This window comes from Telopea speciosissima, chromosome 2, assembly GCF_018873765.1.
Source record: "Telopea speciosissima isolate NSW1024214 ecotype Mountain lineage chromosome 2, Tspe_v1, whole genome shotgun sequence".
Lineage (NCBI taxonomy): Eukaryota > Viridiplantae > Streptophyta > Magnoliopsida > Proteales > Proteaceae > Telopea > Telopea speciosissima.
The window spans coordinates 48,110,049-48,182,137 of NC_057917.1; the positions used below are offsets into that span (position 1 = coordinate 48,110,049).

Below are 72,089 nucleotides of genomic sequence, written 5' to 3' on the forward strand. Positions count from 1 at the left end.
TTGGCTCCTTCTAGCCTTTTCTTGACTCCTTCCAGTAGCGTTCTGTTGGTGACCTCCACCTGACCATTGGCCTGTGGGTATGCTACCGACACAGGCCGATAGTCAATGTTGTAGCTATGACAGAATGCTTGGAATTTGGGGTTGTTGAATTATTTTCCATTGTCTGAGACGAGGATCCGTGGTACCCCGAACCTATAGATGACGTCATCGCGAACGAACTTCTCCATCTCTATCTCTGTTATCTTGGCCAAGGGTTTAGCTTCGACCCACTTGGTGAAGTAGTCGATCGCGACGACCATGTACTTTCTGTTTCCCGGTGCTGCGGTGAAGTTGCCTAAGATGTCTAGTCCCCATATGGCAAAAGGTATGGGGTTGAGGATTGATGTCAGCTTGGTGGCGGGTAGACGGGGTACTGGGGCGAACAACTGACATTGCTCGCACTTCTTGGCATATTGGATGGCCTCCTCTTGCATTCGTGGCCAGTATAGTCCCTGACAGAGGATTTTGTAGGCTAGGGCTCGTCCCCCCATGTGGCTTCCACATATCCCCTCATGGACTTCGGCTAGGGCGTACTCTGCCCCCTTGGGTCCTAGGCACCGGAGTAGTGGTGCTGTTGCCCCCGTTTGTACAGTACCCCATCTAGGACGGTGTACTTTGCAGCTCTCATCTTGATCTTCCTTGCCTCGGCCTTGTCTTCTGGTAAGACATCGTTCTGGAGGTAGTTGAGTAGAGGGTCCATCCAGCTAGGTCCCTCCTCGATCTCGTTAACCTGCTTTTCCTTATACGTTGGCTCATGCAGGATCTCAACATAGACTGCGCTAGCCAAATTTCGGAGTTCCTCATTGGCTAGCCTGGATAGGGTGTCAGCGGCGGCGTTCTCATCCCTGGGAACTCGAACCATCTCAAACTTCATGAAACCCTCGATCAATGCTTGAGCACGTGTTAGGTATGATGCCATCCTCTCATCTTTCGCCTCATACTCTCCATTCACCTGATTCACCACGAGCTGGGAGTCGCTCCGGGTGGATAGGTGTGTGACTTGGATGGCTTTGGCCACCCGGAGTCCAGCTAGTAATGCCTCGTACTCTGTTTCATTATTGGATGCTTGGAAGGTGAATCGAAGAGCATATTGGATACGAAATCCCTCGGGGCTGGTTAATATGAGACCCGCGCCGCTTCCTGCCGCATTGCTCGACCCGTCCACGAACATGTCCCACCATCCGTGATCCTTCTCTTCGGGCTCCCCTGTTTTTGACTCGATCTCAGACAGGGTACACTCTGCAATGAAATCTGCAAGAGCCTGGCCTTTGATGGCTGTCCTTGGTTGGAACCTGATGTCATGCTCACTTAACTCCACCGCCCATGCTATCAATCGCCCGGAGACGTTCGGCTTGTGCAGTATCTTCTTCAGGGGTAGGTCTGTGAGGACTATGATGGTATGGGCTTAGAAGTATGGTCGTAGCTTCTTGGCTACCGTTACCAATGCATAGGCTACCTTCTCGATCCTAGTGTACCTGGTCTCTGCATCGATCAGGACATGGCTGACGTAATGGATGGGCCTCTGGACTTTGTCTTCTTCCTTCAGCAGTACTGCGTTGACCGCGACAGGGGTGGCAGCCAGGTAGAGCTGCAACTCTTCGTTAGGTTTTGTCGCCCAAGCAGTGGTGGGCTCTCTAGGTACTCCTTCAATTCTCCGAACGCCTTCTGGCACTCTTCCGTCCATGTGAAATCTTTAGGGCTTCGGAGGTTCTTCAATGTTTTGAAGAATGGTAAGCACTTATCACCTAATCGTGACACGAACCTGGAAAGGGCGGCGACCCTTCCATTCAACCTCTGCACTTCCCTGACCGTTCGAGGAGGTGCCATCTCTTGGATGGCCTTGATCTTGGATGGGTTGGCTTCTATTCCACGGACTGAGACCATGAACCCTTACACCGAAGGCGCACTTTACAGGGTTTAGCTTCATCTGGTTCCTCCTCAGTACTGAGAATGCCTCCTCTAGGTCGGTCAGGTGTTGGTTGGCGTGAATGCTTTTCACGAGCATGTCATCCACATATACCTCCATGTTGCGCCCGATCTGCTCCTCGAACATCTTGTTGACCATCCTCTGATAGGTGGCCCCTGCATTCTTTAACCCGAACGGCATGACGTTGTAGCAGTAGTTCTCTTTGTCCGTCTGAAATGCGGTGTAAGACTCATCATCCTCATACATGAGGATCTGGTTGTATCTGGAGTAGGCGTCCATGAAACTCAGCATCTCATGGCCGGCGGTGGCGTTGATCAGTAGGTCGATCCTGGGCAATGGGTACTCATCTTTTGGGCATGCTTTGTTCAGGTCGGTATAGTCGACACACATCCTCCACTTCCCACTTGACTTTGGTACCATGACCACGTTGGCAAGCCAGGTTGGGAACTTCTCCTTTCTGATGAACCCTGATCGGCTTAACTTCTCGACCTCCTCCTTGATTGCTGCTTGTCGATCGAGGGCGAAGTTACGCCGCTTCTGTTGAACGGGCTTCCTGGTTGGGTCGACATGTAGTCGGTGTTCCGCTATGGAACATGGTATTCCTGATATGTCGGAGGTCGACCATGCGAAGACATCCATGTTCGCTTGGAGGAGGTGTCCAAGCCCTTCTTTCTGTTCCTTGTTTAGCAGCGAGCCAACCTGAACGACCTTGGAGGGGTCATCCTGGCTGAGGGGCCATGGGATGAGGTCTTCCACTGGCCTTCCCCTTCTCTCTGTCAGTTCATCTCTCTGGTCACTGACCATGCTCTCTAGGCAGAGTGCCATTCCACGGGTGTTGCCATTGTTCTTTTTCATGAAGGTGGCATAGCACTCCCTTGCTTTCTTCTGATCTCCTCGGACTTCGCCTACCCCATTCTCGGTGGGGAACTTCATCTTCAGGTGAAGTGGTGATATGACTCCTCTAAGGGTTGTCAGTGATGGTCGCCCTAAGAGGCCATTGAAGGACACCACGGACTTGACTACCATGAAATTCACCATGATGGTTACTTGTTGAGGGTGTACCCCGAAGGTGACGGGTAGTTCTATGGTACCTCTGATGGAGGTGGTGGCACCTGAGAATCCATGGAGATAAGTGGGCTCTGGTTTGAGCTGGTCATCCCCGAACCTGAACTGTCGATAGGCGTCCAAGGAGAGTACGTCAACAGACGCCCCTGTGTCTATCAGTACCCTGTGTACAGGTCGATTGGCTACCTCCACCTGTACTACCAGGGCATCTTCATGCGGGAAGTTTAGTCCTTCCAGGTCTTCATCCGAGAAGGAGATCACCACCTCGGTCCTGGCTATCTTGCTGGGCTTCTCTGCCACTCCCACGAACCTGGTATGAGCTTTAGCTTTTCTGGTGGACTCTTGCCCCGGTCCTCCAAGTATGGTGAGGATAGGAGGTCCCTTGGTGCCACTAGGTTCTGTTGCATCTCTCCGCTCTTCTGGGCGGTCTCTCCCTCGATCTGTTCTTCTTTCTTCTCGTCTCGGTTCCACTCTGTCTCCGTTGCGACCTCGATCTTCTTGGCCTGGGCGGTTGTCACGTCTCCCCTTCACATACTTGTTCAAGCTTCCTGCTCTTACCAGTTGTTCTATCTCTCTCTTCAATTGATAGCACTCCTCTGTGTCGTGCCCATTCTCTTTGTGGAAGAGGCAATATTTGTTAGGGTTCCGCTTCTCTGGTCCTGCTAGCATGGGTCGTGGCCAATGGAGTAGGTCACGGTCCTGGATCTGCATGAGTATCTGGGACCTGGTGGTGTTCAGTGGTGTGAACTCGGGGGTGCTTGCCCTCTCACTTCTCTCTGGGCGGCGGTCTGTCCTCCTAGATGGGCGGTCGCTCTTCTCTTGTCGGCGCTCTGTCCTCGACCTCTTACCCTCTTTGCGGTCATCAGGTGCTGACCTCTTGTTGTCCTGTGGCTTGGCCTCGATTATTTTCGTTCTAGCTTGTAGTACCTCCGCCATATTTGCAAACTCGTTGCACCGCTCCAAGAGCTCTTTCATAGTCCTAGTCTCATGACGTGCCAGGTCCTTGATCAAGTCGAGGTCCCTAATACCTCATGCTAGGGCTGCATGCTGTGTTTGGTCATCCAAGTCTCGAACCTCCAGGGACTCCTTGGTGAACCTGGTAACGTATTCCCTGAGAGATTCCCCAGGGTTCTGTACCACGTTCAGTAGATTGACGGTGGTCTTCTTCTGCTTGACGCTGCTTTGGAAGCGGGTGACGAACTGTTCGCATAGCTCTACGAACGAGCATATAGATCTCGGTCGTAGCCTGGAGAACCATGATGTGGCTGCTCCCTTGAGGGATGCCGGGAATGCCAGACAGGAGACCACGTCTGACCCCCATACAGCGTCATCATGCCATTAAAGTAGTTGATATGGTCATTAGGGTCAGTGGTACCACTGTAGAGTTCAAAGGTGGGTAGTCAAAACCTGGAAGGTAGTGTGGCTGACATGATCTCTGCCGAGAATGGGTGTTGTCCAGGTATGGAATGCGTCTCACCTTTGGTCTGCTTCTTCAACCCTTCTAGCTTCTCATCCAGGTCGCGGAGTCTTTGATCGAGCTCCTCGTCCCGTGTCTGTCCCCCACGCCTGGCCGGACGTTCACTGCGACCCCGTTCACGCTCTCTCCTGGATGTCCCCTCCCACCTTGAGTGTTGGCGGGATGGTGAATGGTCACGCCGTGATGAACCCTGTCATGAAGGTGAGGGGCTTTCTTCTCTGTAGGTCCGGCTTCGTCGTGGTATGTGACCTTCTTCCAATCGTCCGTCGAACACAGACCTCCGGACCGATCTCTGCGGGCTAGACACCCTCGCCCTGGGTGTTGGCGTCCCCCCACGTTCTGACCGTGGCGAGAGGTCTCTTGTTCTCCTGGGATGCTGGGAAGGCTCCCCCACTGCGGAGTGGGGGTTGCCTGTTGCGCAAGTCTCTCAGATCTCACACCCTTGGGAGATGATCTCCTAGGGTTCGGTTCTTGTCGAGGTACGGACTCCACCCTTGCTGATGGTGAAGTCCTTCGACGGTGAGATGTCGCACGCTGCGTCAAGTATTCTCGAAAGAGTCATTGTTCATCGAGGATCTGTCGTTGCAGGTCGTTGATCTGACCCACAGTGGCTGGAGCATTGGGGTCAGGTGTCACCTCCACCACCACATCGTCGGCCTCGTCATTGTTGGGCTCGTCGATCACGAACTGGTCATTAAGGGGGATCTCTTCCTCCAGAGGGACATGGTCCTGGTCGTTGGCTCTGCGGCGAGAGCACTCTGGGGGTGGTGATCCATTCCTTGCTCCGTTGTTGGTGGTGGTAGTCTTCCTTCGTGCCATTGAATGAGTATGGAAGCGAGCTAGTAGCTGTAATGGCTAGCGTCGTTCCCACAGACGGCGCCAATCTGTTGCGTCAAGAAATCGTCGAGCGGTCCTGCGAGTGCCGTCACCTGCAAGTGGACCAAGGGGTCAACAAAGAGAACCGGTGTGGTTCCGGCCTAGGGCTCTCCGATGCCAAAGTTAGATCTCCTAGCGCAAACAGATGAATAGTAATTATTCAGTATGAGTTTAGATGTCCCTTGATGGGGTTGTGTACCTTGCCTTTTATAGTAGCGTATGGCGGTGTGGAGAGTCCCAGTTTGATGGCGATTGTCCCGTTGAGTGGATAGAGGCCCAGGGTAACAGGGCTCTATCCTGATTGATCATCTCCCCGCGGGAGGGTATGTCCTAGTGGCATCAAGATCCTTGGTGGATAGATACCCGCGTGTGGTGATAACGTCCTTGGTGCTTGAATCTGTCTGGGTGACGTGACTTCTAAGCGGCGGCCTAGAGTCCTGGTGGTGACATGAGTCTATAGTGATACGATCGGGTCATAGGTGGGTAGCCCCCACCTCACGTGCCCACGATGTTGTGCCTGGGTGCAGGCTGCACCTGGGTGAGGCCGCGCCCGGATGTGTGGCCGCGCCTAGGTGAGGCCGCCCCCGAGTGGTGGCCGCGCGCCTGGGTGAGGCCGCGCCTAGGTGAGGCCGCGCCCTGGATGTGTGGCCACGCCCGAGTGGTGGCCGCGCCTGGGTGAGGCCCGCCCGAATGTGTGGCCGCGCCTAGGTGAGGCCGCGCCCGAGTGGTGGCCGCGCCCGGGTGCTGGGACCCCGGTTCTTTCCCCTTGGTTATGGAGCGGGTCGTCTGTGACACGTGGCGGTCGTTGATTGGCCCGGTGAATATTGGATGTATCAATACTAAAACACTATAGGGATTTGTAATCCCTAGAATGGTCTAGTGAAGAAAAACTTTCTCCTTTATATATTCCATCATTTAAGGGCTTTGCATAGTAAAAGTGCCCAATAAAAGAACGCCCTAATTGGTAGAATGAATGAGTGATTATATATATCATTCCATATCAATTACAAGATTTGGTTGAAAGGGAAATAAGTACACAGCGGTATTCAATTGGCCAAATGGATTAAGTTGGGCTCACGCTCATGTACGTCAATGTACGAGAATGTCTCACAGCCATTCAGATGAAATCCATTCCGTAATCTTGGCTCAAATGGATTGGCCCTGAAATGAACCGCTTTGTCAACCAGCCAACCTACCAGCTTGTTGGGAAGCTCATCCTCTTTGGTCCACCCATGTAGCAAAAATTCACAAATAATTCCATACAAAAAAAACCAGTTCAGCAAAAATTAATTCGAATCAGAATGAAAATTTTGGAAAAATTCTTGCCATGTCAACAAAATGATTCAAGATACTAAATAATTTAGCATTAAAAAACCTCACTCCCAAAAAAACAAAAAAAAATAATAATAATAATCCTTGGAAAACTGAAAATTTTGAAACCTTTGCAACGGAACCGTATTTAAACTAAGAAGATGGACTGATTTCTGGGTTCTTTTTGAAAATTAAATGTTTAATTCCTGAACTAATAATCCATTTCGGACCTTTTTCCAAATTGTTTTTGAATGAGTTTCACCTAGGGATGTAAATGAATAACGGAAATCCATTTCCGTATCCGTGTCCGTATCCATTTAGTACTATCCGAATCCGTCCGAAAGCTAAACGGATGCGGATACGGATAGGCTATTGCTATCCGAAAAGCTATATTTACATGTAAATGGATAAAATATCCGATCCGTATCCGTGTCCGTATCTGTTTAGCACTATCCGAATCCGTCCGATAGCTAATCGGATGCGGATGCGGATATAGCACTATCCGAGCCGAATCCGATCCGTTTACATCCCTAGTTTCACCTGTAGAGTATTCCCTGGAAAAAAGATCCATACTTCAATTCCAACCACCCTGAATTTCTATACACTGGGCAGCCATCATAATTAATGTAGATCATTTAACTTCAGTCTATCTGTTAGGTTGACAGAAATCACGGTTTCCAAACAAAGAAAAAAAAAACTGTTAAGAGAACCCCTAGCTCTGCTCAGATTAGTAAAGCTTCACAAGGATGGAATCTTCACAATCCAGTTCAATGGTCGAACATGCATAACTAGATGCGAACAACAATGTAACAACCCATACTCACCTTTAAAATGCCTCAAAGTCTCAAATATTACATGCTCATACAAGCAGATCGGTTTCTGCCTAACCATCTTTTGTGTGTGTGTGTTTAGAAGGAGGCCGGGCCAACTGGTTATTAAGCACCTACACTGCCTGTTAGCTAAACTAGTTGAATGGGTAGAGCTTTGTACATCTAACAGAACAGTTGGCTTGATCCACCAGCACCAGAAACCAAATGGAAAACCAAGCTAGAAAATCAATGGAGCTTGCATAAACTGTACATCTAATTTGCATCATGATATGAATCTCATTGATGAAATTTTTTCTTCTCTGAATATCATGTGGCAAGATTTATGGTGAGTCCAGACACGCCAAACATGAGATAGTATGGGTGAAATCTGAAGCCAAAGTCTATTTCTTCTGTGGAACACCTTTGACTCAACATATCCAATTCGCAAGGCCAATCAATCTTCTCAGCACATTCACGAAAGCCCCATTGTTGAGCTGAAAACTTAGAACGCTTTAGAACATGTTTGGCTTCAAAGTCCCCCATTCCACACCTTTTTCCTACAGGCTGCTGCAGATAAATAGGACCTGCTGCATGAGATCCAAATCACATTCCCGACAGTGAAAAAACAATATATAGATTATAGTTAAGACAGAAAAATGTGCCATGCCTTCAAACTGTATTTAAAGGTTTATTTGAAATTTGTGTGTCATGGGGTTATGTAGTCTATTGTATCCCATTTCACAGATCAACAACATGTGTCACTCTCTTCCCATCATATAGTGAGTTAGATACCTTGACAAGAGAATCTTAGCATACATTTTCTGCAACTTGCCTGAACCACACAAACTATCATACTAAAACTTGGGGCCTCCACAGACATCTTTGCCAACTGTCTTGGCACTACATTGAACAAGACACAAGTTTACACACACACACATGACCTATTGAATGGAAAAACATTTGACATAAATATGACAATCTTTGAGCTGCCAATCTACATACCAAAAAGAATCAAAGTAAATACCAACAAGTGTTATTTCCACAAGTAACCAGCATGTTTGCTGGTCATGAGCAATGAGTTTGCTCACACCTTCAACGAGTCTACAAAATGCTCGGCAAATGAAAGTGGACAGAAAACTAAAATAATGGCATTCTTCGCAAGGATTTCTTCTTCATGGCCATCCCTGTTTAACACAATCAACATGACATAAATATGATGTCGGCAAGTTGTCTCATGATGCATACTGAGGATAGGAAGGTGAGTGGACTGATTTGTCATATGGATACAAAAGCTCATTTAAGCGACAGAACTCACTCTTAACCTTAGATGCAGGAAAACCAGGCCTACAGAGAACCAAATATTAGGACCAGAAACATCTCCAGAGCCAAGGAATGCACATTGTTAAGTCGCGGGTGTGTGTTTATGTACACCACGATAGCGGGAGTCCCTTTATTGTGGGTTGGGTCCACTGTTTTGTTTTCTAATTGTTCAAGGAGACTTAGATTCTAGATAGGTTGCTTGCTATTCTCTTTCCTATTCTAATTAGGAAAGTATCAGCCTTCTAGGCTGTTCTCTTGTAATGGTTTGATCTATATATATAGCGGTAGAGAGGGACACTGGAGATATCTATTCTTAACCTTTCTAGCAGTCTTCTTCTCCATTCTTCTCTCTTATTGCTGGTCTTATACTCTGATATTGTCACATGGTTTCAGAGCAATATAACTAGTAATTTCTTTCATTCTAAAGCTGTTTTGATAGTCTCTTCACAGATTGCTCTCGGTTCTGGTAGCAGCAGCCATATGCTGCCTATCTACTGAAGATTGCCCTAGTTTTTGGATGATATGGAATTAAACTAGGGTACCTTGCAATATATATACCACTGGTTATGAAGATTCTGGACTTCAGACATCAAAATCTATGTTTATGAAGCCTGCGGCTGCTGATTGTATAGATTTTTGAGTTCTGCAATTACTCTCTATTCAACAATCTGATGGGAGTAAGGTTTTTACAGTTGATTATACATGTTATGAGGTACACTCGATCCAATTATTGGGATCCTTCAGTGGTTTAATCTTCTGAAAATTAATTTCTCCTCCTCCCTATGGATGCTCTGTTTTTAGGTAAAAAATCAGACCTATTGTTCATTAAATTGATTCTGATCTAACCATCTGATCAGACTAAGATTTTGGGAAGATATTCCCCTACCCCAGTACCTTCTTCAATTTCAGTTTTTAGGTCTGTTTGACCTCCAGATTATTGTTAACCTGACCATATCTGGATTGCGATACACTGTTTTTGTGAATTCTCTTGCTGCCGGCTACTACTTATCAGGACTATACGCTTATTGCTTCTGGGTGATATTACTGCCTTATTAGACTGGTGATATAAGTGTTCCACATCTGATTTCTGCAACCTGGGTATCAAATTCTCGGCTTCAAGACTATTACTGCCTGTCTGCATCACTACTACTGCTGCCTCTTGGGCTGCATGCTTCAGTCGATTCCTTTTCTGCCAGTTTTCATGATGGCTGATCCTTAAGCCCCAGTGGATAATGTCCACATACAATCACCAACATCAAGTTGAACCGTGTCTCTAACTACATGTTATCGTCCCAAGCTTTTCTTGTTTATGTTCATGCTAAAGGGAAAATGAAGTAACTTATTGATGATCCTCCTATTGTTGATTTTAACAACTCTACTCTCACAGCTTATGAAGGATTGAAGACTGGATGCGTGAGGATTCCACACTCAAGATATGGTTATGGAACAGTATTGAACCTACCATTACTTCTAATGTTCACTACTACAAAAGGGGTGTGGAATGATTTTAAGGAAAGTTTCTCTCAAGAGAAAAATATTTCTCGGACTTATGAGTTGTATGAGAAATTATTTAATTTCAAGCAAGGTGATAAGTCATAGAATGAATACTTCAACAGTTACAAAGGCATTATTGAAGAACTTCAGGTTCCCCAACCTCTCACCACTGATCTAGGTAAGTTGAAGCTTCAACGGGCTGACTTTCATGTTGCCAAATTTCTTGCCGGTCTTCATCCTGACTATCGGAACGTCTTGCTGATGAGAAAGTTCCTTCTCTGAATGAAACATTCCCACGTTTTCAACGCATATCTAAATCTTCCAAGTTTGATTCTTCCCCTTCTCTAAAGGAAGGATCAGCCTTTGTTGCTGGTAGAGGATGTGGTGCATCTTTCTCTAGAGAAGGCCATGGCCGTGGATCAGGAGGTCGTGTTGGACAGCGATTTGATAAATCTTCTAGACAGTGTACCTTCTGTGGCAAGTCCAATCCCATTGTAGATACTTGTTAGGAGAAGGTGTCTTCTGACGACACTCCATCTGCATCTGGAGCTTCTTCCACTGTCTCTGCTCCTTGAGATGATTATAATCACATTCTTAAGGGTATTCAACAGCTTGAGGCATCTGTAACTACTTCCACAGCCACTTTAGCTCTCACAGGTAACTCTGCCCTACTTACTACCACTACTTCGTGGATTATTGATTCTGGCGCTTCCTCTCACATGACTGGTAAGGTTGATCAGTTCTCCTCTATTTCCACACTTCCACAATCCTCCCTTGTCATCCTTGCAGATGGCTCCTCCACACAGGTGACAAATTGTGGTACAGCTTCGCCCACCTCTTTTATGACACTGTCAACTGTCCTTCAAGTTCCTCGTTTACCATTATGTCTTTTATCTATTAGCCAGCTTACTAAGTCTCTGAACCGTTCTGTTATGTTTTATCATTCTTACTATGTTTTTCAGAATCTTCAGACAAGGAAGACGATTGGTGGCGAGGTTGAGCAGGCTAGCTTATACTATCTGGACGGCATAGGACCATCTACTGTGGCTGCTACTACTACTGGTGGTTCATCTCCTCTCCAATGGCATCCCTGTTTGGGCCATCTATCTTTGTCCAAGCTTCATCTCATGGTTCCCAATTGCAAATCCATCAACTACCTTGAGTGTGAAGCTTGCGAACTTGGAAAACATCATAGATCATCTTTTCCCTCCAGGAGTATTTCTAGGAGTCTTCCTTTATTTTATTTAGTTCATTCTGATATTTAGGATCCCTGTCGGGTCGGTAATAGGTTCGATTTTTATTACTTTGTTACTTTTGTGGACAATCACTCCCGTTTGACTTGGGTTTATTTATTGAAAGATTGATCCGAATTTATTACTATTTTTAGAATTTTTACAACGAAATAAAAACTCAGTTTGATGTGTCTATCAAAATTTTCCATCTTTGAGCATGCTCTTGAATATACTCAAGCTGCAATTTCTCAATTTTTCTTGGATAATAGTATATTCATTAGATGAGCTGTTCCTATACCCCCCTCAACAAAACAGGGTGGCTGAACACAAGAATCGACACTTATTAGAAGTTGTTCGATGACTTATGATTCACACGCAGGTTCCCAAAACTTTTTGGTGTGATGTTGTTCTTGCTGCTTGTTTTCTCATTAACAAGATGCCCTCTTTGGTTCTAGATAACGAGTTCCCGTTCCCTATTGTTTACCCTAATGGTTCTCTTTTTTCTCTTCCACCGCATGTCTTTGGTTGTGTTTGTTTTGTTTATATTTTACAACCTCATATTGATAAACTGTCCCCATGCGCTGTTAAATTAATTTTTCTTAATCATTCTAGGACTCGGAAGGGCTGTAAGCATTATGATACTAGTCGGCACTCGGCAGTATGTTATTGTTGATGTTACTTTCTTCGAGAACACATCATATTACTCTTCTCCTGCTCCTCCCCACCCCCCCAAACTTCTCTTGCAGGGTCGGGCAATCCTCCTCCTATTCCTACCCTTATTTGTTGAAGTGCAGCCATGGTTCGGTTCACTTACCGGTTTGGTTCTCCTAGTGTGACTAGATACAGTATAGTGTCTAAGTTCATTTTGCACATGTTAATTGTGTTAATTGTGCTTGAGTAGGATTGTGTCAATAATTCCATATTTTTAACAATTTCATATTATAAATAGAGTTGTGGCCTCTGTCACCTTGACAAGCCAATCTATTCTCTCCCATCCCCTCTTCTCAATTTTATTCCATTAGATGGCTCTCCTGGGTCTATCCCTAATGCTAAACCACTGCAGGTATATCAGTGGCGCAAGAAGGCAGTGTCCCCTACTTCCAGTATGACTCCTACTCCACCTGCCATGCAATCTAATCCTAGTTCTGCAGTTCCTCCTGACCTTCCAGTTTCCCTCCAGAAAGGTACTCGTTCTTGCACTCATAAACCTTTGACTGCCTTTCCTATTGAGGATTATGTGTCTATTTCTCATCTTCCCTCTCCATATCATAATTTTGCCTTTTTCTTGTTTGTTAACTCTATTTCTCGCAATCATCATGAGGCCTTATCTCACCCTGGGTGGCAAGTGGCTATAAACACCGAAAGGAATGCCTTATTATCTCACAAGACATGGATTCTAGTGGATTTACCTCCAGGTAAAGATCTTGTGAAGTGTTGTTGGGTGTACACCATCAATCGCGATGGTACTATTGAACATCTCACGGCATGGCTGGTTGTGAAAGGGTATACTCAGACATACGGGGTACATTATTTTGGGACGTTCTCTCTTGTTGCCCGTCTGAATTCCGTTCGTGTTCTCATATCTCTGGCAGTGAATTTGGACTTGTCGCTTTATCAAATGGATATCAAGAATGCCTTCCTATATGGTGATCTACACGAGGAAGTCTATTTGGAGCAACCTCCTGGGTGTGTTGTCAGGGGGAGAATTCTACCAAAGTTTGCAAGTAACACAAGACTCTATGGGTTGAAACAGTCCCCTTGAGCCTGGTTTGAAAAATTCAACACTATTGTTACTCGATGTGGCTTTACTCGGTGTTATTTTGACCACTTTGTCTTTCTATGGCGCAATGACTCTAAGGTCGTGATATTAGTTGCTTATGTTGATGATATAATTATATCTGAGGATAATGTGCCTGGAATTGCAGCAGTAAAGTCATATCTTCTCCAACATTTTTAAATGAAGGATTTAGGTCCTCTCATGTATTTTCTTGGCATTGAGATTCTACGCAGTGGAAAAGGGATCAATCTATCACAAAGAAAGTATGTTTTAGACCGAAATGGCTATGCTTGCTTCCAAGTCTATTGATACCCGTACGGACCCTCGTTAGAAGTTCGAAACTGATGATAGGTGAAGAACTTGAAGTTAAGCACCAGTATAGGAGACTAGTAGGCAAGCTCATTTATTTGATTGTTACTAAACCTGATATATCGTTTGCAGTTGGTGTAATCAGTCAGTTTATGGATTTATGCAATCACCTAAGAAGATTCATTGGGAGGCAGCCCGTCGAATCTTAAGGTACCTAAAAGGGGCTCCAGGAAAGGGGTTCATTTATAGACCTCATCAGAGTGTTGATCTGGTAGGGTTTGATATTGACTGGGCTGGTGCTAGTGGTAGTAGAAGATCTACCACAAGATATTGTACTTTTGTTGGAGGAAACTTGGTCACCTAGAGAAGCAAGAAGCAGACAACTGTGGCTAAGTCCAGTGTCGAGGCTGAGTATCGAACCATGGCTCATACTGCAGCCGAACTAATGTGGTTGTTCTGTGACAATCAAGCTGCTATCTACATTACTAGCAATTGTTATGTATGTCTCGAATTCTTGGACCCGTTTCGAAGAATGACCCGCTCCGACATTTTTTGGTGGCGACCCGAATGGAACTTTTTTCTGAGATCTGTGATGGTAGCAGAGCCCATCACTGATCTCGTTGGGGGTGCGGGGGGCGAAGCCCCCACGGTACAGTTCGACCCGACCCGATGGATCGACCCGGATCCGATGGAGGAGTATTTATGTTCCTTACCCGCTTTATTGTAAAGTGAGAGGAAGATTTTGGGGTTTTCGTTCTAGGATTTCTGAGAGAGAGCAGCAGCACCGATTTGGGTGTTCTTGAGAGTTTCCATTGTAATTTTTCTCCGATTTGCATAGTAAATCATTTTCGTCTTCGCCCGTGGATGTAGCACACCATACTGGTGTGTGAACCACGTTATATCTCTGTGTTCTTTTGCTTAGTTCTTGTTTCTTTTCGTGATTTTGTTGGTGTTTGCTATAACAGCAATCATGTCTTCCAAGAGAGAACCAAGCACGTTGAAGTTGACTGCCATTTTGTAAGGCATGCAGTCATGAACAAGCTGATTACTACTCTGTTCGTTGCATGTGCTGATCAACTTGGTGATGTCTTCACCAAACCTCTGTTTGGTCCTGCCTTCTGGAAGATCTGTACCAAGCTGGCCATGGATGATTTTGTATGCTCCAGCTTGAGAAGGAGTGTTTAGTCGTGGGCATGTGTTTTATGTACATCACGATAAGGGGAGTCCCTCTATCGTGGGTTGGGTCCACCGGTTGGTATTTTAATTGTTCTAGGAGACTTAGATTCTAGATAGGTTGCTTGCAATTCTCTTTCCTACTCTGATTACAAAGTCTCAGCCTTATAGGCTGTTCTCTTGTAATGGTTTGATCTACATATATAACGGTAGAGAGGGAGGCTGGAGATATCGATTGTTAACCTTTCTAGCAGTCTTCCTTCTCTATCTTCATCTCCATTCTTCTCTCTATTGCTGGTTTATACTCTGAAGGGAAAATTACAAAAAAAAAAAAAAAGCTGTAGTTTAAATACGCCTACCTCCCTCAAACTACAGAGGTCTTTTTGTAATTTTATCTACATATTTGGAGTTATTTCTCCAGTGTTCTGTCATAAGATAAAATCTAATATTACTTTTAACTTAAATCTAATCTAACAAGCATTTGGTTGAGTCAGGGAATCAAAGTCCCCAGATTAGACACTTTCAGAAGCCCTATAGTTGACAACAATCTTGACTTCTATGTTAAAACATCTAATATTTGGATAGCCATGAGCCAATGTTCTAGCTTTATATAGGAGTTTCCAGTTTCTATACATTGCCTTCCTTTGGGTTATGGTACCATAAAGATACATCCTCAAGCTCAGACCTCAACTTCAGAAATTGGCTACCCATTACTTTCTTATCATCTCCTGATTTAACATAATCACACCAATCACATTTGATAATACTATGTCAAACCAAAGGCACTTTGGGAAATTTGAATTGCCACAAATTAGAGTACACGAGACATTTTATGCATTCATCAGAACGGGAATCCAGAATGAACTTGCAGTGAATACGCAATGTCAGATACCTCTGACAGTCGCAAAGGAGGTGAGGGGCTCAAAGAAAGCACTTCAATCATCCGGTTTTAAAATAAGCACGTATTTGATAGAAAATAGCTTTCGTAGTATTTGGGAAATTGAAGCTGACATAAGCACAAGTTCTATTCCAGAGTATCATCACACAAGCTCATGACTTTCCAGATATATCTCTTAAAGAGCATGAAAAGCGCATGGAATCCATTCTCTAAACATGTGCAAGATCATTCAAGGACTGAAAATCAGGATTCAGAACTAGTCCAGGAGTCCTAAGTCCTAACTCAACCAATTACTCATAACATGGCATCTGAGCCTTCCAAATCTCTCATAGTAGTGTAGTGAACATGAGTCCAAATCTCTTATGGTACTTCGGTAAACATGACCAAACAAGGTAATTGGTATGGCATCGAACAAGATGTGGCGTGGATGGACCCAAATATTTTTTCTAGAAAAGATACCCACTTACCAAGTACACATTTTCTTTCAAGAAATACAAAAAACTATGATGCAGGCACAACTTGAGATGGAGCTCCAATCGGTTATGGTTTTTCAGCCCATATTCTGGATTTAAGTAAATCCATGAACCAACCTATCTTGGTTCAACTTCTGACCCAGCAGACCTATATTTGGGGGAATTGCAATCGAGATAGCTGATTTAAAGGGGGATTATTTCCCAGATTTATCAGCTATTGGTTTGCTGATTTGTAGGAGATAATGACAGGTCGTGTGGGCCCACAGCCAGCTAGCTTGGAGATCAAGTTGAAGATGCCATGCAAGAGGAAGTTTTTCCAGATTTCGAGTGGGGCCCATGGCCAATATGTGGAGAAGAGCATAGGAGAATATTCTCTAGATTTGTTGGGCCCCGAGGCCAGCTCGCATGTGGAGAGAAGGATGCTGCCTTGAGTGAGAGATTTTAGAGATATTCTGGTGGGGCCCAGCTGCTTTGCAATGTGTTAGTTCCTATAATTTTGGATCTATCTAGTCCTTGCGTGGGGGGCTTAGTAGCTTTAAGTTAGTTTCTTTTTTAATTACATTTATTTATGTAATGGGTAGTTTCTATTTTTAGGACTCTTTTTTTTTTTGGTAAATAAGTATATTACCGAACCTCAGTAGGGGACAGGGAAAAGAGAGCCAATATACAAGAAGGAAAGAAAAAGAAGAAAAGAAAGGGGGGGGGGGGAAAGGAGGGGGGCGACCAACCAAACCTACGCAAAGGTGGAAGGCCGCAAAAGGTGAACATCAAGACCCCAAGAAATCATAATATGCCTGTTCCTAGGGGTGTCCAAAAAATGTCTCTGACAGATACAATTGAGCTTGGAAGACACATCAAATGAGATGGCTTTCCAAATCGCATCATAAGATCAAGAGTTGGAAGTCCATCTCCTGCAGTTCCTTTCCAGCCAAATATGGTGGATAACTGCGCCAAAAACAAGCTTCCCAATAGTGTCACAAATGGAGTTTCCAAGAAAAGTCTTGAGCAGCCAAAGCCATTCACGGTCGAAGACGGGGCTTTTTCCAAATGGGGGAGGTGAAATGGCAGGCGAAGAAAAGGTGATGAAGGTCTTTTTAGGACTCTTTAATTTCATACTCAAATTAGGATTGGGTTGCTTTATTATAAATACATGTAAATGGCTGAGCAGATTAGAATAGAATGAATTGAGTTTATGGTTTGAGTAGCCTGAGGGCTATGTGTGTGTACACTCTTCTTCCCCCCCCCCCCTTCTTCTTCTTCTTCTTCTTCTTGTGCGATTTCTTCCCTCCCCCTTCCTCCTTCTGATGAGATTTCTTCTCTTCCCCCCCCCCCCGGCAACTCTAATTCTTCCCAGTATTCTCTTCTTCCCTACCGGCCCTCCACCAAACTAATAAAGGGCCAATTATTTGGATCAGCTAACAAATACAATTCCTTCACTCTGATACATAGTACAAAAACTCGTCTCGAGTACAGATTTCGACCAGCCAAATTTCCGAGTTGGCTCAAGATCCCGCTCAAGTTGGCGTAATTTTTTTTTTCAACTCGATGGCTGGTTTTGATGGGTTTTAGGCCTATTTTGGGGCTGAAACTTGGTACTTAGCCTATTTTAGGCCATTTAAACACAATGGCACTATCAGAGTTTGCAAAAACAAAGTCCAAATAGGTGTTTAACTTCGGACCCTAGGTTGGTAGGCGACGACGTACTACAATACCCTATTCTACATATAATATAGTAATAGAAAGCAATCAAAGCATTCAATTAATGTAAACCAACTTAAATAAGCATTAGAAATGTTAAGTGTACAATACATCAATCTGTTTAACATATTACATCTATGATCTATCATCCCATAAATGTGACGCATTCACTCATTCAGAACGAATCGGTCCATATATTCTTCCCATAACATACTGTTGTTGCAGTATTGCACATAGTTTGCCACGGAACTCGTATAAGTGTTGTCATCAACATATGTCAAGTCCCCTATTCTAGGGTATAGAGGAGCCGGACCAGCCGGTTGCATGAGGCGTGAGATCCACTACTACTATCGTATTGAGGCATGTTACGCATGTATGTGTAGCTGGTTTGGGATTGGGAATATGTCCACAAAACTTGACCCAGTGCTTTGATTGTCGAACTCAAGTGTTGACTACCCAAACTAACCATAGCCATTATATTCGGAACCGGTGCTCTCCTGGCCATAATCATAGTCATGATGAGGCTGAGATGAATGACGCTCATAGTCACTAGTAGTATCTATACTCATGCTTTCGAAACTTGCAAGCATGGTCTTCATACTCATGTCATCATCCTGAGCTTGTGACTGTTTGCGACCCTTCTTTCTCTTGTACGTAGCAGGGGCAGCTTCTCCGACGAAATCCAGGTAAAAAATGGTGAAAAACCAGTGGCAACAGCTCCCAAACACCCTCTCAGTCGAGATAGGTCGAAACAGAGTCCAGGTCTCGACTCTCTCGCAAGATTTGAAACTAATACAAAGTGGGTTGGGTCAAGATCTGGGTTGGGTCGAGATCTCAAGATCTCACCAAGATGGGGTAGTTTTTTGTTTTGTATGAGATCTCATCTCAAGGTCTTGAAAAACCGAGAAACTCGTCGAGATCTCACGACTATGCTCCAATATAATGCAATTTGATGCCCTCGGTTACACTCTGAATCCTTCAACAAAGTGATTCAATCAGTCAATCTCGAGCTTTTCAGTCTAGCCAATCTACCCTTTATGATCTAAGGCCTGTCTCTCAGCGGCCAATCCTCTTTGCTGCTCCGGCCGCAACATCCGTACCTAGTCCGGTTCTGAAGACTACTCAATGCCTCTGGGCCTATCACGTAAGGTGCACCTTTGTTCTTGAGTCCAAACGGCCTTACTGTTTAGCAATAAATGTCCTTTTATGCTAAGTTGCATCTATAACAGAATATAGATTAATAACCAGTCAAAAGGAAAGATTGAAGACTAGAGAACAAGGAGAAGAAGAAGAGGAGGGAATTCCTGAACCTTGGTAGACGCAGCTTAGTCTATCGTGGTGATGCTCTTTTTAATTAATAGGAGATTAAATAAGACTCTTAGTAGGAATTCTACCAAGAGTCAAAGTACAATTACAATAGGAAATAAAATAAGACTCAAACTAAGACTTAACTACTAACTAAACTATAACCCACAACATGATAGGGACAATCCCCCTTATCGTGACAGCCACTAACCAACTAATGTAATGCAGGACATTATTACCCCTGCGGTACCTATCTTAACACTCCCACTCAAGATGGAGCATATAAATCACCCATGCCCAGCTTGGAGCAGCCCTTCCGGAAAGCAAAACTGAAAAGAGGTTTGGTAAACATGTAGCCCAACTGATCAGCAGAAGAAACAAACGGTGTATGAATCAACTTCTTCATAACCGCATTCCTCACAAAAATAAATTTCAATGTGCTTGGTTCTTTCACTAAACACAGGATTACTAACAATGTAGATGGCAGCTTGATTATCACAAAACATCTTCATAGGTTTAGTAGCCGGAAAACCCAACTCTTGCATCAGTGATTTTAACTACATCAACTCGGCTGCAGTATGAGCCATAGCCTGATACTCAGCCTCAGCACTTGATCTTGCCACAGTTGTTTGCTTCTTACTTCTCCAAATGACAAGATTGCCACCAATAAATGTACAATAACCTATGGTAGACCTCCTGTCACCATCAACTCCAGCCCAGTTTGCATCAAAGTATCCAACTAGATCAACATGGTGATGGGGACGATAAACGAGCCACTTTCCTGGCCCCCCCTTCAGATACCTTAATATCCGACATGCTTCCCGCCATGAGTCTTCTTGGTGACACCATGAATTGACTAATGAGTCCAACAACAAAAGATATATCAGGTCCGGTAACAATAAGGTATATAAGTTTCCCAACTAACCTCCTGTACCAGTGCTTGTCATCAAATTCTTCGTCATCATGTATCTCAAACTTTTGGCACAAATCCATAGGAGTATTTATTGGTTTAAAAGCAAGCATACTGGTCTCAGACAAGAGACTTAACACATATTTTCTCTGTGACAAACTAATCCCTTTCGTACTACGTAGCACTTCAATGCCAACAAAATATCTGAGAGCACCCAAGTCCTTCATCTGAAAATGCTGATCTAGATAAGCTTTCACCTCTACAATTTCGGTAGCATCATCCTCAGATATAATAATGTCATCAACATAAACAACTAATACTACCACTCTAGAACCTTGACGCCGAACAAATACAGAGTGATCAGAATAACGTTATGAGAATCCGTACCGAGTAACAATAGAGCTGAATCTGTCAAATCAGGCTCTAATGACTATTTCAACCCATAAATTGCCATAAGTAACTTACAAACTCTGCGTGAATTTTCTCCTTGAGGTTGCTCCATGAACACCTCCTCATGTAATCACCATATAAGTACGTATTCTCAATATCCAACTAATATAAGGGCCAATCTAAATTGGCCGCCAAGGAAATGAGCACACGAACTGAATTAAACGAGCAACAAGTGAGAAGATCTAAAAATAATCCACATTGTAAGTCTAAGTATAACCTTTGCAACCAAACGAGCCTTTGGCCGTTCCGTTGTGCCATCTAGACTATTTAATGGTGTTTATCAAACGATGCTACGTAAGATCCTTACCTGGAGGCAAATCCACTATGATATGTCTGTCTAGATAGCAAGGCATCCACTTTTATTTCCATAGCCACTTTCCACCTAGGATGAGACAATGTCTCATGATAAGTTTATAAATAGAATTGGTAGATAATGAGAGAGCAAAGCTATGTAAAGGAGATGGAAGATGAGATACGGAAACAAAATTCTCAATAGGAAAGCAGTCATGGAAGTCTGAGTACACAAACGAGTACCTTTGCGAAGAGAAACAAGCAAGTTATCAAAGGATGCAGACAGGGAGGCTTTAGCTAGAGGCATAGATCATGTGGTGGGCTGTGAAGCAACAAACTGCACTGTCTTCTTCCACCATTGATATACTTTCAGAGGTGCAGATGAGGGAGTTACAGCTTCAATAAAAAGCACTAGAGTAGGAATGGGGGTGTGTACACAACATTTGTATCAAGAGGACAGCTTGTCGCAGGAGACAAAGTATTTTCAAAAATGTAACATCAGCACTAACAAATTTCCGATGGGTTTGAGGATCATAACGTTTGCACCCTTTCTGAGTCCGTGAGTAGCTTAGAAAAATACATTTGATAACCCTGGGAGATAATTTATCAACCTGGGGTTGTAAATTATGCACGAAGCACACTCATCCAAACACACGAGGTAGTAAAGAAAACACGGGTGACTTTGGAAATAGTATAGACAGCGGTCAACTATTACCAAGAACAAACAAAGGCATTGGTAAATCAAATAACATGCAGTAAGTACAGCATCATACCAAAATTGTTTAAGAACATGCATATAAATCATGAGAGATCTAGCAATCTCCAATAAATGTCTACTCTTTCATTCAGCAACCCCATTTTGTTAGGGTGTATAAGAACAATTTGTTTAATGATTCATACCATGAGTAAAGCAAAAATCCGAGACCTGCCGCTAATTATACTCAAGAGCATTATCAGATCGAAAAACCTTAATAGAAGCATCAAACTGAGTATGTAATTCATTATAAAAATCTTTAAAAACATAAATAAACTCCGAACGATCTTGTAATAAATACATCCATGTCAATCGGGAATGATCATCCACAAAGGTGACAAAATAAGAAACTCCTAACCTATTTTTGACCCGACATGGACCCCGAATATTAGAATGTACCAAGGAAAATAAGCAAGGACTTCTAGACACACTACGAGATGGAAAAGAAGAGCGATCAGCTTTCCATCGCTCTTCCCAAGTTCACACGCCTCACACTCAAGCCGAGACACCGATTTGCAACTTGGAACCATATGCTAAAGATTGGATAATGATAGATGGCCCAACCTATAGTGCCACTAAATAGGAGAAAGGTCACCAAAAGTACCAGTGGCAGGCAGTAGAGTCCAGCTTGCTCAAGCCCGCCACCAATTGCCCTCCTCACCTAAAGGTCTTGAAAAACACAGTACGAAAGATAGAATGTGTGAAACCCGCAATAAATTTGAACTTTCGGAACCTGTGTGGTTTCAGGTTTTGGTTCATTGCCCAAGCTAGCCTCTAAGTGGTGGGTTGTCTCGATAAAGAAATTCAGACTAATCTCATGACTCATCTATCAAGGGCATTTCGAATAGCCAACTATCTTGCTCTTCTGAAGTCAGAGGACCCCGCTGGTACCCCGCACCAAAGCTACCTATGTCGGATCTACAGGCTGGACAGCATGTAGAACCTCGCCATCAATTAAACCTATTGTAAGTACGATTTATTTGTATTTTATAATGTATTGTATTGACTGATTAGAGTTAATAGTGGTAGTTTAGTAAATTGCCTCTGTGGGACCCACATCCCCAATGGGGAATCCTATTTCCAACAATTACCCATACCCGGATTACCCCTGATGTCATATGACATCATTATAAAATTAAAATAAGCTATTAGGTACGAAATTCTATTAAAAAACAGATTTAGGAATTTATTTCTAAAAACAGATTTTTACTTTTTAAAACAAACAGCCCCTAACTTAACCACTACCTACATATATACCATAATTAGTTTTAAGAAACCAATTTACAAAACAGATGTTACTTTTTAAAACAAACAACACTTAACTAAACCACTATCTATATATAACTAAGTCATTACACTATTCACAATTCACAAATAAGAAAGACATAAGAGGAAAATCGATCCAGCCTAAGAAGAACTTAGAGAAAAGATAGAAGAGAAGAAGAAGAGGAAATTGAGAAGCCACATCTTAGGGCTTTGGTTCCATACCTGATCTTGGAGCTTCTAAGCCTCCTTTGGAGTCCTTGCTGCCCAAGGTTAAGCTGCCATCACTTCTTCTTGCTGCTGTATTCAGGTAGGTCATAAAAACCTGTTGTATCCAACTTCATCTTCTCCATTCTCCATCTCTAATTGAGACTATAAAGAAATCTGCCGTTAAACCTTAGCTTAGATAGGTTTAATTGATTAATGACCCATCTCTGACCTCTTAATTTGGGCCTAACCATGGTTCAGACCTAAAATTAGGCTGGCTAATCCCTGCTGTTCCCATCTCTTTCTTCTCTAATTTCACTCTAATCTCAGCCTAAAATATTGGCAGCCATTAAAGCTTACAAACCAAGCTTTGTTAATAAAAATTCTGCCATTTTAACCTTGAATTTATAGGTTTAAGAGACCAATTCCCATGCTTTAACCCCAATTTCTGTAATTTATTGGTTCAGATGTAGCTGCAGCCTATATATTACATGCTACTTTCCATGTTACACCTGAACCATGTAACCCATTAGACCCTAAATGGGTAATTGTAATTAATTAACTAAAAACCCCCAAATTTAATATGGTTTTGAAGTTAAACCATCAATTCATATGGACCCACCTTAGATTAAGGTAAGAACATGAAATTGGCTGCTAATTTCTTGTTGTCCATCAAATTGTAGCTGAACACAATTAAATTAAGGAACCCTAAGTTAGAAATTTGGGGTTAATCTCTTTAAACCCTCAAATTAATTGCAATTTTTATAATTAAATCACAATCTCAGGTTGACCCACCTTAGAAATGGTCCAAAAAGTGAAATTGGACCCATGCATGTCAAGATCCAGGGCCTACAACAAAACCCCCAATTCTGCCCTCTGAATCTAATCCAATATTTTTTGACCAAAATGCCCTTCAATGCTTGGGTTTGACCTGAGCTTACTTCTGACCCTAATATGTGACATTTTGCTCTATTTTAAGACTGTTCTAGCCTGTCTTTGACTGTTTCTGACTGGATTGCTGAAGTTTTACCGCCCTAGGCTAGTCAATCATATCAGGTAAGGGGATTTTGACTTAATTTCAGTGTGTTTGTTGTATTAATTTCTATTTGTTAATATTGTCCCGTCATGCATCATAATAATACTTTGATCATATAGTTTTATAGCTTTCTCCTTCTTTGCATCAGATGATGCATGTTATTAGGATGCATTACATGATGCATATGCATGAAATTACATATGTTATTGAATTGATGTTGTTATTACCATTGTTGGACAGAATTACCTTATTGTCTTATATTGATTCATATGCCATCATGTTAGTATGCATATGATTAGGATTATCATGAACCCAGTGCTACGACCCTTACCAACAGGGGTTAAGGTATTGGATAACCCGTGGCAGGTCTGAAGGGTTAATACCGGAATGTCATTCACTGTCCCAGGTCTGATGAGTACATACCGGAATGGGAACAACAGTAGGGTTATCACTGGGGGTTCGTCGGGGTCTGATGTGTATATTCCGGAACTGGCAGGTCCCCACCGTAGTAGAGTGGTATTCTTGGGAAGACCAATGAGTTTATTCTGTGACTGGGAATATCATACCTACTACAGTAGCATTTATACCTCATGAGACCTAGACATTGATACTAGTAGCATTCTTAGATATAGGTCATGCATCATGGACTATATGCTTGTGTTTGCATGTTTCCCGTGCTGGGCTCAGTGGAGCTCACCCCTGTGGTACCTCTTCTTTTTCAGACAGTGTTGCTGGTTTTGAGAAACCAGATGATGTTGATATTACTGCTTCTGACTTCTACACCGAGGGAGACCGTGCGGTGTAAAAGTTTGAAGTTCATGAAGCCTTTTGTGGATGCGATGCATGCGCGTTCACTTGATCTGGACTGATGGAGCAGGCTAATCTTTTATGTTTGTAAACTTCTTGTTAAATATAATATGTAGTTACTGTTCTACTTTTGTACTTGTGGTGCCTTTTGAGAACTATACATTATATCACAGGTTTCACTTAATATAAATACTCAGTTATCATCTAACTCCTTTATTATTATTGTTATTATAATTGTTTATTCTCTTCCGCCGCAATGATTTACTGTGATTTGGAGTACTGCACTAATTGATCCTGGGGGATCGATTGAATGTTAGTTGGCATTCAGTCACATCTTGCCCTTACTAATCAAGCCGGGGTGTGACATTTAAGTGGTATCAGAGCAATCGTGCTCTACTCCTATTTACAATAAATTCACAGTATAGCAGCTCTTTGACTCATTGATCTGAAGGTGAGTCTACCTTAGCTTGAAATAAAAGCTTCAACTAAAAGCTACAAACTAAAAGAAATTTCGATCGTAAAACACAAAATGATGAGAAATAAAAAACTAAAATTTTATATATATATCAGCCGAGTTGTTTGTACAAAATTTCAGTAACAAATGCTGATTGGGGTACAACTTCCTTAGACAAATCCGAGGGAGAACTCGAGCCGATGGCACATACTCTAACTCTGAGTTCATATTTGGAAGATGACTTCTCATCTTTAAGCACTGAGAAGATGGTTCAACATTCCTCCCCAGCAATGAACTCTGACGCGTCTGTTTTGGAGGGCAGTATCTCATCTCCCCTTCACAACACTCGTGTTAATGAAGTCCTCTCCTTCGTGCCTGTGGGATAGACTGCAATAGGAGTGCCGTACTTGTCGAGGATAGCATTCCTTATCGGGCTGAATCTTGGGAAGCCACCCTAAGCTCAACTTCCTTGTACTTTGATGGAGGCCAAGTCCTGTGTACTTACTTGCCATTCGTGCTCGCTTGGCAAATCCATGAAGAAGTCAATAAATTACTCCTTTGCTAGTGCATTTTGGAACCAGAACCGGTCTAAGTCTGGGCCCATTGGGAGGGCACCTCTTCCCCTACCACCTCGACCTCCCCAATGACCATGGGCTGCAGCCATATTTGATCGAATTCTGCAAATACAAAGAGAAAGGGAAGAAAGGAACATATGAGAACTTGTGTAAACATAACGGGAAAGTTGGGACAGCAACCTAGTTAAGGTAGCAATGACTAAGATTCAATAGAGACCTTAGTTGCAAACAGGATAATAGGAAAGAATAGAAATCACAAGGTTATGTAGACTAGTAAGGATTAGGCTGATTAAATAATGAGAGAGTAGCTATTAGTTGATAATAGATCTATTTAGAAATTTAGTCATATAAAGCACTTAGAAATTCTTCTTTTATGTATTTTCATGCTATCATCGATAAAATGATTGGAAACCTAACCATTTTCATGTGAAAGAAGATCTAGAAGTTTGATAGATGCTAGGAGTACCTTAAGTTTTAAAATGGACAAGAAGCTAGCTAAGAAGACTCATTAGGACATTTTATCGAACACTTAGTGCGCACAGCCTAGTATATAATTAGAAGAAGACTTTTTGGATAAAAGAAGATTAGTAAGAAAGAACTTAGAAAAGAAGAAAGGAACCCAAAATGTCCCAAATTGTTGAACCAAAACACTAAAATCAAATTCCCAATTCAAAATAAACTATAATGAAAGTAAATGAAAATAACTTAGATAATATTAAGTATATAATAATAGTATTCTTGGAAAAAAAAAATGGTATCAGACTTGAAATTGTATATGACCGGGCAGAGACTTAAGAGACTGGCCTACTGAGTTCAGGTATAAAAAAAAATCATACATACATTTATACATGAGTACATAAATAGAAGATACCTTTACGCAAACATACACTTAATGAACTATGAAATGCGTGCTGATGGTGAGGAAGAAACCCAAGCCTTGCCTAGTATGCTTATGATACTACTATTAAGTGTTTAGAATTTCTCAAATAAATGGTTTATTCCGTGAGACACATAAAAATCAATTAGACATATTTATATATATACTCGAGAATAATAAATACATTACTATTCGAACCTCCTTAGGAAATCATAGTTAGAAACTTTTCCTTCTTCCTCCGAAACAGCGGTTTGACCTCCTCATAACCATCGCCGTCCTGTGAGTGCGCGGTCACGTGCAAATGTGGCCTCTACTTCTGGACCTATCTGATTCAACCCCGATACGGTCGTGGGAGCAGAATATAATACCACCTACTCCATCGTCATTGGTAGGAATTCCTTAGTATATAGCCTAAACGTCTGTGAGACTCACCAAAAGACTTGTCATGTAGTCTAGCAAATAGGAGGAGATTGTCTTTTCTTTTCTCGTGACCTCAGTGTTTGGTCCGGACTACCTTGGGATGTCATCCGTAGAACTCATTAGAACCCTTACATGAAATACTGAGAGTGATCCTGAGTACCCGTAATGAGCCTATGACCTCACATGTCTCCTAGGAGTACCATTCCTAGGACTTGTCAGTAATCCTATCAAAAATTAGAAATTTATTTGGTGCTTAGGTCCAGTCATTGACCTTGTCCAATAGGAGTTTCCTGACTCGTATCTAGATTCCACAGGAACGGTGAAAGCTTGTAGGCACGTAGTTGAGAGTTAGTATGGTTGCTCACCCGTAACCGAAGTAGTATGGTTGCTCACCCGTAACCGAAGAATGATCGAAAGAGATGTTTTGGACCTGAGGCTAGAGAGAGTGAGTAATAACCCTAGAGATTGAAGTCTGTGAGATTTTTTTTTTTTTTTTATATAGGTGTTAGGATATCCAAGTGAGACTAATAGAAAAGTTGTGACTGAAACTGAAATATTTGATAATACTTTGCTCAACAATAGGTATAAGTGGAGTAATGGGTCCCCGAATGTCCCCTCCGTTATTGGGAGTGAACAATAGGGATCCCATCAACATAGCATACACACTGTAAAACAGTACTTAGTCACGATTCCTTTCCCTAGATCCTTCTATGTTCTGTTAGTGGTTACGTTCCTTCAGCAATGGCCGTGTCACGATAACTCATTCCCAGTACAAACATAGAAATAACTTTGCAATCATTCTTAGTCCAGTGTTCGATCAAATTCGTTGAATAACCTCCAATTCAACAATGAAATTATTTAAGTTATCTATCATCTTCTTTAACACTTAAATACCAAAACAATTAGGGAACATACTTATTTTTACCTCAATAATTAGGTACCTTCTGTAGTTCTTCAATTCTGCCTTCAGCATCTAGTTGAACTTAAAATCCATTTAACCCAAATCATATGACCACTAGTAAAACTTTCCTTCAAACTAGTCATTCATTTAAAATATATATATATATATGTACATATTGATTCAATACGCTAACCTTAGAATTGTATTGTCTATATAATTGTAAATTTGTAATATAATCTCGAATATCTATATACCAGGTAAATTGCCTAAACCAATATTAAAATCTTCTAGACTAGACCAAAGGTAATCATACTCAATTGTTATCGCCAGGTTCTTCTTGCAAGAAGGATGTCCTCACCCTTTCAGCTTACCAGCTACGCCAATTTCGAGGACGAAATTCTTTTTAAGGAGGGGGGAATGTGAAACCCACAATAAATTTGAAATTTTGGAACCTGTGTGGTTTCAGGTTCTGGTTCATTGCCCAAGCTAGCCTCTAAGTGGTGGGCTGTCTCGATTAAGAAATTCAGACTAATCTCATGACTCATCTATTAAGGGCATTTCGAACAACCAACTACCTTGCTCTTCTGGAGTCAGAGGACCCCGCTGGTACCCCGCACCAAAGCTACCTGTGTCGGATCTACTGGCTGGACAACATGTAGAACCTCTCCATCGATTAAACCTATTGTAAGTATGATTTGTTTGTATTTTATAATGTATTGTATTGACCGATTAGAGTTAATAGGGGTAGTTTAGTAAATTGCCTCTGTGGGACCCACATCCCCAGTGGGGAATCCTATTTCCAACAATTACCCGTACCCGGATTACCCTGATATGACATCATTATAAAATTAGAATAAGCTATTAGCTACGAAATTCTATTAAAAATCAGATTTAGGAATTTATTTCTAAAAACAGATTTTTACTTTTTAAAACAAACAGCCCCTAACTTAACCACGACCTACATATATACCATAATTAGTTTTAAGAAACCAATTTACAAAACAGATTTTACTTTTTAAAACAAACAACACTTAACTAAACCACTATCTATATATAACTAAGTCATTACACTATTCACAATTCACAAATAAGAAAGACATAAGAGGAAAATCGATCCGGCCTAAGAAGAACTTAGAGAAAAGATAGAAGAGAAGAAGAAGAGGAAATTGAGAAGCCACATCTTAGGGCTTTGGTTCTATACCTGATCTTGGAGCTTCTAAGCCTCCTTTGGAGTCCTTGCTACCCAAGGTTAAGCTGCCATCACTTCTTCTGGCTGCTGTATTCAGGTAGGTCATAAAAACCTGCTGTATCCAACTTCATCTTCTCCATTCTCCATCTCTAATTGAAACTATAAAGAAATCTGCCATTAAACCTTACCTTATATAGGTTTAATTGACTAATGACCCATCTCTGACCTCTTAATTTGGGCCTAACTATGGTTCAGACCTAAAATTAGGCTGGCTAATCCCTGCTGTTCCCATCTCTTTCTTCTCTAATTTCACTCTAATCTCAGCCTAAAATATTGCAGCCATTAAAGCTTACAAACCAAGCTTTGTTAATAAAAATTCTGCCATTTTAACCTTGAATTTATAGGTTTAAGAGACCAATTCCCATGCTTTAATCCCAATTTCTGTAATTTATTGGATCAGATGTAGTTGCAGCCTATATATTACTTGCTACCTTCCATGTTACACCTAAACCATGTAACCTATTAGACCCTAAATGGGTAATTGTAATTAATTAACTAAAAACCCCCAAATTTAATATGGTTTTGAAATTAAACCATCAATTCATATGGACCCACCTTAGATTAAGGTAAGAACATGAAATTGGCTGCTAATTTCTTGTTGTCCATAAAATTGCAGCTGAACCCAATTAAATAAAGGAACCCTAAGTTAGAAATTTGGGGTTAATATCTTTAAACCCTCAAATTAATTGCAATTTTTATAATTAAATCACAATCCCAGGTTGACCCACCTTAGAAATTGTCCAAAAAGTGAAATTGGACCCATGCATGTCAAGATCCAGGGCCTACAACAAAACCCCCAATTCTGCCCTCTGAATCCGATCCAATATTTTTGGACCAAAATGCCCCTCAATGCTTGGGTTTGACCTGAGCTTACTTCTGACCCTAATATGTGACATTTTGTTCTATGTTAGGATTGTTCTAGCCTGTCTTTGACTGTTTCTGACTGGATTGCTGAAGTTTTACTGCCCTAGGCTAGTCAATCATATTAGGTAAGGGATTTTGACTTAATTTCAGTGTGTTTGTTGTATTAATTTCTATTTGTTAATATTGTCATGTCATACATCATAATAATACTTTGATCATATAGTTTTATAGCTTTCTCCTTCTTTGCATTAAATGATGCATGTTATTATGATGCATTACATGATGCATATGCATGAAATTACTTATGTTATTGAATTGATGTTGTTATTACCAATTTACCATTGTTGGACAGAATTACCTTATTGTCTTATATTGATTCATATGCCATCATGTTAGTATGCATATGGTTAGGATTATCATGAACCCAGTGCTACGACCCTTACCAACAGGGGTTAAGGTGTTGGATAACCTGTAGCAGGTCTGAAGGGTTAATACCGGAATGTCATTCACTGTCTCAGGTCTGATGAGTACATACCGGAATGGGAACAACAGTAGGGTTATCACTGGGGGTTCGTCGGGGTTTGATGTGTATATTCCTAAACTAGCGGGTCCCCACCGTAGTAGAGTAATATTCTTGGGAAGACCGATGAGTTTATTCCGTGACTGGGAATATCATACCTACTACAGTAGCATTTATACCTCATGAGACCTAGACATTGATGTTAGTAGCATTCTTAGATATAGGTCATGCATCATGGACTATATGCTTGTGTTTGCATGTTTCCCTTGCTGGGCTCAGTGGAGCTCATCCCTGTGGTACCTCTTCTTTTTCAGACAGTGTTGCTGGTTTTGAGAAACCAGATGATGTTGATATTGCTGCTTCTGACTTCCACACCGAGGGAGACCGTGCGGTGCAAAAGTTTGAAGTTCATGAAGCCTTTTGTGGATGCGATGCATGCGCGTTCACTTGATCTGGCCTGATGGAGCAGGCTAATCTTTTATGTTTATAAACTTCTTGTTAAATATAATATATAGTTACTGTTCTACTTTTGTACTTGTGGTGCCTTTTGAGAACTATACATTGTATCACAGGTTTCACTTAATATAAATACTTAGTTATCATCTAACTCCTTTATTATTATTGTTATTATAATTGTTTATTCTCTTCCGCTGCAATGATTTACTGTGATTTGGAGTACTGCACTAATTGATCCTGGGGGATCGATTGAATGCCAGTTGGCATTCGGTCACACCTTGCCCTTACTAATCGGGTCGGGGTGTAACAGAATGTGACATAACAGTTACAAATTTATTGGCTTGACTGACATTAAAAGAATCAACAGTAACTGTAGTACATAGAGGACAGAGGACAAAGGATGGGATAGGAGAAACTGTACCATGACCAGTCACATGAGTGGAGGATCCATTAGCAAGAATTACAGGTGGGGGTTTACAGGGTTTGGGCAAAGAAGAAAATAATTCTAACTTACCATTTGTATAAGTAGATGCAATCATCCAAGGAGTGGAGGATGTGGTAGTAAGCAAAGCGGATGTACCTGTACGGACCAGAGTAGCTGTGGATGAGGAACCACCTGTACATGTCTGAAGATTTTGGAGAAGTTTAACTATCTGATTGTAATCATCTCTAGACACAAGACCTAAGAAGCTCCAAGTGAGGATGCAGTATAAGTATCACCAGAAAACAATAGTGCATTATTACCATTAGACACACTCGTATTAGCTAATTGGGGAGCCCACTCTGGTCGAGACCATGTTTAGTCCAACATGTATCAATAGTGTTATTGGGCTTCCCACAAAATGAGTATTGTCTAGCGGATTGGTACCCCTGTTGTCCGCTTGTATTACACCACCACAGTTACAACCTCTTTGTATAAGTAGATGCAATCATCCAAGGAGTGGAGGATGTGGTAGTAAGCAAAGCGGATGTACCTGTGTGGACCAGAGTGGTTGTGGATGAGAAACCACCTGTAGATGTCTGAAGATTTTGGAGAAGTTTAACTATCTGATTGTAATCATCTCTAGACACAAGACCTAAGAAGCTCCAACTCTCCAAGTGAGGATGCAGTATAAGTATCACCAGAAAACAATAGTACATTATTACCATTAGATACACTGGTATTAGCTAATTGGGGAGCCCACTCTGGTCGAGACCATGTTTAGTCCAACATGTATCAATAGTGTTATTGGACTTCCCACAAAATGAGTATTGTCTAGCGGATCGCTCACCCTGTTGTCCGCTTGTATTACACCACCACAGTTACAACCTCTTTGTAAAAGTAGATGCAATCATCCAAGGAGTGGAGGATGTGATAGTAAGCAAAGCGGATATACCTGTGTGGACCAGAGTGGCTGTAGATGAGAAACCACCTGTAGATGTCTGAAGATTTTGGAGAAGTTTAACTATCTGATTATAATCATCTCTAGACACAAGACCTAAGAAGCTCCAAGTGAGGATGCAGTATAAGTATCACCAGAAAACATTAGTGCATTATTACCATTAGACATGCTGGTATTAGCTAATTGGGGAGCCCACTCTGGTTGAGACCATGTTTAGTCCAACATGTATCAATAGTGTTATTGTGCTTCCCACAAAATGAGTATTGTCTAGCGGATTGGTTACCCTGTTGTCCGCTTGTATTACACCACCACAGTTACAACCTCCCCATGAGCCACGTCCTCTCCCAGTGAATTAGAACCTTGGCTAGCAACAAATGCAGAATTGTCCTTAGGAGAGGGACAGTTGTCACCTCAGGAAGGAGTAACTATACGCTTAAGACGTTAAAAGAGATATTAAGTGTGATGACACCTTCTCCCCAACAAGTAGTGGGTGAGCCTTGGCGCAATGGTTAAGTTGCACTATTGCAACCATCAGGTTGCGGGTTCAAAACATGGAAACAGCCTCTCTGTGAAGCAGGGGTAAGGCTGCTTACATTTGCCCCTCCCAGACCTAGCAGTAGTTGGAGCCTCATGCACTAGTACACTCTTTCACCTTCTCCCCAGCAAGCAACTGGCTCTTAACAGACTGATAATCCGAATTTAATCCGGACATAAACTTTACAACATGAAATTCCTCCCGCTGAATTTTTTCAATTGTTCCATATTAGTAGTCAAAGGCTGATGAATATTTAGCTCCTCTGTCATCACCTTAAAAGCACCGAAGTATTCATTTAATGACCTATCCCTCTGCTTGAAGAAATTTTTTTATCATAAATAAAGGAGATATTCTTCTCTTGGGAAAAGGTTTGCTTCAAGTCATCCCACACTCCTTTTGCAGTGGTGTGGAACATAACAGTGGATGCAATAGCAGAATCAATACTGTTCCATAACCATATGAATAGAGTGTCATTCTGACGTATCCACTCCTTGTAGGATTTTGTATCAAAAGGTTCTTTGCAATCAGCAAGAGGGGGGTCAGATTCGAGATACTTCAATTTCCCTTTAGCAGTAATATAAACCTTCACGGCATGAGCCCATAACAAATAATTTGCTACTCCATTGAGTTTGATAGTGCTGATCTAGACATTAACATTGTCTGAGGTAGGCTTGGGATCAGCCATCATACATGACAGAAAATAATACCAAAAACAGATAGAACCAGGTAAAGCACTACTGGACAGCAAAAATTATATTCTTCACTGTAACCGAAACACTTCCAAAATTTTCTTCACTAGCTGATATTGATAGAGGACAGATGGGGAATTACCCCTAAATCGCAGGTATATGAAGGATAACACAGCTCAGCAAAAGCTATTAATCAAAGCTGTACAAGAAAATCCCAAATTTGGGGTTATTTGCAATAGAAGATGATAGAGGTGTCTAATGATCACAAAAATCAGGTCAAAGGACCTGCTATATCAAGGTAAAAATCCCTCAAAAACTCAGAGAAATCTGCTGGGCAGATTAAAAGTAATTTCGGATTCAATAGATCTGAAAAAAACACCTAAAAACAGGGTGGCGCATGGAGTGAAGGAGAACTTCAATTCCAGAAAATCAGTAAGGCTGATCAGCATCAAACATTGATTCGAGTGTACCTCTGGGAAGGGTTAATCAACCCTTAAAAACTGATATGAATCCAATGGCCTGATAAGAATTAATTTGAAATATCCATAAAACATCCAGGATCTTCCGCAAGCTGTGTTTGTGTAAGTAAATTGACTTCAGTCGATTAATCACTCCAATACAATCAATATAGATAGTAGAGAGCCTAGTTTATCATCATATCACCATTAACTACAGCCATAAGTAGATATTAGGCAGCATAGTTTGCTGTAAACCACGACCAAAGACCTTTTTAGACTATCAAAACCAGAATCGAGAATATAGACTGATTATTGATGGAGCTCCAATACCATGTAACAGAATATAGATAGATCAATAACCAGTCAATAGGAAGGATTGAAGACAAAAACAAGGAGAAAAAGGAGGGAATCACTGAACCACGATAGACTTAGCTTAGTATATCGTGGTGATGCTCGGTTTTATTTATAAGAGAGTAAATTAGACTCCTACTAGGAATTCTACTAAGAGTCAAAGAACAATTACAATAGGAAATAAAATAAGACTCAAGACTTAACTGCTAACTAAACTAGCCTACAACACGATAGGGACAATCCCCCTAATCGTGACAGCCACTAACCAACTAATGTACCGCAGGATATTATTACCTCTGCGGTACCTATCTTAACAGCATCCATATTGCCCTATTCTGGGACCCACATTTGGTTTCCTAGAGGTTGGAGCATTCAATACGTTTATTCCTTCCCCTCCCGAATGTGTGGCAGTTTCTTCAGTCTCATTTTTCCCCCTCCGAATGAGACTTTGTCTTAATAGTTTCGCCCGCTAGCCAGCTTAAAACCGGATAGCACAAACGCACGCTAGCGGGTAATGGTGCTCGTAGATCAGCTTTACTCAGCCCAAGTGCTTGCTGGATTCACGCCCTAGCTGATCTACGACCAAGGAAGCAACGGCATAAAAGTATTGATTATTAAAATATTAAATTGTAGATAATTATTTCACATTATGTCAGGTATGGGCATCTAGATAGGTCTAACACCTTTCTCCCACATGTTACCTGCACACTTGTTAGTGAACTTAGCACATACAGTCAGTTATATGCATTCTAGTTGATGTGTTTTCCCTAGAATGCATATACACAGTACATGCTATGAACCAAAACATGTTATTAGTTATCGGCTTGGGCAGTAGTTCTGCACCTAGCTATCAGGGCCAGATCTTCTCCTTATCATTTAAAAGTTAAAACCATTGCCTCAAAATTGGCACAGAAATCAGAGTTTTATAGGTAATCACAAGGACAATGATACTAGTCCACATCAGAGAAGGTATTACAGAGCCTCAACAGAAGTTCTAGGTCAGTCAGCAGTGTGACACATGTATTCTGAAGCACATAAGGAAACAAATCACCCTTCAGAAATAGAACCAAGAGAGAGAAAACATGCTCACAAATCTCAAGTATAGGTTCAAAGACAATAAAAGGCGCATACAGAGCCTAATTCTGCCACGTTATTGAATTTAAGTGTATACTGCTGCTACATTGTACATTTTTTTTATCGAATTTAGCAAGAACTATGAGATATTTTACCTGTCTTACCCGGCCTCTGCGTGAAGCGGGGGCAAGGCTGCATACGTTATGAACCTCCCCAGATTCCGCAGTGGCGGGCTGGGTACGCCCTATTTTTGTTTTTGACTGAGATATTTTATCTATCTTTCCTAAACATCAAACATTGGAGACTAAAGGAAGCAAGTCCATTACCTTTCTGCTTTGTGGTCAACTTAGTGATTAATTATTTAAGTGTATACTGCTTTTTTCCCCTCATCGAATTTAGCAATGACCTATTGAGATATTTTACCCGTCTTTCGTAGACACCAGACCTTGGGGACTAAAGGAAGCCCAGTCCATTGCCTCTTTCTAAGTACTAATTCTCGAGTCACAAGGTTATCTCCTTTCTGCATCAGCTGTTACCTTTCTGCATCTATAGTTATCTTAGTGATTATGTTTAATAGCAAGAAACACTATATATTCAAACCTTCCAAGGCCTTCCTCAAGAAATCCAAGTGAACATATATAGGAGAGCATCATATGAGAATTTCTTACAGAAAGGAATCAAAAACTGGAACTTATCTATGCCTCTATGGTAGTTAGCACAGTGTGGTTTAAGTCCTTACGTAGGATCATTCATAGAAACCCTCTCGCTGCCTCTCAAGAATCAACATAAATGGGATCTCTTTAAGTAAATATAGCAAAAATTAACTGGATCCAATACAGAACCAAAGACCAAACCAAAAACCGAAAAATAGAGAATTTAATGGTAGAACATGAAAAGCCAATTTCGAACCCAACTCATCGCTTAACGACTTATGGACATAAACCCAGCAAAAACAATCAAACAAAAACTCGATTTCCGAATCGATGTCAATGGAAAACTTAGAAGGAAAGGGTACCCAACAACGAACCTGAATTGTAAATAAAGACAGGTTGATCAGCCAACATGGAAAGGACCAACATCACCGCTTCTGAGAGCACCAGCAATCTCATCGGCGACAGTTAAACAGGAAAAGACCCAACCTCTCAAAGCTATCACCACCATCTTCCCTAACCAAAGAGTCATGCTCCATGGCAGTGCCATTATTATCCTTCACTTTGCCAATGATTCTTCCCCAGCTACAACTAGAAATCAATACCCAATTATTTGTTTTCTTCCAAAGTAGAAACCCATATCAGGATCAATCGATTTCACGAGTAATTGAGAGTAACATAGACAGAACACAAGAGGGGACATTAGATCAATCGCCAAACAAACTAAACAAGATTAGGGGAAGCATTAGAATCCTCTAAAGTCCATCCTTGAACAAATCTTATCTTAAACTGAAGTATAAAAGTTAAACAGTTTGACGATTCGAGTGGAGATGACCAGGTTGGAAAGGGAGAGGGAGAAGAATAGGGGTGAGCTTTTGGAATTGACCATTTTTGGTATTTTATTAGAGTGGTGGCTTAAAGAAACTTCTAAAGATGGATTTGTATCCCATAATTGTTCCATAAGGTAGTCCATAGTCCATAATTACTCCAGAATCGTTCTCTCCTTCCAAGTGTAAGTCCAGACAAACATGTAGGGAAGTGTCGGCGTGCGGCGTTTACGTTGCCATTTTCAACACGAGAATGCGAGAATTTTTTGAGGTTGGTGATTCTTCCAATTAAACGAAACATCGTAACTGATAAGGGTCCGGTTCTATGGGCAGGGTCGTGAATGCTCTGCGTTTTAGCCCTTCTGCTAGGAGGGGGACCCAAATGGTAATACAGATCTTTCTTAGCGGAAGACTTGGAATAAAGTTTCCTTCTTTTGTCTACTAGTGAGAGTTGATTGTAATTGGATAGTCTAGGACATAGGATCCAGATCTTCTACTACCGAGCTGCTCGGCCGCTGTTCAAACATGGTGAGGCGCGCAATGACCGCCTTACCTCCATTCGGGCAAGACGTTCGGACAGGATTGAGGCGGTCATTGTGCACCTTGCTGTGTCTGGGCAGCACGATCCTACCGGGCAGCTTGATAGTAGAGGATCCAAATTGTTGGGACATAGACATGTCGTTTCTTAGGTTCTGTTTGGTTGTGAATTAAAGAGAAGGGAAGTGAAGTTTTCATATTTAAGAAAATAAACTTTGGTCATTAAATTCCACTTTACTTTGCATCCAATTCTCTTTAGTTTAAAATGTAAAATAAAAATTACATATAAAATTAATTATTACTAAATATGGTAAGAAATTTAAGTAATTTATACAATCTCATAGGGTAGTTACAAATGTTTCTTTTTTAGGTTTGAAGATTTTCTCTTCCCTTCTCTTGAATTTCCCTTGCAACCAAACGGAGCCTTAAATTCTTTTTTATAAGAGAAAAAGAAAGCTATCGGCCGCAGGGCTACCTCGTGTACCCTAGGTGCTCCTTATATTATTTGTCCCGTTGGAATAGAGGTATGTTGGATTTATGTGTCCATGAAACCCGATTTACTTTTTAAATTGAACCGTTTATTTTTTTTTGTTTTAATGTTATTACATGCGATATAAATTTTTTAAGTTTTATGTGTCCTTAAGTTTACACTTTAAATTGGAGTCACGACTAGGGTTTGGGTTGGGCACCCTTATCATATGGTCGTTGCATTGGGTACACATAGATATGTTGATTCCAAAGTACAAATGCGAGTACAACAAAGAATCTATTTATATCAATTCCCATGTGTTACTGTCAGATGTAGGTTTGAGATAAACATGTATCACCGAGACCCAATACCTGAGAGGACTTTGTCACTACAAAATGCGAATACATACGTTGGTTCATCAATGACTAAGGTTTCATGAACCAAAGTCGATGTGCTAAAAACGTGTGAAAATTTTGTGAGTGAAAGCGTCACTTAACAAGGTCTCCATTGTCCGATTAGGGAACATCAAGAAAGAAATTGTTTGTAGATGGTCGGATGAGAATCAGGATTTTGTACCGTTTTATAAATGGTTTGCAAAACTTTTTTTGGGTAAATAGTTTGCAAAACTTGTTTTCACATAAAATAGATTATACGTATGTTTTGATTAAAAATGTTTGATCATGTTTTGCAAATTGTATACAGACACTCTAATATGAAAATGTACTATAGAGTGGGATTTGGTAGTCTTTAAATGCATGTCCTAGAATCCATAACAACAATGCTGACTAGTGGAGGGTTGATACATAATAAGATGTTATTATGTAAGGGTATTTTTGGGGGGTTTTTAATTAAATAATTGATTTATTTTATTTAATGGAATTTGTGCAATTATTTAATTATCCATTGAAATAAAAATAAATAATTATTTTATTTTCCCTTTAAGATTCTGCTAGTTCACCAATTAGATGCACACTAGGATTGGATGTTGGGATTGAAATCAACTGTGAGGAGAGAGAGGGAGTCAAGCTCTCACAAGGACTAAAAAGGAAGCCCTACTGGGGCATTATAAAAATAGAACAAAGGAGGAGAGCCAGAGCTGATTTTTTTTCTCTGGCTCCCTCCCCTTGGCCAAACTCTCTCTCTCTCTTTCTTCTCATCTATTGTTTCATCTCTTGTTCACTTGGTTTCCATTTAAGAACCTTAAGAACTTAGGGTTTGGTGAAACCCTGGCTTTGGATTGTTGAAGAGATCATTGTTTTGACTTGGAGAATCTTGGTTGCACCAAGAAAGATTCAAGAACATCTTTCTCTATGTACTCGTTGGTGGAAGAACCACTATCTGGAGGAGGAGCAACATTTGACGCTCTTCAGATTAGCAAAATCTAACTAATTCTTTTGTGGTTAATCTTGTATGGTTTAATAATCTTGAGATACGAAAGAAACCCGAATCGATTTCTTTCCACTGTGCATTCGGGTATGGGATGGTTTTCTTTTTCCAAGTTGATGGAAAAAAATGTTTATTTTATTGTTGTTTTTTACCTTGATTCTTATGGGAAAAAGGAATGAGATGAGATTCCAGTCCAACAAGATAGACATAGGAAGACGTATGCGACATAGGAAGACGTAGCATACGCTTCATAGCCAGATAGGAATCTCAATCCTTTATCTTTAATAATCATCTTATAAATTTAATAGTCTATCTCAACATCTTTTATTTCTCAACTGTTCCTATTGAGTTCATTTCCTAAGACATTTTTTTTAAAACCTCTGTATAATTATAGGTGTTGCCGCTAAAATCTGCACCGACGTGACGACATGGAGACTTGCACCTAGTGGACTAAAATGTGAATAGTAGAGAGGATCATAATGGACTACGGGGAGGATTTTCTTATGCTCAAATCAAAACTCAGAGCAACAACAATATATACAGGGGTATTGAATGAGCAATGGCTTAAGAGAATTAATGTGTGTGATTGAATCTCTTGTACCTTGTACCTTACCTTCCTATTTATATAGGATGGGCAGTGGAGAAATTTGATTCCTAGTAAGAGATCTCAAAAAGGAATGTGAATCCTATTAGGGAGTCCTGGATGGAAGAGGATATGCATGGAGAGTCCTAATACGAATGGTTTCCTTGCGGGGAGATTTCATTGCCTTGTGGAAAGTCCTTAGCTCGTCACCGTGACAAGGAGAGTCCAATCCCAATAGGTATGTTCCTTGTATAGGAAGTTATCATTTTAGCACGACCTAGCTTGATCTCCTCCACCATGTGTTGCCTGCCCATTGGTAGGCGGATTTTATGTGTACCAGATGCCTCCTATTCCCTTGAGTCTGAATAGTGCCGATGGAGTAAAGTGTCTTTCTGGCTATGGAAGTTTGACCACTAGTTCTATCACCTCAGCTAATGTTGCTCTATCTTTGGGCTCTTGCCGCCTCTACGCCAAGGCTGTGACTATATATTCTCAAAGAACTCGGCATCTCTTGATTCTATAATATCATTTTCTTCGAACACATCTTCTATGATTTTGATAACCAAAAAACGACCAGTTGAATTATGTTTTGTATATCCTATGAAAACACAATCACAGGTCTTTGAACCTAACTTCCTTTTCTTAAGTTATGGTATTGCTACTTTAGATAAACAACTCAATACCCTTAAATGTTTTAAATTTGGTGTTCTGCCAAACCATAATTCAAAAAGATTATAAAGCTGGTTATTTTGTGAGGAATCATATTTAAGATATAGCAAGCCGTTAGAATAGCCTCTCCCCACATGTCAAGTGATAACCTATCACTTACAAGTAATGAGTTTATCATTTATTTCAAAAGTCTGATTTTTCTTTCGACTACCCTGATAAGGGGTTGTTGTCTCATGTATTATACCATTTCCTCCATAAAAGTTTGCGAGATTAAAGTATTCAGAACCCCTATTAGTTCTTAACTGGCCTTCTAATCTTTCTACCTAACTGATTTTTTACTTTTGTTTTAAAGCATATAAAAGCATTGTCTGGTTCTTCTTTTGTTCTCAAGATAAATCATGGCGAACTTAGAATAGTCATCTATAAAGGTCACTACATACCTTTTACCACTTTTAGATTTATATGGCTTGAAGTCATATAAATCACTTTGTATTAAATTGAAAAGGTTACTTTGTTTTTCTATCGACTTATGAAACTTTTTTGAAAATTATGCCTCAACACAAGTGGGGCATTTGTCTACAAATGGCTGAATATTACCTTCAATAACTCCTAACTTACATAATTTTAAAATATACAAAGAATTTCAATGTCCTAATCTACCATGCCATATATCATAAGTAAGAGTCAACAAAATAAACCGAAGTAATAGGAGTTCCATTCATAGTTTCGAAAACACCGATTACAAAAAGGCCCTCACGATGATAATCTTTTTTCTGATGAATACATCATTCTTAAGAATTACAAATTTGTCTACTTCAAAAAATATCTTCAAACCTATCTTGGCAAGAAGTGGTCCTGAAACTAGTTACGATGAATATCTGAGACATGGAGTACATTGTTCAAAATGAGTTTCTTCCCTAAAGTAAGATTCAAAATGATATCACCTTTGCCGATGACACTTGAGGATGGAGAGTTGCCTATGAAAACTTTATCATCAGTATTAACGATTAAATATTTACTAAAAGAACTAAGATCTCCACAAATATGTATGGTAGCATCAGTATCAATGACTTAGTCCGTTGGTTTTTCAACCATATTTATTTCATTAATCATGGTCGTAAAAATATATTCCTCAATCAAATTGACCTTCTTCTTATTAGAATTCAAAAACTTCTTAATCTTGCAGTCTTTCTTAAAATGATCAGGTTTACCACAAACAAAACAATTATCTTTTATGCTTTTGAAGTTCTTGTCTTTCTTCACTTTGAGAGATTTCTTGAATGGTCTTTGTTGCTTTGTTTGAATAAAATTAGCTTTGAGTCTTGTATACGCAATTGGCTTTTTTTTTTTTTAACCCGAACTTATCTGGGACCCGGGCCAGCCCCTATCTTTTATTCATATCCAATAAAATAATCAAAGAATATAGAGGGGGACATACCACCTTACCTCAGCTCAAAGCTAACAGCACTCACAACCCTCGGAAGGGTAAATCCCACTCCCTATACAAGATAAAACCTGCACAGTAAAATCTAAAGCAAGGCATTCTTGCCTCGTCCTCTCTAATGATACCTGCAAAGCTACCACCTGGCATCCTGCCCTGGTGGTACGTGACCGAGAAACCCAAATCATAAGCGTGATTAGCCATCCAGTCCGCTGTTCTATTGCTTTCGCGAAACGCAAATGCCACTTGAGCATGAGTCGTGGAGATCAACTCCAAAGCTTCGTTGAACCAATACCAACCCTTCCATAGTATGCACTTCTTTTGAGTTACCATTCTGACTGTGTTGGCTGAATCAGAGTTAACCACCACCTCCATCAACTGGAGGTCCTAGCACAACCGCAACCCATCTCTCAGGGCTCTGAGCTCTGCTAATGAGTTAGTGCAATCTCCGTAAAAATTAGCAAAGGCTGCCAGCACCACTCCATTCCTGTCCCTAATCACCCCCCTCCTCCACCCCGACCGGGGTTTCCTTTGCAAGCGCCATCCACATTCAGTTTAACCGATCGAAAGGGGGGGCACCAGTAGATGGGACAGGGGCGTTTCATCTTTAACGGGGGGCCAAGATACCGAACCATTGTAGAATTAAATCGTCCCTAGCGGATCCATGTCGCCCTATCTTGGATGGCAGGCTCAACGCTTTGCCCAGCTTCTAACCTGCTCAATAATGGTTCTCGTAGTGCGTCATCTCTCCCCATGCCTTCTGTTATTCCTCTCCTTCCAAAGCTCCCAACCAATCAAGGCAGGCATAATCCCTGTTATATAATCACTGAGTCTTCCACATCCTGTTGCCTCATGCCACAGAGCCATTCGACTCCTAACATCCTGAGAGGGCAGGAAAGGGATGTCTAGAAGCCTGGAAAAGAAAAGCCAGACCTTTACCGCCATAACACCCGAACCTAGGACATGATCCGTTGTTTCCTTCCTTAGCTGACCACAACAATTGCATCTGGATGCTAGGGGGATACCAAGAGCCATGAGGGACTTGTCCGTGGGAATCCTGCCAGTGAGCAGTTGCCAAGAGAAGAAAGCCATTTTAGTGGGCAACACTTGATTCCATATCCATTTGGCAAAGGAAACCCTAGGATAACCCTGCCGGACCTCATGCCAAACCGACTTTGTAGTGAAGAGCCCATCGCTGGCAGGGGACCACACCATAACGTCCTCCCTATCAGAGAGCACAAAATTCCCCAGGGTGATGCTATTCCGAACTGCATCAGAATCAATGATGCCTAAAATGTCCTCCCTCCAGTTCCCTTCCTCATCCAATGCATCCTTCACACACAGATCCAAGTCAACCAGCATGCCGTTATCAACAAAATCAATCAAGGGCCCTACCCCTACCCAGTTATCGAGCCAAAAGAGTGTCTTGCCCTCCCCAAGCAGCCACCTTGATCGTTCCAACAAGAATCCCTTGAATTTCAACATGTTACGCCAAGTTTTGGACCCATTCCCCTCCAGCCCTACAATCGCCGCATGCAAGTCTTTAAATATTTGGCCTTGAAGAACCTACCCCACAGTGACTGCCCTGACAAAGCTTTCCAAAGGCCTTTAAGCCCGAGAGAGAGGCCTACATCCTCTAGAAGCTGAATTCCCAGCCCTCCTTCCTCCAGGGGCCTGTACACCTTTTGCCAATTCACCTAGTGCCTGCAATTGCCCCATTCAGAGCTGCCCCAAAGAAAGTTAGCCAAGATCCCATAAATCCTTCGAATGACTGCCTTAGGGGGATCCCGTGTGGTAAGGACATGAATAGGCATTGAAGCAAGCACATGCCTCAGCAACGTTACTCTCCCCCTGAAGACAATAACCTTCCTTTCCAGCCCGCAACGTTGCACCTAATCTTCTCCACCAGCCCATCAAAGAAATAAATTTTAAGCCTACCCGAGCAGAAGGGCGCCCCCAAGTACTTGATGGGAAGCGACCTCCTGGGGAAGCCAGTAACCAAGCCCACCATCCGCGCTGTTGCCACTGTGGCTCTGTCTCCCAACACAAAGCAGCTCTTCTGTCTGTTAACAAGTTGTCCTGAGAAACCTTCATATCTTCCAATAAAACCCATTATTTGCCTGAGCGACCTCTTCAACCCACGGGAGAAGATAATGGTGTCATCCGCAAACAGATTGTGAGAGACCCTAGGACACCCTCTCGGGAGTTTGTAGAAGGCTGCGTGACCCTCCATAAAAAGCCCTTTCAAACCCCTACTCAAAACCTCTTCTGCCAGGATAAACAGTGCCGGGGAGAGGGGGTCTCCCTGTCGAACCCCCTGAAAGATTTAAAGAAACAAGACTGCCTTCCTCCCATCATAATAGAAAACCAGCAGTTCTCCACAGTCTTCCTGATAAGAGTGATCCACTCGTTCCCAAATCCAAAATGAGAGAAGACCAACCACAGAAACACCCATTCAAGCCGATCGTATCCCTTTGCCATGTCCAATTTGAGAATCACACAGATCTTGAGTCATCTCCTGAACAATGGCTATATTATCATGTATGCTTCTACCTTGCACAAATGCCCCCTATTCTTCTGCCACTAATGATGGAAGTAGCCCTGCCAATCTTGTTGTCATAATTTTTGCTAGGATCTTGTAGGCGAAGTTACAGAGACTAATCGACCGAAAATCCACCATTGACTCAGGGTTGCCCTTCTTTGGAATCAAAACTAGGTTGGCCGAAGTAAAGCTTCTAGGGAGAGCACCTCCCCTAAAGAAATCCTTCACTGCTGCCCAGACATCGCCTCCTACTACCTCCCAATAGGCTGTGAAGAAAACCCCTAAGAATCCATCCGGTCCTGGCGCATTGTCCCCTGACAAAGCAAAAACCGCACCTCTCACCTCCTCCTCCGTGGGAATCAACATCAGAGAGGAATTATCAGCGTCGGTCACCGCCTTGGGGATCAGCTCCAACAAGCCCTCATCAACCATGCATCCCTGGGACTCATAAATCCCTGAGAAATATCGAACTGCCTCAGCCTGGATCTCCTCTAAGTCTATAGTCCACTCTCCATCACTGTCTCTGATCTTGCTGATGTCAACCGCCCTCCTCCTAATATTCACCATGGCGTGAAAGAACTCCGTATTCCGGTCCCCCTCCTTGAGCCAGGTGACCCTCGACTTCTGCCTCCAAAATATCTCCTCTTACAGTAAAACTCTCTGTAAAGCTTTTTTGGCCTCCTCCAAGTCCCTCCTGGCCTCATCATTATTGCGCAGGTCCGAGTCTACCTCCACCCTACACACATCATCTTCTGCCTCCTTAACCTTCTGATGAATATTTCTGAACACTTCCTTATTCCACCAACAAAGTGCATGCCACAGGTTTTTAAGCTTTAAGGACAACACTAAGAGTGATGACCCAAAAACCGGCTTACTCCACTAGCATTTTACAAAATCCAAAAAGTCCGGGTGGGGGAGCCACATTTGCTAAAATTTAAATGGCGACCAGCAACGTTCACGAACAGCAGCAAAGGACATCCAAGTAGGTGCATGGTCAGAGCACGTCCTGTTGAGATGAGTGACATCACACCTGGGAAAGGCACCAACCCACTCCGTATTCACCAAGAAGTGATCCAATCTGGCCATGACCCTCCTAGAACCAACTTGGTTATTCGACCAAGTAAACATGCTGCCAGAGAAGCCCGCATCCAGGAGGCTAGCCCCATTGACAAAACTCCCAAACTCCTCAAGCGACAACGAGTATGCCGGAGTCCCTCCCACCTTCTCAGCTGGGGACGCAATCACATTAAAATCACCTCCTACCGCTCAAGGGCCCAAAACTATTTTGGAGAACATTTCTAGCCTAGTCCACATCTCACGCCTATCACTTATCGAATAGAGACCATGAACAAAGGTGAGCAAAAAGCTTCCACCCCTCATGTCTACACAATTCAGAGAGACAAACTATCAATGCTCTTCCTGAATTGACATCTGCAACGTGGACTTCCAAAAGATCCACAACCTGTCCTGAACAAGTACAGAGTCCATACCAATCCTTCGCAAAACCAGATCTACCTTAGAGAACTGTGCTTTTGGTTCTGCATTCGCGACAATGTCCAACTTATGATGACATACCAGGGCCTTTAGTCTTTTAGAGGTTGGCTTGTTTCCAACCCCCCTCGCATTCCAAAATAAGCAGTTCATTTAAATGTGATGAGAGGAGCCTCCATCGATCTCATAGATCTCATGACACGCTGGCCTGCTCCCTCCCTTGCTGGTCTGCCCCTCTTAGCCTTTTTTATCTTTTTCCTTTTGTAAACTTGCTCTGCACTGAGTAAAGCAACACGAGATGACACTTGCTTTCTCCACCTCCCTGCTCGATTGCCTGCTTGTTCCATACCCCTACTGCCCTCACTCAATCTGTCTAGCATTCTGCGCATTCTGCCCACTAAGGATGCGTGGAATTCCTTAAAGCTTTCCAGCAGTTCTCTTATGCCCAGCGTGGGACCAGTAAGAGCAGGCACCTACGAATCATCTCAGGTGCGTCTCGTCAAGTCCTTATTAAGGAAGTAAGGCCACTCTTGCCCCTCCAAAGCCTGCACACAGGCGAAGTTACCATCGTTGCCACCAAGAACCTCTTCGAGTTCCTTCGACACCACCTCTTCTCCGTCAGGTTGAGTCGTAACCATAGCTTGAACAGCTCTGCAACCCTGCTCCCGATGGCTGTCACAGGCTCACATGGCGTCATTGCATGTGTCCCTACATGTCTCCATCGCCCACCTCTGCTCCGCACGTCCCTCCTTGTCGAAGATCTGCCCTGCCCGCAGCCGGCATGCGAAGAGCCCTCCCCCGTAGGAATAAACACTCCATCCCTATCCCATCCCTCCTCCTAAACTCCTATCGCCTCAGCACCCTCTCTGGACCCAACAATCCCTTCCGCAGTAGGATCGACTGCAGCCTTCTTATGCATCCCCGCCCTGCACACCTTAGCGGAATGCCCAATTTTTGAGCAACAGCCACAGTACGAAGGCAATCTCTCATAAACAATCTCCTGGTGAAAACCCATTCCCCCACAGCCAATCCAGATTTTTGCCGACAGCGTTGCCCTTAGATCTACTTCCACGCAAAACCGAGCCTCCACAGTTCGTGTGCAGTTTATTGTGGCACTATCTACCTTCAGCAGCCTCCCAATCACACCCACTATCGAGGCTAGAAAGTTCCCCTGGAAGAGGTTAACAAGCAGCCTAGGCAGGGCCACCCAAATAGGCTCAAACGGTAACTCCCAACCAGATACAAACTTCGTCAACCATTTCAAAAAACGTAGCAGATAACCCCTGACGTGCGTTTGCTGCTTCAGCCAGACCTTGACATAGTCTCCTCGAGAGGCAAATCGAAGAAGGACATGACGCGGGTCCAGGGAAGTAGCCATCACGTCGCCCTGCAGAAAAAAAAAGTATTGCGTAGATGGTCCTTGATAGCAAAGAGAGAAAGTTTGACCGCGCTGCACTTAGCGATAAGCGTCGTCGAGAAGGCCTGTTCTGATTGCTCAATCTCCTCTTTGGTGAAGTAAACTGCTGGTTCCCCAAAGTAGGTAGCAGGTTTCGTGAGTTCCATGTCAACACGAGGAACAACCATCAATCTGGCCACTACATCAGCAAAAGAAGACAGCCTGACCCCACTGGCAGCGGCCCCATTGTAGGGATCAGGGGGCGTTCCTCCCGAGAAAGAGGAAGCACCATGCCCTAATCAACACGTGAAGGTGGAGCAGTCTTAACGTGCGTCACCAAACCGCCTTGTATACGCAAATGGCTTTTCTCCATTGTTCTTGGCTCAATTCATTTCCTCTATTTTGATTATGACCACCACTTGTTCCTCTTATGCTTCATATCTAATTTAAATGTTTTCCAAGAGGCTTGAAGTTTCTCAAGTAATGTTCCAGTCACAAATGCATCAGGAAAAATAAGGTTTTCCTTAGACAGATTTTCAACTAAAATTTGGAATTTGTCAAATCTGGAAAGAAATACTTTCTCTATCTTGCATTTGAAAATTTAGAAAGTTGCCAACAACATACTTCTTTTTTTCTAGCATCATCAAGTGTGTATTTATTACATCATTTTTGCCTGTTCATAGAAACTATACAAACTATAATGATTGATGGAAAGTGCATTTAGAATCCGATTTTACACTGAAAATCAACCTCTATAAATGCAATCCTTTTCATGTCAACTAGAGAATCAACACTTTGACTGGGTTTGGGTTCTGTCAAAACGAAAACAACTCCCAATTGAGATAAAGCAAAGAACATCATTAGCTTCCATCACTTGAAATTCTCTCCATCAAATGAAGTTATTTTGTCAAACTCATTGTAGATCCTTAATTTTTCCATTCCAAATTGAATGGAACTTACACCATTAGTTGTAGCAGGAATGGCACTTGATGGAATCATATTTGTTGCATGAATGACATTTGATGCATCATCATTGTTGACCTCAACAGACAAATTTGTATCAGCCATATCTAACACAACAATTAAAAACCTTAAGATAGTTGTATTATTAATGAATAACAAAAAGTAATAGAGGGGATGTGATAGATTCTTATGAAATAAAACAAAATAAATATGGCAGTTCTTGACAGTAGTTTATGCAAACAAAACAATTGTTGATGTACTAATTCTAATAACACTCCTTCTTGTTGTAGATGAACTAGGTACAACAGGTGAAGTAGTATTGGGTACTTTCCTTAAGGTTTTTAAGTGCCCCTATTTGCATATAAGAGTTGACCTATGCTTATACCTCAAAGATAAAATCACCCGAAATCACAAATGATGCATTTTCTAAATATGATTACAATAGAGAATCTTAAAAACTATGCTTCGTACTCGAACATGAAGTGAAACAAAAATTGGAATTGAAGTAGAACCAAACTCTTGAAGAACAAGAAAGAAATAGAACCGAACCTTCTTTTAAATAATCTCATAGAACAAAAGTAGTAGAATTGATCTATGGTGTTTCTCTCTTACAGTGTATAAAAATTCTTCTCACGCTGAACCCTTTGTGGGTGTTGGGTATTTATAGACAAGTATTGTATTCGTATATGCTATTTCCCACTATGTGTGCTGATTGTACATAAAGGCATGACTGTATGTATGGGTGTAATAGTTTATACAAATATTCTACCCAAAAAAATAGTTTATACAAATAGATGTGTCAAATGCGTATTTACATGTCTTATAACCACTCAACGAATTTAGTTTTGTAGCCAAATTCGAATTCAACGAATTTCAAATTCAAATAGTGTCCAAAAAAATAAGCAATGAGCACACCCATATTGAAAAATCACCCCGGACACCCCCACACTTGGGTGAAGAGATAGTTTCTCTTCTAGAACCCTATGTCCCTTAAAGATCAATTACTACTTATATACCCCCAACAAACTTTCTCAAGTTTCCAATGTGGGAGTATTCAGAAACACACTTGAAGTAGCTTAAGGCAACTAAACACAAAAGCGCAAAGGAGAGAATTAAGATGTTTTAAAACTATAAAACACCAACACAATAGAATGATAGAGTGCTCAAAAAAAGATAGTACAAAGTTATGGAAATGCCACAAACCTACCTCCATTATGTGATAAGGGTTTTCTTTCCCATCACTATGCCTAGTGAAGTATAACATTTGACTATTTGCCATGACAATACATATGTTAGTCTATGCGATAGAGGACTAGGTAAGTATCCCATTGAAATTTCAACTTAAAACGAGTAGTGGAAGTAGCTAAAATTATAGAAGATGCCATTTTGTATTTTATATTCATCTATATTTGATAGAATTTTGGTAATCATACTAAAATTTTGAGTCAGAGATTGGACAACTTTTCTACTCAGCCAGTAAAATAAATGTGGGGTCATTTATCACATGTAACGCCAACTTATGTATTGTCAAGTGACAAATAGTGAAGTGTTATATTTCACTAGACATGATGACAAGCATATAAAAACCGGACGTGATAAATAGAGAAGTTGCTAGCAGCAAATTTTTTTTTTTTTTGTGGAGTTAGGGGTAGGGGATAAGAATGCTAGTGGCATGTAGGGTTGTAAACAGATCGAATATGGATCGGATGTGATTGGATCCGGATATTCCTTTCCCTGAATCCAGATATCCCTAAGCAGATACGGATGCGGATCGAATTCAGATTTTCAACTATCTATTTACAACTCTGACTTGTGTAGCCCAGATCTTCCTACCCCCGATGAATACGATGCAGTATGCACTCTCAATCCATGTCTTTCAATTGTAATTCTCATTTCCTCATTCTTTAGAACTTACTGAATTTTCAAAAACTCTCAAGATCATTAGTTAATTTTTTTTTTAGATTATTCTAATAAAAATTCGAATACCTCTGAACGGATGCAGACAATATGCAGATGCCCCTAAAAAATACGGATGCACATCAAGTTCAGATTTTCAAATATCCATTTACATCCGACATGTTTTTGGGTTGAAATATAACCAATTAGATGTGACAACTCATGAACATTCAAAGTTCGCTAACCTTCTTTTTTAAAAAACAAAAAAGTTTCGCAAACCATTGTGAAGTAAACGTCATCGATGGATCAGATCGGCCGGAATCGGACCAGCGCTGCCGATTTCGAGTCCGATCCCGAATCTTTGAGCCGTGCTACAAAAAACAGATCTCCCGCTTTTCTCAGTTTTGCTAACATTTGAATTCCTGAGCTGAAGAAGCCAAATAGGCCCCTCATTTATCCCCTTTCCCCTCTCCATGTAAGCTCTGCAGTCTCTCTCTCTCTGTGTCCATGGCTCCTGCTTTCATTTTCCCGCCAAATATTCGTGACCTCGAAGCGGACTGCGATGACGACCGTCTCTCCGTTCGAACCTCAGTCGAAATAAGCTCTTTTCGTCCTTCTGAACTCGAAGAGTTCGTCAAAGGTCAGTTGATTTCAGATGTTATATTCCTCACTATATCCCCTCAAAACCCTAAAAAACATGTTTAATTGTTTTAATTTTCTTTTGATTTTATTTGAAAAGGAGTCTCGTTCGATCTATCCGACAAGGAGTTGTTCTGCGTGGAGGAACAAGATGTATTTGACCGAGTGTATTCCCTCGTCAGGGATTTCTCTCTTCTCACACCGCCCTGCAAATTGAATCTCGTGGAGAGTCTCCGGTCCAATTTCAGCGTTCTTCTTCCCAATGTCGATTCACTCTCGCGAAACCCTCAGGATGATACGCCTGTCCTTGACCGAGTCTCCTCTCATCGCAACGCTTTCAAAATCTATACTTTCTTTCTATTCCATATCGTCCTCGCTGTGGAGTCCAACCAAAACTCCAACAACAACAACTCAAAGGTGATTTCTTCTTTGTTTTAAATTCCTTTATATGGTTTATATTGGGAACCTCTTTAACTAGTTTTTTGGATTGTGGGTTTAGGTTGCAGCAAGTAGTCGAAAGAAAAATTCTACACCCTCGTGGAATTGGGAACCACAGAGGGGTCGGATTGTTAGTCTAATTGCTAATTCACTGGAGATCAACCTCGGGTTGCTCTTTGGATCAACAGATCCCGATGATAATTATCTGTCTTTCGTTGTAAAGTAAGTTGAGTAGTTTATCTTAGTACGTTCTTATGGGTATTGATTGTTTATGCCCATCTTAATTTGATTTGGCTACCATGGATTTCTGTAGAAATACGTTCTCCATGTTTGAAAATGCGGCCCTGTTGAAGGACTCGAACACCAAAGATGCTCTGTGTCGTATTATTGGTACCTGTGCAACTAAATACCATTATACAGCACAATCATGCGCTTCAATCCTGCACCTCATCCACAAATGTGATTTTGTTGTCACTCATATGGCTGAAACTGTTGCTGGGGCTGAGAAGAAGTATGCTGATGGTAGCTTAGCGGTTTCTCTGATTAGGGAGATAGGGCGGACAAACCCAAAAGACTATGTGAGGGACACTGTTGGGGCTGAGAACATTGGGCGGTTCCTTGTTGAGCTTGCTGACCAGCTGCCTAAGTTAATGTCAACAAACATAGGAATCTTGATCCCGCACTTTGGTGGAGAATCATATAAGATAAGGAATGCTCTTGTAGGAGTGTTGGGAAAGTTGGTTGCTAAGGCATTTAAGGATGTCGAAGGCGAAGTAAGTTCCAAGTCTGTCAGGTTGCGTACTAAGCAAGCTATGTTAGAAATCTTGCTTGAACGGTGTCGTGATGTTTCAGCCTACACCAGGAGTCGGGTGCTTCAGGTGTGGGCTGAGCTATGTGAAGATCATGCTGTCTCCATTGGTTTGTGGAATGAAGTTGCTGTGATTGCTGCTGGGCGATTGGAGGATAAGAGTGCGATTGTTCGAAAATCTGCATTGCATTTACTTATTATGATGTTGCAGCATAACCCATTTGGGCCACAACTCCGTATTCTCTCCTTTGAGGCTACATTAGAAAAGTACAAGGAGAGGTTACGAGAGCTGGAGCCAACTGTCCCTGTTGAGAGTGTCTTGGAAGGGATACCATCTGATGATGATGCTGGTGAAGCAGATGGTGAGATTGATCATGTAAATGCTGTGGGGGAGGCTGCCAAGCAGCAAGAGAGTGTCTCTGATAGTTGTTTACCTCATGTTGAAGATGGTAATATGCAGGATCCTTCAGTGCTAGATGTTGGGAACTTGGAGCAGACAAGGGCCCTGGTTGCATCACTGGAGGCAGGGCTGAGGTTCTCAAAGTGTATATCAGCCACAATGCCAACTCTTGTTCAACTGATGGCTTCTTCTTCTGCCACTGACGTTGAGAACACAATCCTCTTGCTAATGAGGTGCAGACAGTTCCAAATTGATGGTTCAGAAGCCTGTCTGCGCAAGATGTTGCCTTTGGTAATGCTTGTGACTTTGGTTGCATTTGTTACTTGACTTGGATTTTCATAGGATATTAGTAGTTTCTCGATGTTACCTAATATACAGCTGGAGCATTGCCAAACAGGTTTATACATATTTTTCTTTGTTCAGGTGTTTTCACAGGATAAATCCATATATGAAGCTGTGGAGAGTGCATTTATTGCCATATACATAAAGAAAGGCCCCTCTGAAACTGCAAAGAATCTGTTGAACCTTGCAGTTGATTCAAGTATTGGTGATCTTGCGGCGCTGGAGTTACTAGTTGATGCGTTGGTATCCAAAGGTGATATCTCTAATAGCACGGTATGTTCCTTTTGTCTTTGAATTAGTTATTTCTTTATGATTCTTTTTCTTGTCTGCAGAATTAGTAACTAATATTTTTACTGATTTCAGCAAAATCAAGCTGTTTGATTTACTCATATGTGGATTTCATGAAATTATTATTACGAATCTTTTTTTTTTTAAAGCTACTATTATTGCATTTTTGTTAATGCAATTCCAGAAATGAATTGGGATTGTAGGCTAGACTACGTAACAAGCAGGAGTGATGTTGAGTGGATTTCTTATGAAAATTTGTGCTGTATGTGAAAGTTTAGAATTTTTGGTCCATAGATTTGACATTGACTTTCTTCAGATATAGTGGGGTCCATCCCTTTATTTTCCAATTTGTACTAAATCCCTTCAATTTTTACCTCTGCAATGGCTTCATATGACCATGTACTGATGCAACTTGTAAGATACAACATTTTGTTGTTCTGAAAGTGTCTTGTTACAACCAAGCCTTTCCCCTAGCATTCTGAATCTAAAAGACAAACTACTTTCTTGCTTGACATTCCATGCTAATATTCATTTGAAGGCTTGCACTATTAACTTTGATATCTTTATGGTACGTGAAAGCACCAAAGCATTAGTCATCTAATATGACTACGAGAAATAAAGAAATAAAAGTGAATAAACACAATTCTGGATAGAATCAAAATTAGCTAGGTTTTAATTTTGAAGTTATATGTTCAAATGGAACATGCCATTCAGGGCCGTGGAGCCAACGCCACTGTGGCACAAAGTACTTTTATCTATGGTGGGTAACTATCACCTCTATTTAATTATCTGAAGAAGAAAAAAAATGTGAGTTTCATGCATATTTGCTACATTTGTATGAATATAGAATTAGGGCCATAGATTGGTTAGGATTTCTACTTGAACCACCTTCTACTTTATAGGACAGTTATCAGTTGTGTGAGGAGGGCTCTATTTGATTGATCTTGATAGAATACAATCATTCAAAACTCAGAGAAATTTGAAGCAGATAATTTAGCAATATGAGGATCAATTCACAAAAGATGAAAATAATGGCAGTTATAAGCTCAATGGTTACTCTGAAGTCTGAACACTCCTCCAAAGGGGGGGGAGAAATAATTCAATGCTCACTGTGATTACTGACCTTTCTGCTAACAAGTGCTCAACAGGCCTTTTGTACCCTAAAGGTCCTGGCTTCATGTTCTTGAAAAGCTGTCTTGCTTCTTGTTCTGACCGAAATGCTTGATTCCTGAGCTGTATACAGGCTAGGATTTTATTCTTTGTTGAAGCATGTATTTAGATAGGGATGCATTTACGTATTTTGATTTTTTTTTTTAAATGATTACGTATTGCAACTTTCGCTTCTTGCACAAAGCTCACCCAGGATGGAGTTTCTGTTATGTCAGTCTTTATGATGTAGTCCAGTAACTAAGTGGGGTTTTTGTTTATTCTGGTTGTGTTATGACCATTAAGCACAGCATGCTGACTTTTAACTGCTACTCCAGAATGTCCTGTCATAGGACATTGAATTAAAAATGCTCCCTACTAACTTGTATTGCTAATTCTCTGTTCAGTGACCATTTTGGTTTGCTCCCAAAATGATATTTTGATGCTTTGCAATTTTGGAACATTTCTGTAATATAAGACCTTCAAAAAGTATGCATAATTAAAGTACAACAGGATTAAATTGCGCTGAAAACAGCCATATATTGTAAAATCTAACACAAGATATGACATTTAACTTGAAATGCATAAGGAAAAAAGAGTAGTTTGTTTTCTTTAGATAACTTGAGTGTAAGATTTTCTGGACTGCAATAGCTGGAGTGGCATCTTTTGATAAGTACTGTTAGAGCCATCAATTTAATCGGATCGCCCTCCTTTCTCTTCGATCTCCTCCACCTGTTCTGCAACTCTGGCAAATTTGGCTATGCCTCTGCAACATTGGCATTCTCTTTGCAAGTCCAGCGATTTGAGAGTATTTCCTTTCATATTAGGGTTCATTCTCCAACAATTCCATGTTTAGGTTTCAAAGGTTTCAGATTTGATGGACTTTAAGCTTTAAGGTTTGATGAGTTTAGGGTTTAGAGTTTCATGGAGTTTGAGGTTTAAGCTTTCAGGTTTAACCGAGTTTTTTCAACCATTTCTCTGGAGAGGAAAAAGAAGCACCAACAGAGGGATTGGCAAAGAATGATAACAGGAGAGGATCACTGGTTGTTGGTCAACTATGGTTGCCACTGGAAAGTTGCAGATAGAGGGAGAGGCCAGGGTTAGGGGTGAAGAAAGGCATTAAGGATGCAGAGGTTGAACACTAGAAAGAGGAGGAGCTCTCCAATTAAATTGGATGGCTATGCCACTGCACATCAGGGGATGCCTCTCAGGTCATGCCGTCCAGAAAACCCCTTCCCTTCAGTGCCATCCATGCTTCATTTTCCTGACTAAAATGAAATATTTCAGCCTTTTTATCCGAAACAAAATTGATTTTTAGGACTAAATGTTTTGTACTTTGCCCAGTGCCCATGATGCATGAAAAAGAAATGCTATTCAGTTGATGAGGTAATCCATAACTCAAGCTGCATGAATTTGAGGCTTTTGTCCAATGATGTGATTTAATGTATAATGGGAACTGCAAATCTTAAAAATTCAATTGATTTGATTTGTGATATGTAATGTTCATGTATTAATTCAACAATATCAAAAAGGTAGGGCTTGATTTACTTATTACTCCTCACCCTTCTGGAGGAAAAAGTGGCCTTCCCCCCCCCCCTCCTGCGTAAAATTGCGTTATGTCTGAACAAGAGACATTTATATAGAGTAATTACCTGATATACGAAACAGGGGTAAGGCTGCGTACATTTGATCCTCCCCAGACCCTGCTAAACGCGGGAGCCTTGTGCACTGGGTACGGCCTTTTTAATTACCTGATATACGAAACGTGCCTATTACTCGTTCTTAATCCATGTATTAAAACTGCGTGCTTGTGAAGCTTACACCTCTCTTTTTTGATGAGTAGAAGGCCTCATGTCAATCATTAGTGTCTGAAAACCATGGCTTTGCTTGTTTATAATGGTATGTTACTATATACTGAAGACTTTAACCAACTGTCATTCTGGGTAGGATGGTGGTAATGGAAGGGTGGAAGGAGGTGTTACAAAATTTTCATATAGTTGTTATGAGCTGCATATTTCATCTTGCTGGACTCCTTGATTTGACGAGCTTGAGCTTCATCTCATCATCTTGCTTCTAAAGAGTCACCTGGAATAACCAGTGTTCCAGATTTTTGGTGCCAAGCTACATAGTAGATACTTGAGATAAATATGCAATAACACTTCTTAATAAATAGTCTATAATGCTCTTGCAGTGGCATTCGTTGATAGCTATAGCATCCTGTTCTTGTGCATTTGAATCAGACATCCTTCATGTGTTCTCTTCTTTTCTCTTTTTGTTTTTTACCAGATATCAGCCTTGTGGGATTTTTTTAGCTTTAGTGTTAGTGGAGTCACAGCAGAGCAAAGCCGTGGAGCATTGTCAGTCCTGTGCATGGCGGCTAAATCTTCTACTCGTGTTCTTGGTTCCCATCTTCAGGATATTATTGACATTGGGTTTGGTCGCTGGGCAAAAGAGGATCCCCTGCTTGCCAGAACAGCATGCCTTGCCCTTCAGAGATTGTCTGAGAATGACAAGGAAATAATGTTGTCAAATAGTGGAGGCCGAGTATTTGGTACTTTACAAAATTTAATCACTGGTTTTTGGTTGCCAGAAAGCATATGGTATTCTTTTGCAGATAAGGCAATAAGTGCTATATATTCCATTCATCCAACACCTGAAGTTTTTGCTGCTAATGTGGTGAAACGGTCTCTTCTTTCTGTATTTGATTGTATGGGAGGAGATGAGTCCCCAATTGATACTGACTTTGGCAGCTTGAACAACATCCTTTCCACTATGCAAGTAACAAAGCTCAGTAGATACTTATTTATTATAAGTCATGTTGCCCTTAATCAATTGGTTTACATTGAATCATGTGTTCGAAAGATCCAGAAACAGAATGCACAGAAAGGAAAGTCAAGACCCATTTCTGAGAATTTTCAGGGTGATTGTACAGAAGTTACTGAGCTTCCTATGAAGGTGAGAATAGGAATTGAGATATTGATTCAATTAATGGAACTCCTTTGTTGAGAAATTTTAGCTTTTGTGCAATAAAAAGTTTTTTGTTTTTTAATTTTTATTTTCTGTGTACTTGTATTTTGAATTCTGTAATTCTTATCCTCCGGAGATGATCTGCAGGAGAACAGTATAAATGCTGAACTAGGTCTTGCTGCCTCTGAAGATATGGCACTTGATGCACTTGCTGAAAATGCAGAAAAAGAAATTATATCTGGTGGTTCTGTTGGACGGTGCTTAATAGGACATTGTACACCTTTCTTGTCAAAGCTCTGCAGAAATTTTAGTCTGATGCAAAAGGTGACGGCTTTTGTTCCTTTTCTTTTCCATCTTACATTATATCCTGTGTATTAATTTATAATTCCTGAAAGAATTACCTGGTTATTTTCATTGATTGTTGGAAAATGTTGTCCTTTTCATAAACTCATACATGCCAAATGGTCATTATGCCTTTTTCAGTACCCAGAACTTCAGGCTTCTGGAATGCTTGCACTCTGTCGGTTTATGGCTATTGATTCAGATTTTTGGTAAGACCTTTGGGGTGTATTATTGATTCAGAAGAAAGATAAAATTGAAATCTAACTAATGGAATTTTCAGTGAAGCAAATCTTCAACTTATGTTCACGGTTGTGGAGAGTGCACCCTCAGAAACTGTTCGTTCCAATTGTATTATTGCTATGGGAGACTTGGCTGTTCGTTTTCCTAATCTTTTAGAACCCTGGACTGAGAACATGTATGCTCGACTAAGGGACCCTTCAACATCTGTTAGGAAAAATGCTGTCCTTGTTCTTTCTCATCTCATTTTGAATGACATGATGAAGGTTTGATGACTTTCTGACCACTAAATGCTTTTTCTCTTCCATCAGTGGTGGATTCAATGGTCTAATAATGGAGCATTGCTTGGTCAGGTGAAAGGTTATATAAATGAAATGGCTATGCGGTTAGAAGATGCGGACGAGAGGATTTCAAGCCTGGCAAAACTCTTCTTTCTTGAGCTGTCAAAGAAAGGTAAATCGTGATGTTGCATATTGAGAAATATTTCATGGTTGGCACCTAACAGAGGGTGTTCCTTTATAACTGCAGGCAGCAACCCAATTTATAATTTACTTCCAGATATCCTCAGTAGATTATCCAATCAAAACCTGGAGAAAGACGCTTTCTGCAACATTATGCAGTTCTTAATAAGTTCCATCAAGAAGGTATGGATGACTTAACTGATATAAAGACAGAAGTCCCTGGTGCAACCTTTAACAAGGTTCTTTGTGCTTTGAACTTCCTTTAGGACAAACAAATGGAAGCTCTAGTTGAAAAGCTTTGCAATAGGTTTGGTGGAGTCACAGGTATGTTTGCTTTTAATTTTAATAATCTACAGTCTCTATTTATGCATCTCCTTTTACCTGAAAGTTTTGTTTATATGCCAAAATTTTGAAATACATTTGTGACATCTTGAATTCCTTTGAAGTTTCAAGGATGCTTGAGCAGAATTATTTGATCAACTCCAACAATTGAGATGCTTGTTTTCACATATTTTTGTGGTGATAATGACTGGTTGTGACAGGTGATTTTAGTATGTATTATGATATTATCACTTTACAAATTATATTCAGAACAAATAAAGAAGCTAGTTCTATAATATTTTATGAACTCCAAAAAGCAATAAAAAATTGTTAGTTTAATTAATGGTGGTATTATTACTTAGTAATCAATGTCTGTCTAAAACCCATGCTCCTGCTGTTGTAACTCTTAATCACCATTAAGATATATATGAATATTATTGTTGTACGACATTCATTTCTATCGACTATGCTTGAGGTACCTTAGCAAATATCCATTTCACTAGGGAAATGAAATCCAACTGCATATTAGCCAGAAGCAGTCCCTGCTGCTTGGCCCACTTTTTTCCTTGGGGACTGGTCGTTTAACTATTCTGACTATTGGATAGAGGGAATCCCCTGGACGGGCCACATTTTAAATCTGGTGGCCTATCACATTGGTATGACACACCACATATGGGGCTTTCCCCTTTTGTTTTCTCAACTTTTGCTGTTCTCCAAACAAACTTGATTGTTTCAACCATTTTTCATAGCCTTAATATGAGCTACATGTCAACAGATTTTGGAGGTAACATGGCAAGAAAAGCCAGGAAGTAGGAACCCCTTTCAGCTGCTATGCAATCAGATCCCTTCCCCCTGAATGAGAAAAATTTCTAAATTCATTATCAACTTATTCAGTAATAATCCAGTAAATCAATAATGTCCCTTCTTTTCCCCCTTGAAGATTGTGTTTGTTTTTCAGGTGAAAAATTACATAAATTGAAATTCTAAAATAAAATATTTTTATACAGATATTAAATGAAAAATTTTCTTTGACATTGTTTTTACCTCGAACAAATAGAACTCAAGTAAAAAAAAATCAGAATTTAATCCCTCGTCCTCATTTTCTTTAAAGACTAGAGTAATGATTCTTTCGTGCTAATGATCAGGAAATTCATTTGGACTACTTTGGTACCATATTGTTGCAGATATCAAACAGTGGGAATATATTTCATATTGCCTTGCACAGCTGACTTTCACTGAGAAAGGAATAAGGAAGCTCATCGAGTCTTTCAAAACTTATGAACATGTCCTATCTGAGGATTCTGTGATGGAGCACTTCAAATACATTATAAGCAAGGTATCCATTCAATTGATTTTTTTTTATTTGCTTCACTTGGCCCATTCACCTGTTTATTGTTTAATATTTGCAATCAGGGTAAGAAGTTCGCAAAGACAGAGCTCAAGTCTTCCATCGAGGAGTTTGAGGAGAAGCTTAATAAGTTCCACATGGAGAAGAAGGAGCAAGAAATGACTGCCAGAAATGCTCAAGTCCACCAACAAAAAGTTGGTTGTTTGGAAGGTCTTATTGTGGGCAAGGACAATGCAGAAAGAGATGCTGAAGGTGATGGTAGTCAGGGTAGGTTTTGCATATTGAAGCCATGCTTGGTATATGGTCCTGCTTAATATTTGTTTTGCTTTATTTTGAGGTTTGCCTTCTGATGGGTCTTTATGCAATAGTTGATATGATTAATTAGAAACCAACTGTTTGGCTTTTCCTTTTGTATGAAGTTAATTATCGGTGGACAATGGATAATCTCATTGGAGAAATCCTTTTTGTGTTTCTTTTTGGATTTTACCCTGATTTATGTATATAAGATTAAAAAGGCATAGTTGGATTCTACTGGCAGTGGTGTGGTGTTCGTGTAGAAGTGGTGGTAATTTTGTATAGGATGATTCAAACAAGTGCATTGTATCTATGTTTTGTACTGTGCGTTTGGATCTGATTTGAATTGAAATGGAGTACGATGGACTATGGAGTGCAGGTAAACATAGTGTAGAACTGTGGGCCAGCCAAAAAGTCTTTTCACTCATCTTTTATCAGTTAAACGAAGAAACAGAAAAAAGGGGAACTGGTAGAAGGGAACATGGGGTGAGAGAGGAGGGAAGAGTGGAGACCTTTTGTAGGTTTTTGCTGAGCGCTACTTACCAAGAGTGAGGGAAAGTTTTTTTTTTGGGGAGGTGGGGGGTCGTAAAAAGTGTGAGGGAAAGATGGTCACATCATCATAAGTATTTGGCAGATATGTTGAATACCGTCATTGTATTGAGGTTTTGGTTAAAAATAAATTTTAATGGCCTCACTCATTTTAGCAAATAGTGTTGTCAGATTCCTTCTTTGTATTCTGGATCTTATTCATGCAGTGATGTTTATTCTTTTCATTTGTTATGATTTCCTGCTTCTCATTTTTTCCTGCTGAATTCATGTCTAACCTTGATTTGTTTCCAGATGGAGCAGCTAGTGAGATTACAGATCCCTCTGAAGAGGATGGATCAACCCAAACTTTGAATAATGGTTCAGAAGAAAAAGCTGCTGAGTCGGAAGGAAATTCAGGTGTCTTCAGTGAGGTGATAGAATCAGAAACAGGTGACATGGAGGTTAAATCACCAAAAATTTCTCAGAGAGGTGATCAAGGTTCTTGCACTGTTAGAATAAAAGCCAGTTTAGAGCTTCTACCAACTCTGTATTCTGCCACTGTTCACAGGTGCCTCCAGGTCCAAAGCCAAGAGTGGTGGGGTTGTTATGAAAGATATAAAGGATGATGCTTCTGTTAGAAGAAAAATCCGGGCAAATAGAAGGTAACTTTCATTTTCATTGCCCTTAGCAGCATAATTGCACCATTCTCCAAGTTGAAGCAGTGTCCTTTTCTTTTGTGTCGTCTGCCTACTTTGGATGCACATGAGAGGTTCTTACCAGGTTAGAAAAATTATCTACTGATTTTGAATATGCTAGTAGGGAGACCTCGCTGATGGGTTACCATGCTCCAATAGACTGGACACACAGATTTCTAATTATCTTTTACCATATCTGTGCCAATAACCCAATTCTTTTGGTTAAAGGTCGCAGTACTGAAATCTCTATGAACTATAGAAAAGATAGTAGAAAGTGGGAGAAAGGGGGTTGACAGAGGAGGATGATGTAGAATTAATGTAGAACCGGTTCCCAACTAGTCAATTAGGAACCAAACTCTACAGCAGCCAGCCCATGAAAGAGGTTTTGAAGTGTGACTATTGTGGTAAGGAGCACCTTATCAAATATCATTGTTGGATGCTTCACGGGTATCCTGAGACTGGTACTGGCCGTGGTGGTTCTACTGGTGGATGTGGCCGTGGTACACCACATCTTGCCACCACACGGAAACTACTACTGAGGGTTCTAATGGTCATACAGATTCCCCTTTTTCCCAGGAGCAACTCTCTATGCTGCGCCACATGATGACCCAGCTTTCCACTCCTCCTGTTGCACCAACTGCCTCTACGCCAATTCACTCTGAGTCCCATTCTGCCCATTCAGGTATTTATTTAATAATCCTAGTGCCTCGATGGTATCCGTTCCTTGGATGATCAATTCGGGTGCTACAGACCATATGTCTGGTTCTCCCAACCATTTTTCTTAGTACTCTCCATCATTCAGTAAGGAAAAAGTGCATTGCAGATGGATCCTTTTCTCCTATTTCTGGGAAGGGAGTTGTCAAAGTCTCTAATTTATCCGTATCACCTGTTTTACAGTTGACATCCTCTGTTGGACACTTTGTCTACTGTTTTTCCCAATTTACTGATGTAACCCAAACCAATTTTTTTGTGATGCTTGCGTTTTGCAAAGCAAACTAGAACAAGTTACCTCAGTTTTGGCAGTAAAAGTTTAGTTCCTTTTTCGTTTATTCATTCTGATGTATGGGACCCTGCCTGTTCTGTCTCTGTCTCTGGTTACTGCTGATTTGTTTCTTTTATTGACTACCATTCTTGCCTTCCCATGATCTACTAGATGCGTCAGAAGAATGAGGTTTTTGACTGTTTTAAGCGGTTCTGTGAATTTGTAAAAACACAATATGATGCTCTGATTCAGATTCTACGCTCTGATAATGGGAAGGAATATATAAAAGGTTCTTTTCAAACCTGTCTCACGGACTTGGGCATTATTCATCAGAATAGTTGTGTTGATACCCCGGCCTAGAATGAGGTAGCGGAGCGCAAGAATCGTCATCTCTTGGAGGTGGCTTGTTCTCTTATGTTCGAGATGCATGTATCGACCCAATACTGGAGTGAGGCCGTTCTCTCTGCAACTTACTTGATCAATCGGATGTCGTCTCGCATTTTGGCTTCCCGCTACCCTGTTGAGTTTATTACTGGGTCTTCTTTTATTGTGCCTCCCAAGCATAGTTGTCAAGGCGGTCAAGCGGTGAAAAAACTTAAGATGACACCAACCAAGGCGGTTTTGTAGGGTATAAAATGAGAGTTTGATATGACTGCGGTTTTGTAGGCGAGTTGGTGATCTCTTTACGATTCTAATTTTATATGTTGACGACATAGTTGTTACTGGGAATGACCCTATTGAGATGGCTACTTTGAAGACTTACCTAGGCAAGGAATTTGAGATCAAAGACCTAGGGAAGTTAAGAAATTTTCTTAGTATTGAGGTGGTTCGATCTACTAGAGGTACATTTCTCTTTCAATGGAAATACACTCTAGATCTTCTTTCGGAGATAGGTATGCTCGCTTGCAATACTAGTTCGGATATAGCCTATGCTGTGAGTTTGGTGAGTCAGTACATGCATGACCCTTGTGTTTCTCATATGGATACCGTCTTTTAGATTCTTAGGTACCTAAAGTCGGCTCTAGGGAAGGGTATTCTTTTTCACTTCATGATCACATGTGTGTAGAGGCATTTACTGATGCAAATTGGGCTGGTTAATCAGATGACGGGAGATCAATGTCTGGATATTGCAGACTTTATAGTTGTCAAGGCGCTGCCTAGGCATCCAGGCAGTTTTGACGGGGTCTAGGTGACAATGACCTTATTGCAAGGCGCCTTGCACTGGTTTTATAGGTACCCAACCCGATCCCATGGGTCATTTTTCCCAAGAGCTCACATTTCTTCAAGCATAGCATTCTTCCAAAACCAAGGCGGTTTTGTAGGCGAGTTGGTGATCACCCTACGATTCTAATTTTATATGTTGACCACATAGTTATTACTAGGAATGACCCGGTCGCCTTGCTCTGGTTTTATTGGTACCAAACCAGATCCCATGTGTCATTTTTCCCAAGAGCTCGCATTTCTTCAAGCATAGCATTCTTCCAAAACCAAGGCAGTTTTGTAGGCGAGTTGGTGATCACCTTACGATTCTAATTTTATATGTTGACGACATAGTTATTACTAGGAATGACCCTATTGTGATGGCTACTTTGAAGACTTACCTAGGCAACGAATTTGAGATCAAAGACCTAGTAGGGAAGTTAAGATATTTTCTTAGTATTGAGGTGGCTCGATCTACTAGAGGTATATTTCTCTTTCAACAAAAATACACTCTAGATCTTCTTTTGGAGACAGGTATGCTCGCCTGCAATACTAGGTCGGACATAGCCTATGCTATGAGTTTGGTGAGTCAGTACATGCATGACCCTTGTGTTTCTCATATGGATGCTGTCTTTCAAATTCTTAGGTACCTAAAGTCAGCTCCAAGGAAGGGTATTTTTTTTTCACCTCATGTTCACATGCGTGTAAAGTAAGGTTTTAGGTCTCGCTTTTGCCACTGATTTCGCCAGGCCACGAAACCGAGATCTCGGCGAGATCATTTATTTTTTTTCATGAACTTGATGGTAGGTTTCGGTGGCCATATGGCCAAGATAGGGGCTGAAATTTGACATTTTCCCTATTTTAGGCCTTCTATACACAGTGGAATCCTTAGTTTTTATAAATTCAAACCCAAAATGTTACTTTGACTACGGACTCTAAGTTGGTAGTCTACAAGTTTAGATCATGTTTTTATGAAAAATATAGTTTTTAAAATGAATAGTTACCTTAGGTTCTTGAGATGCAGCTTGGAGGAGATTAGCAGCTTCAATCTTTAATGAATCCAGCTTTGATGAGGTGTTGGAGGTTTGATTTGCCAAAAGAAATGAAAAAATGACCCAAAGATGGAGTTTCCCCTTCACAGAGGCGAGACAGGTGAGAGCGAGTTGAGATCTCGTCGAGTTATGGTGTATTATGAGCTTTCTGGTTCTACTGAGTCAAACCGAAACGAGAAATAGCTCGAGATCTCGGCGAGATACCGAGATCTCGAGTGAGATAATGACATATTTGTGTATTATATGGCGTTTCGTCTCGAGATCCTACGAGATCGAGTTAAAAGCGAGATCTCGGCAAGATCCCTCCGAGATCTTGAACTATGGTGTAGAGGCCTCTACTGATGCAAACTGGGCCGGTTAACCAGATGACGGGAGATCAACGTTTGGATATTGCAGACTTCATAGTAGACGTCCAAGCGGTTTTGTGGGGGTCTAGGTGATAGTGGCCTTATTGCAAGACGCCTTGCACTGGTTTTATAGGTACCGAATCCAATCCCATGTGTCATATTTCCCAAGAGTTTGCATTTCTTCAAGCATAACATTCTTCCAAAACCAAGAGGGTTTTGTAGGCGAATTGGTGATCACCTTACGATTGTAATTTTGTTAACGACATTGTTGTTACTGGGAATGACCCTATTGAGATGGCTACTTTGAAGACTTACCTAGGCAAGGAATTTGAGATCAAATACCTACGGAAGTTAAGATATTTTCTTAGTATTGAGGTGGCTCAATCTACTAGAGTTATAGTTCTCTTTAAACGGAAATACACTCTTGATCTTCTTTCGGAGACAAGTATGCTCGCTTGCAATACTAGGCCGGACATAGCCTATGCTGTGAATTTGGTGAGTCAGTACATGTATGACCCTTGTGCTTCTCATATGGATGTCGTCTTTCGGATTCTTAGGTACCTAAAGTCGGCCCCAGGGAAGGGTATTCTTTTTTCACCTCATGATCACATGCGTGTAGAGGCCTTTACTGATGCAAACTAGGCCGATTAACTAGATGACGAGAGATCAACATCTAGATATTGCATACTTCATAGTTGTCAAGGCGTCTAGGCAATAGTCGCCTTATTGCAAGGCGCCTTGCATTGGTTTTATTGGTACTGAACCCGATATTGACACTTATTTAACTTTCTAATGCTAGGGTTTTTCTCAAATCTAAAAATTCTATAAATCTTAATCGATGGTAGGTGAAAATTTCAACTTTCTAATGTTGGGGTTTTTTTCAAATCTAAAAATTCTATAAATCTTAATATGGTAAAACATTGCTAAAAACCAAAAGTGCGGTAAAATATTCATTTGTTTTGATATCTAAAAAATTATTTTCATTCATAGCGATTTTGACAGCATTTGCACATACTAAATAAGGTTTGACCGAAACATGACTTCTTTAATAAATCAGATTTAAGCAATATTGGATTTGTTGGAAAGCTGGTTTGTGCTCTACCTAATACTAAAAGTCTCATGTAAAAATAAAATCATTTGACTAGTCAAACTTCTTAGAGAACAAGAACATTTTTTTAAATCAAGAACAATTTATTGACTTATAGATAAGATCATATTTTCTATGAACAACATAAACCAAATGTATGTTTGATTGTTTCAAACTTCCAATAACTTGCTTCTTCAGTTCTGCTGCCTTCTAGTTCTATGTTGATTTATGTGACTTGATGTGGCTTAATATTGATTTTTAATGACTTGATGTGACTTAATGTTGATTGTTGATGACTTTTTTTTTTGGTAAATAAATATATTACCGAACCCCAGGGGGGCAGGGAAAAGAGAGCCAATATACAAGAAGGAAGAGAAAAGAGGAAAAGAAAGGGGAGAGGGAGGTGGGGGGGAGGCGAGCAATCCAGCCTACGCAGAGGAGGAAGGCCGCAAAAGGGCAATATCAAGGCCCTAAGAAATCAAAATATGCCTGTTCCTAGGGGTGTCCATAGAGTGTCTATGATGGATGTAGCTGAGCTTGGAGGACACATAGAAAGAGATGGCTTTCCAAATCACATCGAAAGATTTAGAGTTGGAAGTCCATCTCCTGAGGTTCCTTTCCATCTAGATATGGTGAATAGTAGTGCCAAAAACAAGCTTCCCAATAGTGTCACAAATGGAGTTTCCAGGAAAAGTCTTGAGCAGCCAGAGCCATTCACGGTCAAATTTTTGGGTCCTTCTGCTACGCGGCCAGATCGAGGATAGGGCCTTTTCCAAATGGTGGAGGTGAAGGGGCAGGCAAAGAAAAGGTTATGAATGTCTTCACGGCCGATCCAACAAAGGTTACAAGAGGGGGGGAATATTGCGATGAATGAGGAAGGCTTGTGTAGGTAGGCAAAGTTTGAAGGCTCTCCAAACAGTGAGGCTATGGCAAGGGATATGGCCTTTGAACCAGACTAAGTTGTGCAAGGGATAGAGGGGCTAGGGTCTTTGGTGAGGTTCCAGGCTGAAGAGGAGGTGAAGACACCATTGGGGGAGGGAAGCCAGATAACCCTATCCGCACAAGGAGAGACGTGGGAGGCAGCAAAGGGGGGAGGGTTGCCCAGATTTGAGAGATGATGGCAGGGTTGAGAGAAGGGTGGGGGGGTCCAAGATCTAGAGGAGATGAGGGAGAGAAGGGCTGCCTTAGGGAGGCTAGAGGTATAAATCGCCTTGGGGCCTAGGAGATTAAAGAGGATCCCCAGAGGGTGCCAAGGGTCAAGCCAGAGAGAAGTGGAGGTGCCATCAACAATGGAAGAGGAGATCCCACGAAGGGCAAGGGGGCGAAAGGAGAGGATCTTACGCCAGATCCAAGAGGAATCAGCAGGGATGGAGACAGTCCAGATGGAATCAGATTTAAGGAGATGGGAATGGACCCAGGAGACCTAGATGGATTCCTGGCGGGAAGAAATTTTCCAGAGGAGCTTGAGAATGCCCGTCGTGTTAGAGTCTTGAATGTGGAGATGCCGAGACCTCCCTCAGATTTAGGGAGGCAAATAGACTTCTAGTTGGCAAGGTGGAGGAATCTGGGGGCATCAGTCCCTTTCCAAAGGAAAGCACAGAAGATGCGTTCAATGGCCTTGATGGTGGACTTGGGGATGCTAAAGATACCTGTCCAGTAGAATCTGGGGGTATCAGTCCCTCCCTCGGGTTGTTGATGATTTGATGTGGCTTAATGTTGCTTTTTGATGACTTGAGGTGGCTTAATGTTGATTTTTGATGATTGAAGGTATATATTGTAGCATAGTTGTCAAGGCGTCGCCTAGGTGTCCAGGCGGTTTTGTTGGGGCCTAGGCAACCTTCGCCTTATTGCAAAGCGTCTTACACTGGTTTTTATTGGTATCGATATTGGCCCGTATTTATGCCAAATATGATTTAATACTTAAGATATTATTCATAAATAAGCAAATACCCCCTATTTGAATCCAATAAAAATAGTTAAAAAATCAAATTTCAAAAAGATAAAAAGTCAACCCCCCTAGTTCAAGAACAAAAACTGGATTTTCGATGGTAGGTAAAATTTTCAACTTTCTAATGCTGAGGTTTTTCTCAAATATAAAAATTCTATAAATCTTAATATGGTAAAACATTGCTAAAAACCAAAAGTGCAGTAAAATATTCATTTGTTTTGATATCTAAAAAAAATATTTCCATTCAGAGCGATTTTGACAGCATTTGCGCATACCAAATAAGGTTTGACCGGAACATAAATTCTTTAATATAAATCAGATTTAAGCAATTTTGGATTTGTTGGAAAGTTGGTTTTGTGCTCTACCTAATACTAAAAGTCTCATGTAGAAATAAATTCATCTGACTAGTCAAACTTCTTAGAGAACAAGAACATTTCTGTAGATTGAGAACAAACTAATTACTTATGGATAAGATCATATTTTTTAAGAACAATATAAACCAAATGTGAGACTAGTATAAACCAAATGTATGTTTGATTGTTTCAAACTTCCAATAGTTTGCTTCTTTAGTTCTGTTGTCTTCTAGTTCTATGTTGATTTTTTATGACTTAATGTGGCTTAATATTGATTTTGATGACTTAATGTGACTTAATGTGGCTTAATGTTGATTTTTGATGATATAAGGTATATATTGTAGCATATTGAAATATTGTAGCATATTAAATAATGTTTAAAAAGTGGAAAATAAAAAATAACACTTGGGGGTGCCTTGGCCGCCTAGGCAATGCCTAGGCGGGCACCTTGTCACCTAAGCGCTTAGACAGTCCTCCAGTACCTTGGGTCGCTTTGCTTCCTTGACAACTATGTATTGTAGCATAGTAAATAATGTTAGGAAACGGGGGAAATAAAATATAACACTTGGGGCCGCCTTGGTCGCCTAGGCGCTTAGACACCCCTCCACCGCCTTGACAACTATAATGGCACTCTTGTTGGCGGCAACCTTGTTACTTGGCGTAGTAAAAAGCAGACTGTGGTAGCTCGGTCCAAAGCGGGGGCTGAATTTCATGATATGGCACATGGTGTTTGTGAGTTGTTGTGGCTTCAAGGTCTCCTGTGTGATTTGGGTCTTTCAGTCCGTGTTCCTATGATGTTATACTGTGACAAGTCTGCGATCAGCATTGCCCATAACCCAATTTAGCATGATTGCACCAAACATGTTGAGATTGATCGCCACTTCATCAAGGAAAAGCTAGAGCTGGGCCTTTTTTGCACTCCTTTTGTGAAGTCCAGTGAGCAGTTAGCAGATGTCCTCACAAAAGGGCTTAGCAGTAAAGTGTTTCATCCTATTTTGTGCAAGTTGGGCATGTATGATATCTATGCTCTAACTTGAGGGGAGTATTGTAATATGGCTGTAATATGGGTACATGGGTAGTTCAGGCTTTTTGGTTATTCTATTGTAACCCTACTTCATACATACTATTATTAATAAAGGTGCTAGTGTCATTATTGACACAAGTCATAATTTCCCAAATCCAAGCAGTCTTTTACAAGGCAATATTGAGACTCATACAAAAACTTAACCAGGATCTTAGCTATTAATAGAAATAGAAGTACCAAAGACAAATAAAATCTAAGCTAACAGGAAAATAGAAACTTCTAAACATAGAAATAGAAACCTACTAAAAGCAAGCTTTAAGAAATCTTGGCAGCATCTGTCTCCCAACACAAGCAGGTATTGGGGCCCATACGTGAACAGTATTTTGGTCCTTTTCTTCTTCACGCTTCAATCTACATCAAGAAGACTTCCCACTCCCTCGAGAATCTATGGAGCAAATTATTTTAGCATTGGTTGTAGGTTATGTTACTTTTTGAAGTGAATCATTATGATTCCTCCACATATTGGAACTTTGTGTTACAGAACTAGTTAGCTCATAGTTGAAGGATCCATGCCCGAGTTATTTTATCTAATGGTATGCTGATTTGGTGAATTATTGCTTGACAATGAGCAGTCATTGCCTTGAGTTTCACAAATACTAGAGCTTCTGAGTGGAAGCATTATTTATCGAATGCAGAAGGCCTGATAATACTTTTCTGGTTTGGTTTAGTTCTGGTTGGTCATCAAGCATGCCTGTTGTCGCTTCAGCATATCAAATTACCCATTTGACATAAGTGTTGAGAGCTCTAAGGAAATGAAATTCTTTATGAACATTACTAATTAAGAATTTCTTGTATACATATGCATTAGAGCTGTATCATGTTCTGTCTTGGTCTTCCTTTATTCCACCCTATTCATCAATTCCCACATGAAACATTAATGGATATTTATGATCGTCCAGGTGCAACATGAAGTAGTTATTTTGGCAACTTTGACTTATCAAATGGAAGAACCTTGCTTCCTTACCGAGCATGTGAGAAGTCCTGTTAATGTTTTTTTTTGTTTTACTTCATTCAGTAAGTTACGAATCAGAATATTCAATGCATTTTAACCTATGATGTATCAATAATGCCATATCAAGAATATGTAGAATGCTGCTTGAACTGTTTCCATCAGTTTGAGGTTTCACTTGATTATTGTACGACCATCACATGCATCTCATGTCTATGGTTGATTTAATAAGTTCATTTATTTATGTCTTGGGTAAGAAACTAATTTTTAGAGTGGGCATGGTATGAATTAGTGATCAAGCTTGCAAGTTTATGATAGGTTGGATTTGGTTTCAACTTTTGTGCTCCTTGTTAGGTCCCATATCGGGCTAACATTGACTCCGTGATCTATATTGAAAAGTTCACTCCGATAAGTGCAATATCTACTTTGAACTTAATAGCATGATCTTATTCAGAGCACAGAAATGTTTGTTCCATCTATTTGTCCAGGGCTAGTCAAAGGTTGGGCATCTTGCACCCTGGTGTTCTATAGCTAACCCATGTTCTGTTGACCATAAATATTTTATTCATCTATATTCTGCACAATGATTATCGATGTATACCTCATATGAGCATGGTGATAAATTGTTGAAAATCTTGTTAAATTTGTATTTGACTAGTTCAAGTTAATCAAACATGAAGATGGACATGGAATGTTATTAATAAGACCACCCAATAAAAGGATTGACGTAGAATATCTATACAAGTAATATGAATGGGAAAAGGTGTCCTAGTTTCTTTGAATAATAAGATTCAAGAGAAATCTTTGCCTTGTGAATACAAATTGATTTTAATCAGAATTGTTAGATTATGAATATGTTTTATTCATTCCTAATGTTATAGTGTGATACTTTGTAGGGTCGATGCCAGCACTTGCGAGTAAATCACAAAAAAGAAGGATTACATATCAATTCTCATTGATTCTTGGTATCCTTGATGATTTCATGATTGGTAATATTTCTGTAATGAAATTGATCTGAAGGAAGGTTGGGATTGTGCGATACACTTGAATCAGTAATCTCAGAAACAGTGATTGCCTAAAATTTTCAGATGTTCCTTTTCATTGACTTTCCTATTATTTTGCTTAGAAAATACATATATAGTTAAGCTTGAGAATTGTACCACAGGATTTGAAGTATTTTACTAATTCTCTCTCTCTCTCATATGGCAAAGATTTTGTGTTATTTATTTTGCCTTCACAGATGGAAAAAGACAGCCATGCAATTCCAGCAAAAAATA

At 40.9% G+C, this 72,089-nt stretch overlaps 3 protein-coding genes across 8 annotated transcripts; 1 reads left to right on the forward strand and 2 right to left on the reverse strand.

The window, feature by feature from the left end:
* Nucleotides 1-7,744: 7,744 nt before the first annotated feature.
* LOC122649670 lies at nt 7,745-37,050 on the reverse strand. 5 transcript variants are annotated; one of them, XM_043842906.1, is made up of 2 exons: nt 36,734-37,049; nt 7,745-8,071 (listed from the first exon to the last, which is right to left on the reverse strand). In XM_043842906.1, the coding sequence occupies exon 1, from the start codon at nt 36,904-36,906 to the stop codon at nt 36,760-36,762; it is 147 nt and encodes a 48-aa protein (XP_043698841.1). In that variant the 5' UTR covers nt 36,907-37,049; the 3' UTR covers nt 7,745-8,071; nt 36,734-36,759. The 5 variants fall into 5 exon arrangements, with proteins under 5 accessions (XP_043698841.1, XP_043698840.1, XP_043698838.1 ...); XM_043842905.1 differs by having other exon boundaries at nt 7,745-8,068; nt 36,734-37,048; XM_043842903.1 differs by having other exon boundaries at nt 7,745-8,091; nt 36,734-37,048.
* Nucleotides 19,741-21,141, reverse strand: LOC122650792 (uncharacterized mitochondrial protein AtMg00810-like). Its single transcript, XM_043844173.1, has 3 exons — nt 21,078-21,141; nt 20,109-20,427; nt 19,741-19,879 (listed from the first exon to the last, which is right to left on the reverse strand). Exons 1-3 carry the CDS (start codon nt 21,139-21,141, stop codon nt 19,741-19,743), a joined length of 522 nt encoding a protein of 173 aa, XP_043700108.1.
* Nucleotides 37,051-50,979: 13,929 nt separating the features above from the next.
* On the forward strand, nt 50,980-71,913 carry LOC122652882 (condensin complex subunit 1). Of its 2 annotated transcripts, none has more exons than XM_043846769.1 (17): nt 50,980-51,196; nt 51,296-51,612; nt 51,695-51,855; nt 51,947-53,132; nt 53,265-53,456; nt 56,904-57,572; nt 57,732-57,908; nt 58,068-58,135; nt 58,207-58,429; nt 58,517-58,616; nt 58,692-58,807; nt 58,891-58,948; nt 60,130-60,281; nt 60,359-60,560; nt 61,428-61,604; nt 61,684-61,777; nt 71,709-71,913. In XM_043846769.1, the coding sequence occupies exons 1-17, from the start codon at nt 51,064-51,066 to the stop codon at nt 71,731-71,733; spliced, it is 4,050 nt and encodes a 1,349-aa protein (XP_043702704.1). In that variant the 5' UTR covers nt 50,980-51,063; the 3' UTR covers nt 71,734-71,913. The 2 variants fall into 2 exon arrangements, with proteins under 2 accessions (XP_043702704.1, XP_043702705.1); XM_043846770.1 differs by lacking the exon at nt 71,709-71,913 and adding an exon at nt 70,763-71,022.
* Nucleotides 71,914-72,089: the final 176 nt, after the last annotated feature.

What these genes read in the sequence shown, in the direction of transcription:
- LOC122650792 (XM_043844173.1), bottom strand. Translation starts at nt 21,141, where the DNA reads ATGCCTCTAGCTAAAGCCTCCCTGTCTGCATCCTTTGATAACTTGCTT. An exon ending in GCTTGTTTCTCTTCGCAAAG is followed by an intron (nt 20,428 to 21,077) that starts GTACTCGTTTGT and finishes TTCGGCGTCAAG; the next exon opens with GTTCTAGAGTGGTAGTATTA. An exon ending in GACAAGCACTGGTACAGGAG is followed by an intron (nt 19,880 to 20,108) that starts GTTAGTTGGGAA and finishes TGATGGTGACAG; the next exon opens with GAGGTCTACCATAGGTTATT.
- LOC122649670 (XM_043842906.1), bottom strand. Translation starts at nt 36,906, where the DNA reads ATGGCACTGCCATGGAGCATGACTCTTTGGTTAGGGAAGATGGTGGTG.
- LOC122652882 (XM_043846769.1), top strand. Translation starts at nt 51,064, where the DNA reads ATGGCTCCTGCTTTCATTTTCCCGCCAAATATTCGTGACCTCGAAGCG. An exon ending in CCAACAACAACAACTCAAAG is followed by an intron (nt 51,613 to 51,694) that starts GTGATTTCTTCT and finishes TTGTGGGTTTAG; the next exon opens with GTTGCAGCAAGTAGTCGAAA. An exon ending in ACCAAAAATTTCTCAGAGAG is followed by an intron (nt 61,605 to 61,683) that starts GTGATCAAGGTT and finishes CACTGTTCACAG; the next exon opens with GTGCCTCCAGGTCCAAAGCC.